The sequence below is a fragment of the Enoplosus armatus genome, chromosome 14 (assembly GCF_043641665.1).
Source record: "Enoplosus armatus isolate fEnoArm2 chromosome 14, fEnoArm2.hap1, whole genome shotgun sequence".
Classification (NCBI taxonomy): Eukaryota; Metazoa; Chordata; class Actinopteri; order Centrarchiformes; family Enoplosidae; genus Enoplosus; species Enoplosus armatus.
Window position 1 is genome coordinate 13030544 of NC_092193.1, and position 70307 is coordinate 13100850.

At 41.5% G+C, this 70307-nt stretch overlaps 7 protein-coding genes across 7 annotated transcripts; 4 read left to right on the forward strand and 3 right to left on the reverse strand.

Moving 5' to 3' along the window:
- The first annotated feature begins 2773 nt into the window (after positions 1-2773).
- LOC139296384 (interleukin-12 subunit alpha-like) lies at positions 2774-4630 on the forward strand. Its single transcript, XM_070918777.1, has 7 exons — positions 2774-2792; positions 2890-3035; positions 3134-3220; positions 3393-3434; positions 3954-4076; positions 4299-4343; positions 4496-4630. Exons 1-7 carry the CDS (start codon positions 2774-2776, stop codon positions 4628-4630), a joined length of 597 nt encoding a protein of 198 aa, XP_070774878.1.
- A 2433-nt stretch (positions 4631-7063) lies between these two features.
- LOC139296929 (zona pellucida sperm-binding protein 3-like) lies at positions 7064-9662 on the forward strand. The gene is made up of 8 exons (XM_070919496.1): positions 7064-7438; positions 7638-7753; positions 7884-7987; positions 8108-8285; positions 8445-8562; positions 8711-8796; positions 8987-9258; positions 9556-9662. The coding sequence occupies exons 1-8, from the start codon at positions 7064-7066 to the stop codon at positions 9660-9662; spliced, it is 1356 nt and encodes a 451-aa protein (XP_070775597.1).
- Positions 9663-13482: 3820 nt separating this feature from the next.
- arl14 (ADP-ribosylation factor-like 14) lies at positions 13483-14097 on the reverse strand. The gene has a single exon (XM_070918967.1). The coding sequence runs from the start codon at positions 14086-14088 to the stop codon at positions 13483-13485; it is 606 nt and encodes a 201-aa protein (XP_070775068.1). The 5' UTR covers positions 14089-14097.
- A 5704-nt stretch (positions 14098-19801) lies between these two features.
- ppm1la (protein phosphatase, Mg2+/Mn2+ dependent, 1La) lies at positions 19802-26575 on the reverse strand. Its single transcript, XM_070918778.1, has 4 exons — positions 26177-26575; positions 22119-22293; positions 20434-20595; positions 19802-20160 (listed from the first exon to the last, which is right to left on the reverse strand). The coding sequence occupies exons 1-4, from the start codon at positions 26573-26575 to the stop codon at positions 19802-19804; spliced, it is 1095 nt and encodes a 364-aa protein (XP_070774879.1).
- Positions 26576-29637: 3062 nt separating this feature from the next.
- On the forward strand, positions 29638-31551 carry otol1a (otolin 1a). The gene is made up of 4 exons (XM_070918295.1): positions 29638-30091; positions 30174-30263; positions 30411-30482; positions 30674-31551. Exons 1-4 carry the CDS (start codon positions 29638-29640, stop codon positions 31549-31551), a joined length of 1494 nt encoding a protein of 497 aa, XP_070774396.1.
- A 3857-nt stretch (positions 31552-35408) lies between these two features.
- Positions 35409-40836, reverse strand: tal1 (T-cell acute lymphocytic leukemia 1). Its single transcript, XM_070918297.1, has 4 exons — positions 40721-40836; positions 38807-39355; positions 38352-38440; positions 35409-37400 (listed from the first exon to the last, which is right to left on the reverse strand). The coding sequence occupies exons 2-4, from the start codon at positions 39316-39318 to the stop codon at positions 36877-36879; spliced, it is 1125 nt and encodes a 374-aa protein (XP_070774398.1). The 5' UTR covers positions 39319-39355; positions 40721-40836; the 3' UTR covers positions 35409-36876.
- A 15087-nt stretch (positions 40837-55923) lies between these two features.
- On the forward strand, positions 55924-67175 carry rc3h1b (ring finger and CCCH-type domains 1b). The gene is made up of 19 exons (XM_070918294.1): positions 55924-56163; positions 57650-57770; positions 59454-59693; positions 59835-60010; positions 60305-60505; positions 60668-60800; positions 61523-61641; positions 62129-62241; positions 62370-62615; positions 63003-63214; positions 63330-63739; positions 63856-64014; positions 64189-64344; positions 64748-64970; positions 65561-65651; positions 65794-65890; positions 66236-66448; positions 66828-66913; positions 67012-67175. The coding sequence occupies exons 1-19, from the start codon at positions 55933-55935 to the stop codon at positions 67166-67168; spliced, it is 3384 nt and encodes a 1127-aa protein (XP_070774395.1). The 5' UTR covers positions 55924-55932; the 3' UTR covers positions 67169-67175.
- The last annotated feature ends 3132 nt before the right edge of the window (positions 67176-70307 follow it).

Sequence of the window (70307 nt, forward strand, 5' to 3'; positions counted from 1 at the left end):
GCCTTTATCTACTCAGTACAATAGACAAAATGACAATATATGGGTTAAATGAATATATTGGTGAATACACAGGGATAGAAAAGCAAAAGTGGAGGCATGAACAGCCTAAATAACAATATGCAAAGTCATTTTTGCTCAACAAAAAGGGTACATATAAACATGTAAAACAAATCTATGAATAAATCACAGCCTAAACACATATCTATTTTATCTGGTCAGAAGATTTATGGACTTAATGTATGTAAATGTTAAAAGACGCTTTATTAAAAGGATGAAGAATATGCCCTGTTGTCTGGCTGTGTTTAAATGTTTTCACTCTTTTTAAGAATGTCATTTAACACAAAGTTACACTTTCTTTTTCTAATGTACGCTTCATTGATAAATGTACTGTATAATGATTGTAAAAGAAAAAGAAAAGAAAAGAAAAACTCCAGTAATAAATGTTTCAAGTGTGTGAACTTACATTTGGCTGGTTTTCATGAGAGTTCATTTGCATTTTGTATCCCGGCTAACTCTGCGTGGGTTGATGTTATTTACTGTAAAAAAAAAAACATCATTAAAAAAACAAATTGTTTCATCAAGTGCAGCTTGAGGAAATGAGTCTGCCCTCATTCACATATTCAGTCTGAGAGCTGCACAAAAGTCCACAGTCAAGTCTTGTTTCACACATTCACACTTACGTAACTGAGGTTTGTGGAGGACTACCCCAAGCACGAGGGGAACAACTCTGACTGCAGGGATAAAACTAAAACTCAGTTACACTCGTCCATTGATCCAAATTAACTGCTATTAGCATAGTTGGAAAGTAACTAAGTACATTTACTCAAGTACTGTACTTAAGTACAATTTTGAAGTACTTTTTATGCTATTTAATATTCAGAATCAGAAATACTTTATTAAATTGTACTTTGTACTCCTACTACATTTATCTTACAACTGTGGTTACTTTGCATATTATTTTCCATAAAAACATACAATGAGTTTATGAAGTTAAAGGCATTGTTAAAGATTACACCAGGTTTCCAAACCTAAAAACAAAAAACGAACAGTGTCTAGTTGGGGCCCTGTGTCATGTTTCAGATTTCTGTGAGTTGTTAGAGGGTCCATCAAAAAGACATTGCCCCTCTAAACTTCTCAGATAGTTTCATTTCAATAACTGTTTGAGGGCCATAGAGCACAAATTATGCAATATTTCACAACATAAGCAAAGATTAGAGAAAAAAAATCCAAAATATGAATAAAAATGCGTGTAGCAGAGCTTCACACCCCATTATTATCTCACAATTCCTCAGATTTATCTTATAACCATCATTATTAACAATCCTATAATGTCATACAGTATATAATATCACTCACAGGGGGCATTTTATTGTGGAAAGAGTACTTGATACTTTGTGTACATTTTGCTGATAATACTTCTGTACATTTACGTGAGTTGAATTTTGACTGCAGGACTAATGGTAGAGCATCACTTCACCACATATTACACACATCATCTGTTGTTGGTGTTTGCATGGCAACAGTCCTCCATTACCTGGCGCAGGTGAGAACCAGGCGAGGGAAACAACAGAGCAGAGGAGCTGCAGGGAGAACAACAGAACAAACATGAACAGCCTCTTCTCCAGGTACCACTCAGTGCTTTTATGTTTCCTCTTATCAATTCATCAACAATTTTCTTCTACTTTACCTTTTCATTTTATGCTACTTTATACTTGCTTATACTGCACTACAACTCAGAGGCAAATATTGTACTTTTTACTTCACCACATTTATCTGACATTTGTAGTTACTTTACAGATTAAGATTTTACATTAAAAATAATATATTACCTTTTTCGGTTTGTGACTTTAAGTTTTCCAGAGACAAATCCCATCTAATTTCCCCTGGTTCAATTTAAATAAATGACCAAGACTTTAAGAGGTCAAACTCTCAAATATTTCACAAAAAAAGAGAAAAGTCAAAAAAATAAAAATAATCAGAACAGTGAATGCAGGGCTTTTACTTGTAGTGGAGTATTTTTACACTGCTGTATTGGTACTTTTACTTAAGTAAAAGATCTTTCTACCACCACTGGATATTGAATTATTATTATTATTAAAAAGTAATTGAGCTATTAAAAAACTAATTAAAATGTACATTTTACACATATTTCAACACAGTTGAACACAAGACTACTACTACTAAGAATCCATAAATAATTTAAATTGAAAAGTATAAATTACAAATAAAATAAACCAGTTGAAGTAAAACAATGAATAAATCTTGAATTACATATTTTCACTAGAAGCCAAATTTGTATACAAATGTGGAAAACATTCAATATGACATTCTAGTTATTGAACAAAGAATACAGATTTTGTTGTCAATTGATGTGTTTTCTGTCTGGCCCTTAAATACAATAAAATGTGTTTTTTGTGATTATCAATACACTGGACATGGCAGATATTGGACATATTTTAGACGTGGCTGTGCAGGATTACAGTTTAGAATAGCACATAACATAATGCTTTCACTCTGCACTCTTTGGAAATGTCAACAACAAGCAGTAACCATTACTCATCAGCGTTTGTGTTAATTCCAGTTTCACCAAAGCATTTAGTGATATAGGGGAAAACTTACACAACCTTGACTGAGAACTTTCAATTTACAGTTAGGTGTCAACACACTGCAATACCATGAGGGAAATCCCTGCATCAGTCTGGGTATAAAACACTTAAGGATGTCTGAAAGAGTCAGTTACAGCAAAGAATCTGAATCAACAGCCTCATCCAAGATGCCATTCGTCAATCTCTGTGAGTATTAAGTACCCTGACTGAACAGTATTTTCTTTTTGCAACAAAGTAGTTGAAAGTGGAGGTTTACTTTGAGAATTTTGCTCTTGTTTGTCAGACTTCGCTCCTGCACTGCTGCTCCTGGTGCTCGCCTGTCCTCAGGTCAGCCACTCTTTGCCAGTGACGAGTAAAGAGCCGATGAACGACTCCTGTGTTTTATACGCATGGACACTTCTACACAACATCACTAATGCACTCACACAGGTAGGCGCGTAAAACTGAACAAAGATTTATTTTTACACTGGTCATCTTTAAAGAGTTTTTAATTTATAGTTAAAAACAATGATCTTTCCGTGTCGTAGAAGAACCTGTTCAGGGGATTCGACTGCGCAGAGCAGAGCATGGAGCTCAACATGGAGACTAACACGGCATCTGTGTGTTCACCGCAGGTAAATCATCAGTTTTTATATGTGGGTATTTCAAGTTTGAGACAGAACAAATACTCATTATTGTAACAGTACTATATCCTAATATGTTGCAGCCCATACAACTCTATATTATGTCCAGGCACATCGACCTTTTGTGGCCGTGTTACTTAAAATCTGTGTTTTTATCCCACAGGAATCAACATGCTCAGGAATTGTTAAGTCAAAATTTGATCGGGTATGTTGTGCTCTACCTCTCTTTATTTTGTTTTATTTTTCTAGTTTTATGTATCTTTAGAGAGCCTATGAAAGTCAAATTATTTGGCTTTAGAAATGTACAAATTAAATATAAGTAAGCAGAAACAACCTTCAGCAAATGTATTTTACTTGTTTATATACACTTAGTGTCCACTTTATTAGGTATGCCTATACAATCTAATATTATTACTTCCATGATGCCAATAATGTTCCGTTTTTGTGGACACTGTCATAGAGGCGTTTATTAAATGTTGGTTAGTGTTGCTGTTGAACAGGACTGCAGTATATTGAGAGGTGTTTCTATTATTGTGCCCCTCTCATGTTTGTAAATAGAATAGAAACACCTCTTTTAACAAAGACTTAGTTATAAACATATAACTTAATTTACACATTTCCGGTTGGGCTGTTGTCTCGGACTAAATTATAATCCAATAAAATAAACACTATGTATATATGCATATATTGTCTTTACGATTGTCTTTGCTGTTTTTCCATCCAGGAGTCATGTCTGACAAACATTGGGGAGGATTTGCATCACTACTACAAGTTTCTAGCTTCTCAGCCGGACCCTGACAGTTTACTCGGCCCTACCGTTCTGTCCAGCCTCAGAGAACTCATGGAGGTATTCAGCTTCACTTGTTTCACACCATTTGCACCAGTGCTATTGACCCTTAACACTAGTTTCATGAAGGGCTGTTATGCAAAAATCACCTCCTACAAGCTCTTTCATCTGTTTTTAAATGTGATATGCTGAATAGCCACATCTTATGCAATACTGAATTGCTCAGGACAGACAGTAGTTAAGTGTCAAAGATGTTAAGAATTCATCTTTTGCTCTCAACAGAACTGCTTTAGATGGTCTCTGCCAACAGACGTGGCCTCAGAGGAGGTAAGAGATCTCTTAATGCATGCCGTAACCATGAGTTAAGACACAGTTGTGTGTTCTTTTTTAATTTACTTAAACAGCACTAAAGTGTTTTGGAAGAACAGTCATAGTCCAATTGTAATAAACCACCCCTAATTCCTCTGTGTTTGTTTAAGGCTGCTGCAGAGCTGCATCAAAGCACCTTCGATGGGAGACTGAGCCTCTGCAAAGTGCTGAAGGGCTTCCATGTCCGCACCATCACAATCAATAGAGTCATTGTATACATGAACTCTGCTGAACACACTAAATGAACCATTGAGCTCTAACAGATCAGTAGTTTTAGAAACCTATACAGAACCATTTTACATACAAAATGACATAAACTACAGTAACATTTCATGTTTCATCCAAATAATCAAATTGTGACAGAAAACACTTCAGTCTACTTTATAACATTTTAAAAGGTACATATTTATTTTTAAATGTAGTCATGTAACTTATATTTGACATCAAGTTGATGTGTTGAAGTACTTTTTTTATAAAGTGTATTTACAGACTGTGCTATTTATTTATTAATCATTTGTTTTATTCTGGACTATTTATTTTTCAACTATTTATTGTTATATTATTCACTTTGTTGTAAGAATCATCAAATAAATATTTTTTTCCTGCATAAATCCTGCTGATTTATCCTTCATTTATTCACTGGTGTTTACTTTTGTTTTACTTTTGTCATTGGACTTTCCTTCTTACCAGTCAGTTGATTAATCTATTGCAACCACAACAATATATGTGATTTACAGAAAATATTTAATTTGCTTTCATTGAGAAAAGCTCTCATTTACAATGGGCATGAAATCCTGGAGGTATTTTGCCACTGGACTAAACAACACACCTTACTGTATTTTCCTGTAACCAACTCAACACCAGCTGAGCCTTGGGACAATTAGACAGAATGCAACGTAGTGTTTGCTCACACTTCATTTGGAAAGTCCAGTGTTAATTGTACACTTACATCAGTTGACCATAATAATGTCAGTAAAACAGTCTTTTGATATTCAGAAGGATGTGAAAGTCAGTCAAACTATGTTCAGTGTCTGGTTTATGGTTTGGATTAAACTAATATTTGAAATGGAGTCACAATGAGATCAGGGTTATAGGGTTGGAGTTGTTTACAAATAACAAAAAGTTAACGGCAGAATGCCCAGACAAAGTTTTCTTAGTCAGCTGGAGACTCAAGTGATCTTTCATTTTTTTAAGAATGATATTTCAAGTTGCAAGTAAGCTGTGTTGGTTGTAAAGACTCACTGAAAGTCAAATGTGGCTTTTTGTTTCAATTTTCATCCTGTCTGTGTTTCCAACGGAATTGGCACAACTGACATTTGTGGCTGCTGGGGTTGAGAGAGACCTATGACGCTCCTGCCACAGAAAACGTGTGAGACAATTTATTGAGGAAACAGATCAGAGTCGAATACAGGAGAGACAGGAGAGACAGAAAGAGCAGGATATCTAAATACATGTGATAATAATGAAAAACAAAAATTGCACCATACTGGGATCATACTGCTACTCCTATTTCACAAAGCCGACTGCACAAGCAGAAAAATATGTTAAAATGATCAATACCTTGTTCAAATGGATCTCTGTAGTACACACAAGGTTGGAGGTTTGGTTTCAGTGGTGGCACATGATGAAGTCAGAAGGAGAAAAAAACAATTTTGGGGGGTAATACTGCATTTAAAAAAGTAGAAAGGTAGCATAACAAAAACATTGAAATTGTGTAAACTGCTGTATTATTAAAGCACTAATCCTACTTAAAATCCTGTTTTAATTAATAGAGACATGATACCTAATGACATGGTAATGTTGCATTTCATCTTTCCTGCAAAGAGCGCTGTTATCTGACTGATGCTATAAACAGCATCTTTTCAGGAGAATATTAACACTTTTTTTTTTACCAAACAACTTCCTCAAATTAACTTCCTCTCAGTCTGCACATAGCTCCAACAACCCCTGCTAAGGTAGCCTGTGAGGCAGAACCCAGGGATAAGAGAGTTTTAAACCTCTGCCTAGTCTGCAGCCAGGCCCTTTCTCTTGTATCATGTCTTTGTCATTTCAGACTGTTAAAATACAAAGTGTGTCAACATCATTTCCCTGTCAAACTGCTCCTTTCCGTACCCTGTTTCCAAGGAGGGTGTACATTTGTACTTGTCCTACACCAAAAGGTCCTATCTCAATTTAATGATTAAATGGATGGTAAAACGGTGACGGGACAGACCTCAAAGGCAAAAACAGATATACTTTTTACACTGAGAACACGTTATTAACGAACTAACACTCTTCAGCCGAAATGCTTTACTTCATTCATTTCATTCAAACTGAGTCGATGGAGATACAATGATTTCGCAGAGCAAAGTGAACTTATTTCTGCAGTTGCAGTGCCACCTAGTGGAACATTTGGCTCATAGCTTAGCCAAAGGACCACACCACCAAAACACGTAGGCTACATATGAAGTTGTTGTCTATATGTCTATCTATAATAATGTTGTCTGTTATTAATTAATTACGTGGGCTAAAAATGCTAAACACTGTTATGTTGATAGATTTCACGTAACGACGCACAGACACGCTGAGTGGAACAGGGTTATAATCAGTCACCTGCGTCCAGGTGTGTTTGCGGAAGATTACTTACAGCTGCGGGGATATTTTCAGAGGCCTCCTTCCAAACCTGTTCCAGGCCGAGAATGGACCGCAACCTTCAAACAACTTCTTCTTGGTGGATAATCATCCTCATCTCAGTTTCCACACTGTATGGCCGAGGCTCCAGCACGAGCAGGACTCAAAGTAACTTCCAGCCTCAAGTCACCTCGATCCAGCAGCAGCAGCAAAGCGCGCAGCTCAGCGTGCGGCCTCGACCCGTCGCGGTCAGCTGCCACCCGGACTCGATGGAGGTTGTGGTGCAGGCGGACATGTTTGATATGGGCCTTCAGGTGGACGGCAGACACCTGCGTCTGGGCTCGGAGTCGGTGAGTGAAGGGAGTGCATGCGGAGCAGTCCCATCCGGGGAGGCGGAATTCACCATCCGGGCCCACCTGATGGATTGTGGGACTAAACTCTCAGTAAGCATTTTTTTTTATATGGGATGCAGCTCAAGTGAATTTATCACAAATTCATCAGCTGTTAGGTGGGTTTGCACACTCGTGTGCACGAGTTTTAACTTTTTGATGTCTCCTGTACTTTTTACAGTGACCGCCTCACTTAGTGTCAGGTGTCTTGTTTTGTTGCCATGTGGAATTATATGTTCATTGTTCCTTTCAGTCGACCAAAGAGGAGATCATCTATTCTAATGTTCTGGTCTACTCACCTGAACCTCCATCTGATGGTGTGCTTAGACTGGATGGAGCAACTCTTCCAGTTGAATGTCATTATGATAAGTAAGTCCTGCACACTTTGACACAGTCGTTTTATGTGTGTACAGTTGGAACCAGCTACTTAGATTTTGATATGATTTTATTCTTGCGTTTGGCCTTCTTGGACACTTAAACAGTGTTTTCCTATTTTCAGGAAGTATGCTGTGGATGGGATTTCCCTGCATCCCACCTGGGTTCCTTTTGTCTCCATGGCCTCAGCAGACGATCAGATAGATTTCAATCTGCTACTAATGACAGGTATTTAAAGGAGGACATTCATAGAGCAGGTTTCTCTACTCCCAGGCATGTTCAGAATAGCGTCATGCTACAGTTTTAATGATTGAATATATCTTGAATGTTTATTTATCATCTCCACAGATGATTGGCAGTTTGAGAGGGGATCGTACTCTTACTTCCTGGGTGACCCCATTCACCTCGAAGTTTCTGCCGTCATTGGTAACCACAGGCCCCTGCGAGTCTATGTTGACCACTGCGTTGCCACAGCAACTCCTGATGCAGAGGCTACCTTTAGATATGACTTTATTGAGCATTATGGGTGAGTTCCACCACCAAATCTTAAAAGCCCACCATCCTGCAGCCCTAAGTTAAAGATTTATGTCTTATAGTTGATATTATCGTTCCAGTTTTTGTGATTTCTTTTTGAAGTTGAAGTTACTGCATTCCCAACATTTGTCTTCTTTTGCTGCTCTAACAGATGTCTTGTTGATGCTTACCTGACGAACTCCAGCTCCCGTTTCCTACCAAGAGTTGAAGAGCACAAGCTGAGATTTCAGTTTGATGCCTTCAGGTTCTACCAGGAGCCCAGCAATCAGGTTAGTTAACCCTGTATTTTGTTTTTCTATTAAAAGTGCATTGTGCATGCCAGTGTAAGAGTTGCATTAGTTACATTATTCTGTTCAATAAACATGAGACCTGGAAGAGGAGCTTGATCATATTTCACACTAAACTCTTCTCCCACAGGTCTACATAACCTGCTACGTGAAGGCTGTGTCAGTCGGGTTAACTGCCAGCTCTCAGAACAGGGCCTGCTCTGTAATTGAGAACAGGTATTATATTAATGATGCAGCAATTTCATAATCGGCACAGTCAGTTCTCCCTTCACAGTATCAGAAAACAAGGAGTGAAGTTGTACCTCTTGAATACTATATCATCTGAAAATGTTCTCCCTTCTACAAAACGCGCTCTGAGGTGCAATGATGAGTTCCCTTCATTTTGCTAATTGCCTCCTTTATCCAGATGGAGGTCAGTCGATGGGAATGACCAGGCATGTAGAAGCTGCGATATCTCCCATCGGGTTGAGGAGCCTCTGTCTACAGAACGCCCTAAAACTACCATGAGCACCAAAGCATGGCCCTCCGTGACCCCTCAGAAGAGTTTAGTCCAGAACGGACCCGAACAACACCCAGCCAGTTATGTGCGTTTTCGTCCAGGAATGCACCAGAGCCAACACAACCAACCTCAGCAATTGTCTGCTCGATTGATGAAGAGAGGAGCAGAGTACAAAGCAGGTGAGTACAATTGAAATTAGATTTGCTGAATTCTTCTTTTTACATGAGATCAATCTAGATACAACTTAAACTTCATAGACAAATCTTACATTCCCAAATTTACTGACAGGTCGTTAATACAGACTAAATAGTGAAATCTAAGTGACTGTTTTACAGTCCGTGTTAGATTTTACAGAATTGAAACGGTTGAGTTTTTGATCTGTTTATTTATTGGGACCAGTTATTCATTGAACCTTTTTTAGTGAAGCTGAAAGAGACCTTCATTTTTTTGAATGAAATGAAAATGTTGTTTTACAGAGCGAACTATCCAGCTGGGACCCATTATTGTCGTGCCATCCGGCAAAATTGGTACAAGGCCAACAGATTCCAAAATGGCACTTTCACCAAAGAACAGGACCACCTGAGACCCGGGAGCACAGAGGAGACTGCTGAGGATTAAAAAAATAAACATTTCATTGTCATGTACAGGACAAACAAACATTTGTCATCTTGACAACACATTCACAGGTGTTGTCAAGATGACAACACCTGTGAATGCAGAGTTTAAGCTCGTCATTCAAAATACCATCTCGCTTGAAATAGTTTTTCTTGTCAACTTCACTCTCAATCTTCTGTGAAGGGAAATTACCCATTTACTTTGTTCAAGTTCTTGTATTTTTTTGTCCAATAAATATTACTTGGCCTTTTTCGTTGCCCCTGCCCAACATCCAACACACATTATCTCAATTATTTGATATCCGGTCTCTACAAAATCCAGCATCCAGTAGTTCTTTGCCAAGAACTTGATATGTCCTCAGCGAATAATTTAATTAGGATCGAGTTTTAAGCACTCAAAGTCATCAGACCAAAGCAAAAGGATGCATTGTGTGTTGTTATTTTACACAAATACACAAACAATACACAACACACAATGCATCCTTTTGACATTCACTGTAAAGATTCATCCAACATAATTCCAGCTATTCTGGTCTGGAGAGAAAAGCAGACATGCTGTTAGGGAGCACTTTCCTCCATTACTACCCACAACCTACTTATCATGTAGTCACATTATTGATTAATCATTGAGGGTATATGATGTAATATAAAATGTTTGCTTCGCCTGTCACATCCAGTAACATTAGTCACAGCTCTCCGTAGTAATGGCTTACTGAAAATTTGATCAAAATCATGTAACTTTTGAGAATATTTAGTCACTTAATGCAATTAAGTTGTTTTTATTAAAATAATTTCATGAAAAATGGCTTATTACTGGCTATTGTGAGTAAAGAAAGTAGCACAGCTGTTGTAGCCTCTCATTTAGAGTTTTAACAAATATCCTTGTTGACAGGTGCAGCTCTTTGCACTTCCGGCATCATGTATACTAATCAGCCTAAATGGACGTCGACCAAACCATTGCAGCCTTTTAAGGAAAGACCTGACTTGACCCCTTTAATGTACACGAGTATTAATATTGCAAATGGAAACACTCTGTGCTCTTGCCAGCTACAACATTTAGTTATGTGGCTTTGGTTGTGTCAGCACCTTGGACAGCGCCCCTCATTGTTTCCCCCCAGTGGGCGCGTGGATCGCTGTCCACGGTCCTGAAACATCAGCAATGGCTCCTGCAGGCCGCTTGTTTCCAATGTGCCCTCCCACCTTCACCGTCATGGGTCATGTCTCTGTGCTTCCGACGCGACTGGTCGATCTCCTGGGCGCCTGTTTACTTCCACATCAAATGAATAAGCCTTTGTATGTAAGACTGTGTTTACGATTTGCTGGACGGCATCAATATACCCGCTAAGTGCATAATAAATCAGGGGCACGCTGAAGTACACTTTTGAGTCTGCGTAGCTCCAATTGCTCTTTGGTGAATACTGAGTGCTGACCATTCATTGAGTGAACATGTGGACATGTTGTATTGTGTTGACTGTCCGTTTCCCTTCTTTTTTCCTCTGTTTCCCTGTGTCCTCTGGGCATGCGGTGCGTGGATGATGGCTCTGCGTCAGCGTTTCAACCAACTCATCTTTCAGCGTTTTATCCACAAGTGAATTCGTCTCGCCTGCACCCTGTTTCCCAAGCCTTACCATCGATTCACTGGGTCATATCTCCCCTTCGGACGCGACAGCGATGCTTTCCTACAAATGCCAAGCAGTGGCTGTGTTCACTGTTTGCTTTCTGCTTCGCACGGTTGTTTATTCCATCCGAAAATGTGGACAGGACATTTGCCGGGATGACCAGGTCTGCTGCGCGCAGGGAAACGACACCACTGCCGTCACCTGTTGCAAGCAGTTCGTGGACATGACTTACTACAACATCGCCATGGTCACCCGGAAACTTTCTGGGGTGCTTATTATGCTGCTTCTGTTCGCCGTGGGGTACTTCGTCCAGCGAGTGTTGTGCTCCAGATCCAGGCAGCTCACCCCGCCAGACAATGGACACCCAACTGTTACCACATCCCAAGAACCGCTCGTGGACAGCTGCACGCCGGACCACTCGGTGGATCCAACCCCTGCTGCTCAGCTGCCCTCGTACGATCAATGCAAACGTCTGCCGACATATGAAGAAACAGTGCGGGATGTGAGCAGAGGGGTCCAACATGGGACAAGCTACATGACAACGACGTAGGTTGGATGCACTGGGACTTCACTATACAGCGCTGTAGATTCGACATCTGAGATTGTATTTTATATCATTATAATTGACATTTCAGAAACACAAACCGCCCGGACTTTGTCTGGTATTTCCCCCTGCAGCAGCCTGAACTGTGTGCGAGATATACCGACTAATGGCCAACGATTTTATCGCTCTTTGCTCCATTTGTTCCGAGGCATGCATCAGCCAGTTTCATAATAGGACACGTTTTATTTGCTAATGTTAATAGATCACATATAGTAATGCTTTATAAATCAGTAATAAACCATTAATTAGAACAACTTTGGGGTTGCCAAGTCGTGAATAAAAACCTTTGGCCAGTGTGTGTCATCCTCCAGCACGACACTTGCTTTGTCTTTTTGGATGAAAAACAAAAGCCATTACATAACAACTTATCAACTTGTACCACTGCAGACTGGATGGATTGTTGCAAAAACCCTAATACATAGTAGAACTGCAGACTTGTTAGAAAGTAAAGGATTTATTAATGGATTACCAACATTTATTACCAAGTTGAAATGATAAACTCCAGCCAAAGGCATCTTTCACAACCGAGGATCACCGCAGCAGTCTCTTTATCTCCGAAAGCACTTGTCTTTCTTATCTCGCTGATATTGATGCTGTATCAGTGCGATGACTCTATGAGCCCAAGAGTTTAATGTAAATGCCCGTGGCTGCGTGAGATAATCGAACTCTGTTTAAATATTGAAAGACGATATGCTGCTGCACACCGGTAAAATCATTTCTACAGTTAATGTGTGTTTGTGGTACTCGGCAGTGCGTTTAATGCACAGTAATAGACTTCATGGTATCTTGTGTTTCCTGTGGTATCCATAACAGTATCATAACAACTAGCCTGATATTTTCACTCTCTCTTAAGTGGCCTGCAGGATACTGTAGTTGGTACTGGGATACTGTACATGCGCTTAAAAGAAATGTAGACTTATCCAGAAGGTCGGATCTCTTTACATGTGATTTATTGTTGTGTTGTTAATTTCTTCTTCATTCCCCAGATGTAGGCGATGATCCGATGATGGAAGGAAACTCCGCTGATACTGACTTTTCACATAATATTGTTTATTTGCATCAAAGATCAGGATCAACAGGCATGCGCATCTTGACCTGTACAGCACCCGTAGCCGAATCAGTACTGCTGCCTCGAACACTGTTCAAACTCGTCTTTTATACATTTAGGCATACAGGGGTCCTACTATAACACATGAGTCTATAAACTTATGTTTCCCTAGGGTCCCTCAGTACCCCAAAACCGATGATATACAAGTTATTTGGACAGCAGTCTAGGGGTCAGGAAAAGAGACCTCTATCGCATAACTCCCACATTCCAAGGGAGACATCCAAACAATAATGAATCTTATCAGTATGGGGCCCCAACATCTGTTAGTTATTTACCTGGAACATTGCATACGTGGCAACTTTGTACTGCATATCATTTTATGAAAAGACTACTTTTATGATTAGTATCAAATAATACACATCAGTTGGTATAAAGGAGTTTATATTTAGAACAAACTTATTTAAACACTCATTTGTCAGATTGCCAGTGGTCTGAAACACATTTCATATAAATAAAACTTAACGTCTGGTGGTCGTTCTGAAGTAGTTCACTGTTTCCTTGATATTGTCTCTCATCGCTCCAGGGTCTGATGGGAGTTTGACCATTTGGATCACTCGTCTGAAAGCCTCTTCAACTCCAACTCCCGTCGATGCGGAACAAGGCTGAACGAACCAATCCCGAGCGGAGCAAATCTTTCTCAGGTTGAACCTGTCCTTGATTTCGGTGACAGTCAGAGCGCCGTTCACGTCCTGTTTGTTGGCCAGAAGAATCAGCGGACGGCCCCGCAGCTGCTCGCTCCTCAGGGTGCTCTCCAGCTCCCTCTGCGCCTCCGCCAGACGCCCCCTGTCCGAGCTGTCCACAACAAACACGACAGCTGCTGTGTCCTGGTGGAAACTCGTCCAGTGCTCGCGCATCTTTCCTTGCCCACCTACATCCCACACGGTCAGGACGATGTTCTTCCGGTTCTTTCTCGCCTCGAGCATTTCCACGTTGAAGCCGATGGTAGGAACCGTGCTGACGCACGCGTTGTGTTTCAGTTTGTAGAGGAGAGTCGATTTTCCAGCGTTGTCCAGGCCCAGAAGGAGAACTTGGGCTTCTGGAGGTTTAGATCCTCGCAGTCCCATGGCGACGTGGATAGATAAAGGCAGTCGACTCAAGTGGGATAGTCACATCTTCACCTTACAGTACTCCTTTGACGCTGTGTTTGCTTAGTGCGTTGCCCGGAGTTTTATAGATAAGCCATTAGCTCCATACTGACTAACTCACAGTTCACCGATAAGGTGCCACACCAGGGCAAAGTTTGTAGCAACCAGAGGATATGCTTGGTTTATTTACGCTGTATGAATAGCCATGCAATGTTATTGCCTCTATAAGACCAATATTGTTCTTCTGTTGGCCATATTATGCACTGACAATGTGTTCATCTGGCCATTCGGGTTATAAAAGGTTATCCTAAGTTATTTTGTCTGCTACTTAAGTTATGCTTTAAGTCAGAGTCTCAAAAGCACATTGGAATGATAATGAGATTGTTAGGGACCAAGCAGTGAGGCATCAAGGAGACAGGAGTTGCAAACCTGGGTTTTTATTCACCCACAAAATGCAAAAACATTACAAACTAAGATGGTGATACTTAGGCCTATAAAAGAGGTCACCATAGCATAACTGTACTCAACGCAACAAGTTGTTAACTGAACTAACTGACCTGCTACAATGACACACAAGGGAACATATATAGTGGCTCAGCCAAACCAAATATAACACAAGAGGTAAACAAGATGGACACCAACTACATACCCCCCCCCCCCCCAACGACCAGGAAGTAACCATCCCCAAAAACCAGGTAACTCAAAGACTAAGAAACAAATGATTAATAAACTGGATTACAAATCAAACAAACTGTGATGTTCATTGACTAAGTGTTGTTGACTGCAAATGAAATTACCTATGTAGGTAACATAAGGTGTGAACATAAGTGTGAATTGGGATCTTATTACCATGTGTGGCTGTGGCCATCACACATATATTCTTATTTATGTGTTAATTAATTAGAAAGAAATAAAGGTGAAAGGAGAAATGGGTTTCATTATATTTGACCATGGTGCACAAGGACTTGGGTACATTGTTGCACACATGAGATACAATCATTTGCTTGAAAATTCATTGTGACACACTTCATTTTAATCGCATATTCACTTATGGATCACATTCGTTCCACAACGCAACAGTTGCCTCAGTGCAAGTGACAATAAATATGTAAACATAAGGAACAATATCCAGACTTCAATTGTCAAAGAAAGAAATGCAGTTTCTTACTGAACCAGCGTTGGCCCCCCCATATAAGAACATAATGAGGTTTTAAGGTTCTTTTGAATTATTCATTTCAACATACTTTTCCAACAGTCCACACAGTCCAACTGTGACATCCTATTGACAGAAATGTGAAATGTCAAGTGGATGTTGTACCACCACCACTTTCCCCAAACCTCCTCAAAGTTTCCAGAGCTTCTTTAAAAACAAAAGGACCCATAAACATTAACCTGTACACCATCACATTCAAACTACCACACTTGTCACAACTTGTGCGCTATGGTATTACATACAGTAGTAAAATTTAATTCTAAAGAGGATGAAGTCAAATGAAAAGGAAGGAAAAATAAATGAAGATTGGTCAGCCATTGGAAGGATGCAATTTTCACCTTGACTCTCGTCTGAAGTGCAGGTGTTTACAAACCACACTCGTTCATATAAATAGAGTGGTTGATGTTATCCAACTCTCAGTACTGACTTGACCCAAGCTCACTTCTTTCATTTGACCTATACACCACATTATTCTGAAAAAGTGTATTCATTCTTACTAACAGACATAATCGCTCACAGTCATGTTGGAAACAAGACAGTGGCACTATGTTTCCAAAGAAAACACATTATCTCATGGCACCCTTCACCTCCTCTCATGCAGTCTGACACTGAATATATGAATGTCTCATATAGACTAAATCAATAAATTAGTGATCAGTCCAGCCGACCCGCCATGTCGCTGAGACGATTTAAATCCACCTCGGCACCGGACGCTGCAGTGTGCGTGCGCAGGAACCCAAAGCAGCGGCATCCTGCTGCTCCACGCCAAAGCTTCCAGTCATGGGGTGTTTGGCTTAATTCCATTCAATTCGTTTGCATTTTTCCTGAAGATTTTATTTTTGTATCAGGATCTGGTCCATTTCTCTCCCGGCTTCACCCACACGCCACCGGTTGGATTGTCCATCACGTACACCAGCCCCCCGGCGTCGCAGCGGCTTTGGGGCCATGAATGGGGTGTTGACTTCTCCAGCGCCCGGGCGGAGGAGTGCAGACAGACCGACTGACTGGTCACCCTCTTCTGAATGCGGACAACGGAGGCTGGAGTGGGACATGAGTCCGTCTTCTGACACATGTCCGCTGCGTCCACGCGCTGGAAAATCACCCGCGCTTCTATGGAGGATTTGGAGCCTTGCTGTCCCATACTGTAACTTCAATTCAAAACACTCCTTCAAAGGATCCAAGGGAATTAAAAAAACAAAGCAGAGTTGTTATTCTTGCTTATTTCTGAGTTGGCTGAATGACAAGTTTCTTCCTCTGGTGCCTGCGCGCACTTGCCTCTCTTATAAAGTGCCAAATCCAGATAAAATAGCGCAAAGAGTTCCCGTAAAGCTGTAGTGTGACGCACTTGACTTCATGGTTATTAGACGCCTGAATGTGACAACGCGGGTCTTAAGCATTTGGATCAGGCCATGTCCGAGCTATTCTGAGTCCCTCCACCTGTTGCAGACTGTCACTAAGTCATCATCGAGCCATTTCCGAGCTGTCCGCGCCCCTCGTGAGGGCTGCAGCGCGGCTGAGTTGCCTTGCAGGCAGAGTTACTGCATGGAAAGATATTTGTGGCCAGATAGAGGCATCCCAGAAAAACTCAGAAGACGTCACGTGTTTTTCCCCAGACCACACTTTGATCTCATCAACTCTCTTTTTGTGTGATCGTTGATCGCTAAATGAGCTTCGACAAACAGGTTCTTGAGACCGGTGGTTGGTGGCAAGAACACAACTGAGTCAAATTCCTGGAGAGGTGATAAAAAGCAGAAGAAGGAAAGAACATGAGTCATTGCTTAGCCCTCCCCTCTGCATCTGTGCTTGTTGTGCCCTTGAGCAAAGCACTTAAGTCAGCTGCTGCTGTAGGGCCAGCAGCAGGTGTGAATGTGTGAAAATGCACCCAAATGTGATGTGTGAATAAATAAAAGTATACTATGAAGGAATAAGTGGTGGAAAATAAATCTAATGAAAAAACAACCTGCTGCACAGTTAATGCAGGTCAGAATGAAATGTCAGAGCTTTGAGATAATCAAGAAGATAATAAAGATTGAAGGGAGGAACACTTAAGATGAACAAGTTTAATACTGATTACATACAGAATTTCTTTACATTGTTTTTTTTTTCTTCTTTTACACTGAGCATCAGCTCAACATGTCTGTATCATGGACTGCTTCTCAAATCAAAGTGATGGGTATCAGGTATAATTTATTGTAAACCTCTGCTCATGTGCAGAAGGACAAAAAACAATGAATATACAGTATACTGATCAGGCAATCTGCCAGACACTTCCAAAAACTCAACAATAAATAAGGCATTAGGTAAACTGTTACATAAAAAAAGGCTTCTTTCAACTGATGCAAAAGGTCATGAAACACAGTGGTAAAAAGTAGTTGGACGTGTAACAGTAGTAAATCAAGTATGGTTTACTAACTTTCCTTGACAGGTCGTTTCCCTCCATGACACCATTTGTATTGCTTCACGAGCATATCGTATTACTAGCTACGAGCATTCAGGCTGCGGCCGTACAGTTCATGATGAGTCATCTTTTTAGTTTCTCATGGCAGCGGAGGTGTGGAAGTCTGCTGCACTTCCTTGTTTCATGTGCTTCCCAGGTCAAAGGCAGCCACCAGTGTCCATGGACGCATACGGTTATGTACTTTGTTCTCGAGCATGGATAAGCCAAAGCACATGCCCCTGATACAGATGGTGTGAAACAACTTTGATGGAACGGTTTACATTCGCGCCATCAAAAATCGCAGTACCAAGAGGTGAAGGTCAGGAACTAAATCAGGTTCTACATACATTAAAACCGTCTTGTATTACTGAGGATATACAGAGTTTACATTGGCTGATATGTAAGAATTTACCATTCCAAAAACATGATCTGAAAAGTGCATTTTTTTCTGTTTGTGTGTGTGTGTGTGTGTGTTGTATGTTAAAGTAATACTCTAAAATCTATCTTCTGGCTGTGGCTGTAGTCAGTTTGGATGATGGTGACAAAGGATTTCAATAGTGACCATTCTTTACAGTGGAAAAAAAAATTAAACATCCATAGCAACTTCTCAGACTCTATCGTGGCTCACTGGGTAGCCTGGGGAACCCACCCCCAGCTGATTCACTGGCTTAAATTCCTGATGTAGTTTACTGGTTGTCTAACAGTTACATCCATCCTTAAGACAGCTAGTTATTCTGACCAAATGTGCACAAATCAGCAGAAGACGTACATTTAACAGGTTGAGGAAGTTGTGCATTTAGCCAGATTAAATCGTAATCATAAACAATAAATATTGAAAGTTGATTCATTAAATCCACATTAAAATGACGCCTTATAAAACTCATAACAAGATAATTAAATTAGCCAATTACTAATTCCTTATTTCATCTTTTAACGATGAATTAGTAATTACATTTTAAAATGGATTCCCAACATTACTTTAAAAAAGGCTTTTAAATGTAACTTTTTGTTATTCCAATCACTCATGTGTCTGCCTTTCATATTCTTAAACATTTACCATTTCCATTTTGTGTTCTCTTTAATTTAAAGATGTATAAGCAGTGGGCAACCTAAAGATTAAATAAAATCCAACCCACGGAACAGAAGTAGGGGCTTTGATTGGTCAAGCGTCCTGCCAACACATAGCAGCCGGCTAATCAGAGCTCTTGCTGTTGTGTGCTGGCAGGACACTTTGCTACTTTTTTCCCCACTGTGAGGACTGCTAGCCTTTAGACTGTAACCAGCATGAATTGACTGCAGCCAGAGGATGAAACTACAAACGGTTGACAGCTACCTCTCACGTCTACAGCGGATGAGCGCTCAATACTCAAAAGTTAGATTTTAGGTGCATCACTTCAAGTTAAACAAAAGATATGGACCCACTGGAGTCTTTTTATAATTTGACAACATTTTCCAGGTCAAAAAAACTTAACAGACGCATTAAAATACTCAAGAGCATCATCAAAATGCAGCAAGCAGGGTGGTGTTTTCGCAAATACATTTTCAGTAGCTTCCTGTAGTTGCACAGTAATTCTTGAGTAGGCACTAGTTGAAGCCTCCTCTGAGGAAGCTTCCAGTGGAGCTGTACTATTCACGTGCATGTACAGTAAACAGTAGTAAATCAATCACAGTCTAATGTGTGCTGGTTAAGAGAAAATCCCCTGTTTGGTGTCTGTTTGTTGTGTTTATGCGTCTCCACTGTATATTAATGTATTCATCATTAAGTTGTCAGATGCTTATGAGAGTGTGTTTAAATGCCCTTATCTCAATCAGAAACCTACAAACAAAACAAAACCTTAATCTTTCTGTGTTGTTGCATGTGTGTGTGTGTGTGTGTATGTCTTTACGTGTGTGTGCACTTGTCAAAAAGTACAGTTCTCAGTGTCCATACTTTAACTTCCTCCAGCCCTCCTGTGATATCACACTAGCTGCTCCATCCAGAAGACAGGGAAAATCACAGAAAACATTGATCACAATGTGAGCTCTAAACTTGACCCCCTGACCTACTCCCCCCCTGCCTTGCTGCTCCCCCCAGCTCCGCTTTTGAACTTCACGACCATGACGGTGATGTTGTCGGGGCAGCCGCGGTAGAAAGACTGGAGGACGATGCTCTTGGCGCCGAAGTGAGGCTCGTCCAGACGCTCACGCACGAACCGGACGGCCTCCTCGTTGCTGAAAGCGTCCCACAGGCCATCTGATGCCAGGATCATGAACTCTGGCTGCAGTTTGTCCAGGTCAAAGGTCATGATATCAGGGTCGGGGATGACTACGTTGAGGTTCTTCAGCGGGTAGTCCCCGAGAGAGCGGGACATAGCCAGGATACCCTGGACTCTCCAGGATCCATTAAAACTGATGAAGCCTCCTGAAAAACATGAAAAAAACATGCTTGTGGCTATTTGTGGACATACTGTGTATCAGTCCAAATCATGGACTCAAATACTGAAATAATCTCTGAAATAACTTGATAGGTATCTATTTCATTCATCAAAATTTGACGTTGTGCTTTGATTAACACAATGTTGTTCCTAAATAGACCAACAGGTGGCAACCAAGGACACCAAATTCAACCACGCAGTGCAGTGCAGATGTATTCAGTGTATTCTTTATATAATAGGTTGTTCCTCTCATCATGTACCTGCCCTCTTGATCCTCTTGCGCTCTTTGAGCTGATACGGTTTGTGGTCATGTGATAGTGCAACAGCGTTCCCATCCTTGTCACACAACACGCCACGAGAGTCCCCGACGTTCGCCACTGTGAGCTCTCGGTCCGACAGAAGCGCTACGAGACATGTCGTTCCTGAGTGGGAGATGGAAAGATAAAAAGAAAGATAAAAATGAGAGGAAACAGCCGAGAAAGTTGCCGTGTGTTCGACAATCCTAAATCAAATCTGGCTGCGTGTCTACTTTGAACTGCTAAGAGTAACAGAGGCTCAGGGTTTACCACATCATAACATTTTTTGCAGCCTGTGATGATTCACAAAACGTTGCATTCAATAGTTTTCCTGTGAATTAACTCTTTTTTTTGGCTATCACACTGCCCCATGCTTTGAAATTAAACCACAACAGGTATTTGCAAATACCATATGTGCCAGATTTAATGTATTACACAAAACAAAACACGCATTGCTTATGGTAAGAAAGTTAATGTTTCGTTAATGTGATATTTAACTTTGGTAATAGAAGGCTAAGATAAGATAATCGTAGCTGTTCACAAAATATATCTCCAGGAAAAAAAGAAAATGTCAAGAGAGCTGACAACTAATCTTTGATATGAAAATGTCAAATGAAATGTCCCACAAAATAATAAATACAGTGATTTACAAGGATTAGACTTTACCTAATCCCCAGGTCTGAGAGTACAGTGTATGTACAGTAACTTATGATGACACATGAGAATGTTTGACCTTTTAAATGTGGAAGATGTTTTTTTTTCACAGATTTGTGGTGTGGAAGAAAAGGACTAAATGGTGCAAACTGCAAATGATAAACTGAGTTTTACTTGATAATCTTCTTGAGCTGTTGGTCAATATTAAAACAAGCACAATGAATACAAACTGATCAATCTAGTCCTATAGAAAGAGAGTCAGAGGTGAATCATTAGGTCTTCCATTGTGTCTTTAATAGGCTGAATTGACTCTATGCCAGACTGTCACCAAACAAACCAACAATAAAAAACAATAGACCAAAGAAATGAAGGGATCATATGCCACCAACTGATCAATCTGGACTGTAGCTCTGAATTTTACATCAGTGCAAAGAGTATCGGCTACACTAACATCAATGTGCAGCAGCATAATGTTACAACTCCTCTCAGTCAGTATTACAAGTGGAGTACAGAGGTAAATGTCAACTGGGAGGCACTGTGCTGAGAGGACGTTATACAGGAAATTGTGAGATTATATTTGATAGCCGAGGTGCTGTGACGCGTTGTGTCCTTTAAGAGGCAAACGAATGAACGCTTGAAGACATCATTTCAATATCTCTACTTTGACCAAGGCTAGGGTGCAGAACAATTCATGCAAATGTTTTTTTTATATTAATACATATCACAATACATGTAAAGTGAACTTTGTAACACATTTGTTTGTATGCTTCATTGGTGTGGGTGGGGTTTTGGGATGTATTTTCACTATACATCTCAGCTGGTTATTTTCATTTCCAAAAACATGCATCCAGCTTGCCCATGAATGTTTAAAGTCTGATTTTCCAACTCTTCCTATCCTCTCTCTGTTGGTCCGTAACTGTCCCCTCACCACACACACACACACACACACACACACACACACATTCACTTCCCACCACTCTCCTCCCCCTCCTGACCTGCTTCATCGTGGTTGGCAGAGAGCTTGTCCAGCATCTCGCGATCCACAGTCAGGATGCGCTGCTCGAGGATGCTGCCGTAAGAGAGAGCACTCTCTCTCTTCTCTCTCTCAAAGGCCTGCAGCTGCTGCTTCAGGGTTTCTGGCAGGTGGGCCTTCACATAGTCAGCTGCAGCCTGGGAGAGGGAGGAGGGAAGGGAGGGCACAGGGACGGTTAGACAGCGGAAGGTGGATGAGAGCACAGAGCTGCTTTGCTATTGATGATTTCAAAATCAGTTTAGAAGTTCAGAAATATCAAGCTAAACATATTATGTCAGTAATACATAGACAACTTCAAGATATCTGACTGCTTGTTTAACAATTAGTGCAGGTTTACAGCTCCATGGGATGACTTTTTCATAGTAAAATAGAAACTTTCAGTTTTTACTGTAGTTGACCCTTACATGATGTAATCTGGATTTTGCTTTACTTCTGACAACTTGTTTTGATCTATAGTGTACCAAACAGTACAATGGCACACAATTGTGTTCCTGCAGAGGAGATGGGGTTTTGTTTATGATGAAGTGAAATGATTCTGCATCTGTTTCTCGATCCACTGGGATCTGTAATCACCAGGTAATACACACCCTCCCTCTGGGGTTAATGGAAATTAAAAGGAGTCAACATTGTCCAAAAACACAACTTCAAATACATGCTAATGTTGCTCAGTCTAGATGAGTAAATAGGCAACTCTTTGCTAACATGATCATCATAACAACTTTATATGGTATATACATGTCAAAATGTGTTTACAGCTTGTTCTGCTGCCCCCAAGAGCCCAAAGAAACTCAATAAAACTGCTTTAAAGAAACAAAGTTATTTTCTGTGTTTTTATTTTCTACTAAACCAGCTGAGAAAAACTCTCTTATTCATATAACTGGCTGCACTGTGTTATACAAACATATACATATACAAATTTCATCACATTTTCAGATGAATTTTCCTCGGTTTTACAGCTCACAAGCAGAGAATAAATAACACTGTGAAGATGTTAGTATTTCGATAGTTGCCAGGTAATATGCTCCAACACAACTCTAATTTAGAGGAGTGTTTTTTTTGTTTCATACAGTAGGTGCTCTGAGCTGAATTATTGAACAACCTCCTCATCCTCCAGCCCACTTGCCCTCCTCCTCCTGCCCGTGCTTATCTGCTTCTTCCCTCATTTTCTCTGCCAAGATTTCCATTATGCTAATGCTTTCGAATCACATCTAAAATGGCAAAATGTTAAACCATCTTAATGTCCCGGTTGATACAGAGTACATATTTCATATTGGCAGTTCATATGGAAATGAGGGCACTTTGGGCCATTCGATCTACTTGCTTCGATGTTTCGCTTTCTGATGTGCTGATGTGCTACAGCACGAGTATGAGACCTCATGTGAATTCAGTTTGAGTTTTATTTGAATTTTGACCCCTCAGCACTAAAACATTTCATGGACATAATCATTCTTCTAAAGTACAGCCAAAAACCTGAGCAAAGACAAACCGTTAACTTTAAACCTCTCTGCTACGTTTTATTCATACGCAGCTAAAACTGCTTGTGTTTCCATCAGTGCAGTAATCGAGTTTTTCATCCAATACAGATGAGAACTGAAAACCACTATAATTTACACAAAATGTTTACTTAAATGAAATTGGGAGTAAAATACGACGAGGGAACGAGACCGGACGTGAAATATTATGACAGATTATAATATTCCTAATGATCATTAGAGTGAAACCAGCTCTCCCTGCTGCCCCCCCCCCCCCCCTTTCCCCTTCGCTGCACAAGTGTACTCATTCATTTATTTAATTGGAGAGAGAGGCACTCAGTGAGCCTTGATCAGGAAAAAAAGCTTCAAGTGCAAATTTCCATTTGTCGTAAACAGCTAAAAATGCCAATGCAGTTACAGACGTCATAAATGACTCAAATAGGAGGATTTATTAAGTGAATGTATATTTGAACTTTATTAAAAGTTGATTAATGGATCTCTTATTGACATTGCTGCTTTGTTAAATCCTATTTTCCCTTCGAGTCAGTGTATAACTGTAAATTCAATTTTATACAGCAAAGTAGTGTGAAAGCCTGTTAAAGTTCCTGCGTCAACAGCAAATAGACTCTGTAAATCATGTTAAAAGAGGAGCAGCAGCTTGTGCTGACTTTTATAATTCTGGGCCGTAACTCGTTCTGGGCCATAACGATAAAAAATACCACAAAAAAAAACAGCAGAGTCCTGTTTTTCCTGCCTATTTTCAGAGCCAGAACGCACTGCAGTGCCAGAGACAGCCTGTTCTATCTGCCTGTATTTGGTTTGGCAGCATCGCTGCATTTAATATTGGTGATGTGCGTGAGTGTGAGCGTGTGTGTGTGCACGAGTTGCGCCAAACTGCATAAAAATGCACTAGCAAATAAATGTCCAAGGATGTCCACACATGCAGTAACTTTTCCCGACAACATCATTAGCATCACCAGTACCAGAAGGTAAACACAGCTTTCCCAAATGACCCTTAATATCAGACTCATTTCCCATTGATCTACTGCCTGCATGTACTGTTAGTGTTTTTAGACTAAACTTAAACTGTGTGGCTCCAGGATGAAGTCTGTGTGTCTGATGTCAGAGTGATGCATTCCTGTGACTACTGACAGATAAAAGGATGGCAATAACGTATAAGTGAAAAGATATAAAAGGAGGGGACAAACAAGCAAACCCATAAACACACACATGCACAGAGATACAAGTTAGACTAAAGAAAGGGAGGAAAGCTCGCAGGAGAGAAAGAGTGAAAGCGGGGGAGATGGGGTAAGATTTCAGGACAGGAAGGATAAATATTTGTTTATGGGACAGGAATAGACAGAGCGATCGAGATGGGTAAACACTCTCTTCTCTCTGTCTGTTGTCTCCCTCTCTATGATTGAACACAACCCGGCGGCAACTCTTGCAACACATCTTTTTATAAAGAGAACAGGCTTTTTCTGTATTCAAATGATGCGAAATGTAGATGTACAGCACATCAGATACAGGGATGAATGTTCTGCTGTGACTTGAGACAGAGCATCACTGGACACTTCAACTCATTTCATTTTCAATCGTATTCGTTTTGGATCACTGAGTTAATCATGAATATGTATGATCTATTGATAATCGCAACATGCAGAGAGGAAAATGGTGACACCTCTCTTGTTTGAGTCACCATAGATTTGCTTGCAATCTATCTGTTCTTGTGTTGTATTAATGTGAGAAACTTAACCAGTAACACTCAGTGAATGTGTCTTACACTGAAACCTCTGGGGGACAGTGGTGGTGATGATGGTGTGACAGATGGCGTCCAGGACACGTGGTCTGAAGGCAGCCATGAGAAACCACTGACCCCTGACAATACAGGGAGTGGAGGAAAGACAGACAAAACCAACACACACATCACTAACCCCCCATGCGCACGCACGTATACACACACACACACACACACACACACACACACACACACACACAGCTCTTTGTGATGAATCCCAAGTCAACTCCCTGATTGGCAGCGGGAAGGAGGAGGTGTTGGCACAAAATAATACAATGATGGAGAGGTGTGTGTGTGTGGGGGGGGGGGGGGGGTATTGTTGTGTTTGAAAATGGGGTGAGTGTGAAGTGAGTCACACAAGTGGTGTAGCGTTGCAGCTTATGTCTGTGCTCCTCCAGTGCAAATAATTGTGTTCCCATAACCTGGCATCTATATGGTGCTCAACAGAGAGTTTATAATGGCCATGTCCTACCTATTGTTATTTCATATCTCTTCTAATATAAATGTAAATGTAAATATAATATTTCATATGATGTCATAGAATGTGGTCATCTTCCTAAATGTCATGATGGGATTAAAGGTCTTATGACCAAAAAGCAGTTTATCACTATGTGCTTTCTCCAAAGAACTTCCTGTCAGTCTCTATACCTGCTCTGAATCCAAATGATGCTTCCTCGTGTGCAGCAGCAGGACTTTGGCTCTGAGTCCAGACTAACGCATTGTGATAAAAAACCACCCCTCCCAGCCTACCTCTCCGCCGTGACCGTCAAATATCCCGAATATGGACGGGTGGGTCTTGTTGGCGATGTCGGTGAGCACCTCGAAGCGGTCCTCCATGTGATCTCGCCTCCCCTGTATGGAGTACACGGCTACGTTGTTGTTCTTGAACTCCCAGGTTTTGGAGAACTCGGCGTCCAGGACACTGAGGCCCCCCAGCCGGTCATTCTGCATCATCTCCGCCACTTTCCCCTTCACCATCTTCACGGCGTCCCGGCTGGACTTGACGATGGTTTTCACCTCGTCGGTGTGAAAGAAGTAACTCCACAGCGCCAGACTGATGCACAACAGAAACAATGTCTCAGGCCTGAGGAGAAAATAGCGCATGATCCGACCCAGAAGAGACAAGAGCGTCATTGTGTCTCCTATCATCACACGCAACCAAGCTGCAGTCTGTCTCTCTCCCCTTTTCACTCCATCCGCTCAGCGGAACTATCAAGAAATCGATTCACTACCGCGATGTCTGGCAAAGACTGAATTTCAACATTTGAAGTGCTCCTCGGAGGCCTGTCTTCTCTACAACGCATTTACGCACTTTGCACGGCTCACCGGGCCGAGAGACTCAGGACAAAAGCGCACAGGCCACCCTCATTGACTCGGTCCGATGTCTTGGTCCTATACTCGGCTCTCTGAACAGCTGCAAGTGGATTTTCCGAGTTGAGCCGATCTTCCACAGCCCATTGTTGGATGGCGGATTTTTTGGGTTAGACCCACCCCGGACAGAGACATGGGAGTCACCGGAGGAGGGCGAGAGTCGACGATATTACTTGGAGGTGTCCTCTTTTTTTCCCGCCGCTGACCCCGTTTCTTCTCTCGGATATGTGTCTATTCAGTCTCCGCATAAACAGAACATTTTTCACACATACACACCTCCATTATTGAGCTGTGTCAAATCACCATGGGACAGTCAGAATGAGACCGGAAGTGAAATGTGGTTGTCTTAATAAAGCAGCAAAAATTAAGCAGGAGCTGTATGGTACACAATGGGTGTTTTAAAACAAGGGCTTTATTTTGAAAGTCTTTAGCGGAAGATGAGTTTGACAGTGGTTAACATGACACTAGCTCATTCTTCAGATATAGTCGGCGCTGGCACGATTGCGCAGCTGCGAGCTCGAGCTCGTACTATAGACAAGCAAAACATTGGCTGAGGGTGGCTGCGGCATCAAATGATGATGTCATCTAGTATAATATGACACATCACACTCAAATCTAGATACAGTTTCACTCCATATTATCTCCCATTCATTGTGGAGCATTTCAAGGGCCTGCAGCCTTTTTATGAGCAACTGGACATCCATCATCCATCCATTATATGTTATTATTATTATATTACTATTTTATTATATTACTATTTTATATATATATATAACAGAATCCATACTTCTAGACGCATACATACTTAAAGTAGCTACAATATATATATATTCAGCAAAATTTAAGTTTAAATAAAAATGGCATGCCACAATTATAACTAATTATACATCATAATATCATTATCATTAATCCTTGATACTTAATACTTAATGTGAGACTAGGCCTTTGTTCAGATGTTGGTTACAGCGTTTACCAAACACTGCCCTCTGGTGGCCCTCTGGAGTAATAGACATCGGACAGTCTTCATTTATGGTAGGATGATGTGTTCAGTTCAGATGTATCTATTCAGGAAGGCTAATTGAGATCAAGCTCGAATTTTTACAAGAGAAACCTGAGAAGAAATTACATAAAGACATCATTCAGTCACACAAAGCAGTCATCACACATGCACTACTTAAAACAGTCGCAAATATTATTAAAAATTTAATTAAGTAGTACTTTAAAGTCCGGCAGAGGAATGAGCTCACACTGAGAGTAAGGTGCATAGTATTGGAAACCAGTCTTCCCCAGTTCAGAGTTGGTTGTGATCTGGTGTCATGGCTGTTCATTTTGAACTCAGCTAATGTTCAATGATTTAGCAACTTAGATAACAAGGCCTTATAAATGACAACACAGGAATGCTGATGCCCTTTGTGTGTCAGTGGTCATTTGAATTTTTCACATGTGCGTGCTTGGGTAATGAATCGAATGGCACCTAATGGCATCTAGTGGTTTAGGGTAGATAATGTTTTTTTTCATGAGTTGTGTAGGACCCTCTGCTATGTAACCAAATTGGTACCTACAGTAAAATGCTGTGCTGTATCTATTAGATTTCCATTAAGTGTGTGGATCAATGTCAGAACACCAATCATTCACTCTTGTTTACATTTGAACAGTTTGTAGCAAATCTCCAGTTAATCGTTTCAAATGTGATTGTGATTTTTTTTTAACAATGGCAGACTTGAGGAGGATGCTTGGGTGATTAAACCTAAATTATTTTAGTTTTTTGTTTGGTTTTTCAAACTTTCTACCTTTCTACTATGTCTATAATATAGTTTTACCAATTTACCAGGATATATTCAGGATATATCTACAACTTTAAATGTCCATAGTGACCTTTTTGCTGTGTTGACCTTGTGCTCTTTTGAATTGTTCATCTATCATTTTGTCACATACCGTATTATATGGCATCGGATTTTGTGTGGAACCTTGGCAACCAACGAGGAATCATTCAGAGTTAATGTCAGAGTCTGAAACTGCACCCAATACAGATTCTGAGACATGTAAAGCTTGGTTCAGTGGGGCCAGGTTTCCATGAGGTTTACTGGGTGTACTGGGCTCTTGGGTTGGTCAGATCAAGGAAACGGTTGGATCAATGTTGCCATGCCGTCTGTTTTGGGACATTGATCCCTCTCCCACTGGGTGTAAGGTGATCCATTTTCTGCTTTGAGGTAGTGCCAAACGGTGTGGTCACTACAAGGTGTTGCACCGGGTAACTCTCACATGAGATGTTATTCATTACCAACAATGTGTGAGTTTGTGTGTATATACTCTATGAGTGTTTGTACACATGTTCTCTGAATGTGTATCTTTGTGTGTAACCTTATATTTCTGCTGTTTGTGTACAAAGCAAGCATGTGTGTGAACAACAGCTTTAGCAGTGTGTGTGATCTCTGCCACTGGAATCATATCCCATATCACAAAAGAATAAAGTCTTGCCTTGTATACAACCTGCTTTATTTCACATCCCTCAGGAGTCATGTAATCTGTTCTTACCAGCCCACCTACCTCCTAATAACCCCCAGCGCTTTCTGTCCTTTGTTCTCTCATTGGCTTAAAGGTGCAGAAGTTGGGCTAACAGGGCAATATAAGGAAGGAGGCAGCCTACATCAATCACTAGTTGGAGGGGATGGAATGAGGAGTCAACACAATCTACATTAGCAGGTAAGATGCACTTGTTGTTTTATTAGACATCGTAAACACACTGTGTTGCCTTGCCCCAAAGCGCTGCACCTGTTTTTGTTTATATTCTTCAAACGTCCACTCTTCTCCCTGACAGATTGTTGTGTCAAGCCCTCAGTATGCCATCCGTTCGCCTAGTCTTCCTGACCACTCTCCTTGTGGTGTTGATGGCCGTGCCGACCTCCAGCGCCAGAACCACACGCTGGCCCAAACCCCAGAGCACCAAGAAGCCCCCTCGCGCTGGGAGCAGCGGTGGAGGTGGAGGATTCAGACGGACCACCACCACCACTCCATCCCCTTCCAGCAGCGTGCACACAGACGAGACAACTGAGGTCACGATGGATGCTTACTCCCTCTCCCCTACAGACAGCACCACCTACTCCAGTGACACTTACCCCACTGAGTTCCACACCGACCCCATAGCACCCCCTGGGAACACCCATGGAAACTATACCCTCGATTACAATGAATGCTTCTTCAACTTCTGTGAGTGCTGTCCGCCAGAGAGAGGCCCAGTAGGGCCTATGGGAGAGAGAGGGCCACCAGGACCGCCAGGAGAGAGGGGCCCTCTAGGTAAGACGGATTCTCATTTTCAGGAAATTTAGCTTTTGGAGGTCAAACTTTGTCCTTTTTCATACTCGTCTCTGTTTTCCAGGGTTACCAGGAGAGAAGGGAGAAACAGGGCTCAGAGGACCTCCAGGACCAGCAGGACTACCTGGAGCCAATGGACTCAATGGCGACATAGGTAGAACAGGGCTTAACAGCAGGAGAGCTTTTGAATGTCTCTCCGTTTCTCTCTCTCTATCCCTCTCTCCTTTTTTGCAGAACGCTGTTTTGTATAAGTACTTTGTGGATATCATTTTCTACACTTTATTTATCAAAACTACCACAGGTGAAAAAGGTGATCAAGGATCTGTGGGTCTTCCTGGTGTCCCTGGGATCCCAGGAAAACCAGGAGAGAGAGGTGTGTAGTTTTCTATAAGAATGTCAGCAGAAATCGTATACATATTAGATGTTTTAATAATACCGAATGAGATTACATTAAAATATGTATAAATGCACCCTACAAAACAAAGTACGTTTCTATTAGAAAATGAAAGCATGCTAATTGAAACATGTCTTCCTATGTGAATATAACTTCTCGACATACAATAGGTGATCCGGGCCCCAGAGGAGAGAAAGGTGAACGAGGCTTCAGCGGTCTGAAAGGGGACCCAGGAGAAAGAGGAGAGCCTGGCCTGAATGGGACTAAGGGCAGCCCGGGGCGAGAGGGGCCTATGGGTCCCCCTGGGTTAGCTGGGACAAAGGGTCAGAGAGGTGAACAGGGACTTACAGGCGAGTGTTTATCAGGTGAGAAAGGTGATGTGGGTGAGCGTGGGCCCCCTGGTCTGAGAGGTGAGATGGGAATGAATGGAACTGATGGTGCAAAGGGAGAAAGAGGGGAGCCAGGGCCTCCTGGAGGGAAGGGGGATACTGGTGCCAGAGGGCCCCCAGGTCCTCCAGGAGGGAGGGGCATGGCAGGGCTGAGGGGGGAGAGGGGAGCTAAAGGTGGGCGTGGGCCACGGGGCCCTAAAGGCCAGCCAGGTGAGAGTGTGGAGCAAATTCGCTCTGCCTTCAGTGTGGGCTTGTTCCCCAGCAGGTCCTTCCCTCCGCCCAGCCTGCCTGTGAAGTTTGATAAGGTGTTTTACAACGGGGAGGGGCACTGGGACCCAACACTCAACAAATTCAACGTCACCTACCCGGGGGTCTACCTATTCAGTTACCATATCACCGTGCGCAACCGGCCTGTGCGTGCTGCCCTAGTGGTTAATGGGGTACGGAAGCTGCGGACCCGGGATTCTCTGTACGGCCAGGACATCGATCAGGCGTCCAACCTCGCACTGCTGCAGCTGAATCAAGGGGACCAGGTTTGGCTGGAGACGCTGAGAGACTGGAATGGAGTTTACTCCAGCAGCGAGGATGACAGCACTTTCTCTGGCTTCCTGCTTTACCCAGACCCAAAGAACAAACCTACTGCTGTGGAAAACCTGTGACTGCAACCTTTGACCCCAAATGAGCTCTGATTGTAACTTCTTGTAGACTCTGCACAACCTTCAGCCTATTGCACTGCTCTGTCAAATTAATGTGATTCTGCTAAATACAGCTGCTTCACTATCTGCTCGCTGCTGTCTTGCTAATCAAACCAAATGCTTTGCTTGCCTTGGTGTATTTGAAGATGGATGAGGATTGATTATAGCGCTGTATGCAACACTTCAGTTCTTTGTAACAATGCATTAAAAATGACTAAGCTTGAAATGGGCGACCCTTGAGTTTTATTTACTTAGAACCAGAACTAGAAGCTAATTTTTAAGCCATTAGTCATTGCAATTAGAGTAGATACGCTCTGTGTCAGTGAGGCCAATGCACATTTGGAAAAAACTGAAGTAGATAGTCCATAATTGCATTTGGTTCCCACTAGAGGGTGTCAGGTGCCCAAGTTTTGCAAAGAGGCATTGGAGAGGAACTGTTAAATGCAGAGATCAGTACAGAGAAAATAATAAAAAAAGATTGCAGACCATATTATATTTAATTATTAGTAAATAGTAATTTTCCAAAAGAAAAGTTCAGAAAAAAATGAAGACTCAGCATGTTCTTGTCCACTTACTGACTGCAACAACAGGAGATAAATATTTAAGCCTTTCATAAAGATACAATTCATACAGCAGGATGGCAAAAATAATTCTTGAGGGCTCTCGTACACCATTTCTCTCTCCCACTTGTCATTCACCACAGCTGTGTTTCTGTTGAAGTTCCTGAATTTGGTTCATATGTGAGTATGGTGATGTATCAGGCCTGTAAGGCAGTACAGTACAGAAACAGTGGCAAGAGCAGGAGTGAAATCCTAATTATCAGCAAAGATTGAAGGCAGTAGTGAAGGTGATTCAGACCCATAGGAACACAGAAGGCTGATATGGGTTAAAAAAAATAAAAAAAACATCACCCAGAGGCTGATATGAGTAAAAATAATGCCTCATTGACATTACATACCCGTAACAACAGATTAGCTGCCTTAGCACCGAACAGAGAGGATAACCCTCTGCAGCAGAGAGAGATGAATGCACTATGAATTATGCTCTGGTGAACCCACACTGTACAATGAAAAATAGCATTGGCTTTTACAAATGCTATATCTCATTAGACTCTAAACAGTCAAGACCTCTCTCCAGATTAAAAATGATAACTCATTTCCTGTACACAACAGCAATCCATCCAGAGGATGAATTGCATTTGGTATTTTATTTCCCTGAGAGGTTACTAGTAGACATTTTTATGTTGTGATGTATTTGTTGAACAGAGAGCAGGGATACTGCATCACCTGGTTTTAAAAGATCTTTCAAGTGTTATGATGGTTACACTCGGTGATCAGGAACAATTCCTCACTGAAAAACTCAAAAGCCTGTCTTTGTCTAACTTTGCCAGTAATCTTCGGTAATTGGAATAGAAATAGTTAATCACTGATCACATGATGATCATGATGAAACCATATAAAAGCGATATTGTTTCTAATGTTAATATTGACATGTTTTGAGCAGCTTTATTATCTATCATTATTATGATGATGTTTGACAATTGTTTGTACTTTTTCTTGTAAAAATCAACTCCAGTGCCAGTTTGGACTTCTATATTGAAATGCTTTGAATTTTATATTTTACATCAAATTATTCTCCAAGACTATCTCACACATTGATTGTGAAATTGCAGCAAAGCAATACATTGGTCCTGCATCTGGGAATTTCAGATTCATCCACCAATATAATATAATATATTTAAGGGTCGTTAATATGTATGCATGTCTCATTTTCGTACAAATCTGCAGTTTTTCTTTGTCAAACTTGCTCCACAGAACATGTATATTTCCTTCTTTCCTGAGGGAGACACATAGTCTAGAGTGTACACTTAACCAAGGTTGTAGCTGCTGGCACACAAGAAGACAACCAATAACTATAACATGAAATATTGTGACATATATTTTTAATCATGTCTTGATAAACACAATCAAAGACAGCCTGTTTTTTTGTTTTGTTCATACATGTGTGTTATGAAAGAGCAATTAGGATACATTTTTCTTCCAAATCAAATGTCTGAGCTTATACTTTACAGGCCTAAAGTCAATGAACAGAAATTAACCATTAAAGTGAATTTTGCATTGAATTAAAAGTGTTCCATTGTGACTAAAGGTGATCACTTTGAGACTGATTTCATCATTTTGTATGATTATAACAAGACTTTTCAGGATTTCATTTTTAAGCTGAGTTTGAGTCTTTTAAGCTAAAACTTTCTCTCAGTTGGAGAAAAAAACAATGGGTGAATTGAAAGTTAACTTTAATTAGGGGCAAATGTAATATTTTATGAAGAATACTGAACAGAAACATAACACTGTTCAAGAGGAAAGCCCAGAATGACATGACATCTCCATCTACTGGTGAAGGACTTCAGTTTACCTTTCCATATTATTTATGCTGCTGTTGGTGGTGATGGTGTGTGTGTGTGTGTGTGTGTGTGTGTGTGTGTGTGTGTGTGTGTGTGTGTGTGTGTGTTCAAATGTTATTTTGCTTGTTTGTTTATAGGCCTATCTGAGGATGTGTGTGTGTGTGTGTGTGTGTGTGTGTGTGTGTATTTATGTATTTTCTACTACTCTGTGTGAAAATATAAATAACTACCTTGGCGGTGTGTGCAGTGTAATCTGTTCCCAGCAGGCTGGATTCCCACTGTGAGAAAGACAGTATATTGTTCCTGCAGCACCACAGATAACAACTCATTAGCATACTGAATCATTTGGCTGCAAGAGCCACTCTGCCACCCATCTGCACTGAGCTGATAAACACACACACGCCAGCTCTCTCTCTCACACACACACACACAGATCTGTGCAGAGCAAGCACATACACACATACATAAGCCTGCTCTCACAAACACACAAACGTGTACACACACACACACACAGGCACAAGCCTCCTCTCATTCCCTCCTTTTCAATCCCTCATATACACTCCCTGCATCCCTCTCTTTGTGTGAGTCTGTGTGTTTCTGGAGAGTGAGGAACACTGAAGCAGGTAAATGTTTGGCAGGCATTAACCCTGAGAGCCCCTCAGTCAGTCCCAGCACAGCCAGAGCAGAGCGCAGGAGAGGTCTCCGAACACCTGGATGTCTCTCATGCTCTCTGGAAGCAATTATAGTTTTTAGAAATGTCTAAGAGCTGATGCTGTTGTTGTTGTTGTTGTAGTCGTAGTGGTGGCAAAGTCTGCGGTGTAGAGTTATGGAATATAGGGAAGTAGGCTTGGGTAAAGAAGTATTTATGTGGCAAAGCTACAGCTGCTCTGCTAAGTTCTTCTTACTGACCACAGGTTGGTGAGCATAACTTTTCGATTACATAAGTGAGCAACTTTCAGGCGGTGGGAGTCTCGGCCAGTATGGCTGTTTCACAATGTGTACAGACACAACAGCGCGCAAAGCGAGTGCAGTGGAGGCTGTCAAAACCACTTTCACAATGGCAGGATATCCTGCAGGTCACCGAGCCACGTTAACCTCTACAGGAAGTTGTCACTTGTTGGGAGGAAGTGAGGATTCCAGCGTTCATCGGGGGAGTTTCATGAGGAGGTTGCGGTTTTAACCATACACTCTGTGCAGATAAGGTGGGAAACAGTTGCATGGTGTGTTATTGTCTATATCGATTGCAATTATGAATAAGTGTGTAAAAGGTATACAGTTAGTCATATATGATGAAATGTGACAATAAAAGTATCATATGTTCAGTTTCTTGTACAATGAAGGAACTGAACTGACTTGCACTAAATTGAACTGAAATGAATTGAAGACCCACAGCATGCCTGAGTGAGATCAAATACAAGGCTTTTCCTCTGTGTTTTATTCAGGGGTTTTGTATAAAATTCATCATTTAACATTGGATATATTTATAGATACAGCTATCATACAACAAATATGTCATTACCAAACGTACAATGTCCCTTTACTGCAATTCATAAAATACCATAGTTACCAAAGGTACCAATATAGGCTACTAGGTCCTGCTGAAAAAGCAGAATAAACAACAGCGAGCAATACTTAACTGTATTTGTCAGAAAAACTGCTGGTGTTGTCATGATATTAACACTGTGTGTGGCGTGTGTGTGTGTGCCTCTGTGCATGTGTTTGTGTGTGTATATGTGAAATGCGGCAATGAAGGGATTTATTTGTGTACCTTACTAAACTACAACTGCATTACAGTTTAAAAAAAACACTGAAACATTCATATCAAAAGGACTGCATGAGTCACCTCATGATATCATACGACCCATATTTTGTACACTTTAAGAAACACTGCATGTCTTGTACCTCCACAGCAAATTCAAATAGATATAATCATTCCGGACAGTGAATTGTTTAACTGTCTGTTGCCGTATTTGGTGTAATTTTTCTCATCACCAAAGTGTAACAGAAGTAAATGGTACCACATGTGATGCACTATACGTTCAGTTGCTTGCTTTACCTCATCTCGTCTCTTCGCCCCTCTCTCTTCATTTCACGTCTCCTAAAAGACCATTTTTGCTAGTAAACCCATTGACAAACACACTACAGTACATCTTAAACCACATGACTTGAACTCGAGTCACTGTTGTTACATTGTGCAGTGGAAATATAATGCTATTTACAATACATACGTAACTGCATGGGTACAATAAAATCCAGTCGGTTCATTAATGGCCTCCAACTGAGGCAAATTTACTTTTGTGTCATTATTCTAACACATCGAATTTGTTGAGCATAAATCTCCAGGGTTCATTCATTGAGGAACCATTTACGTGCAGCGCTGTGCAAGGATGTTGGATCTATTCAGGCTGCACCATATTGAAATCAATAGTGTCATTAGTGTAGCATTGGTCAAAACTTCATTGATCTTGATCTTGTCTTGATTGATCTTTTGTTTGGTTTTGTTTGCTTGTTCTTTCTTTTTTTGCTTGTTTTTTTTTTCTTTTTTTTTTTTTAGAATATCCAGTCTTTGGACTTTTGAAACACGGAAAGTTATGATCCGCAGGTCAAAGACATGAGACATGCAGAATTTACAAGTCTTTTGTTGGATCAAATTCAACCAATCACCAATCAAACCAAGCTATTCATCACTGCTGCCTCAGGTGTAGTGTGGAGACAGGAACATATTCGTGATCCATTTTGGACACCACTATGTCACTATGTGGAGCTTGATTCTCCTTCTACACTGACGACTCAAGGCTAATGGGTCCTGAGCACATCCATGTCTTTAGTCCCTCTCATTGTTCTCTTTCAGTCTCAGGTGTTGTGTCTGTGGTTTATTGGCATCAGCATCATCGGCGACTGGAGCCATCTAAAGGGCGTCCATTGCGCCTCAGATCCCTTGTAGCTAGATGCAGCGGGGGCCCACGTGAAGCCGTTAGAGTCCTTGGAGCTGGAGGTGAGTCCTGGTCCTCCATAAAGCTCTCAGGACTGCCCTCGGCATCGCCATCAGGCAGGCTTCCGCAGCTGGAGCCTGGTGACATTGTCTCCAGAAGATCGTCCCTGGCCAAGCTCACAACTGTGTCCTGATGTGGGCCACCTTGTGGGCCGCCCTCGTGGGCCCCAACCAGAAGCCCTGTTTCCCCATCAGTTGTGCTGCCAACGTTCCTCCCTCCATCCTGGTCCTCCAGGAGGTTGGAGAGGAAGCTGATGTACTTCATAGCGAGCCGCAGGATCTCATTCTTGCTCAGCTTCTTGTCTGGGGGGTGAGTGGGGATGAGTTTGCGAAGCTCCGCAAATGCCCCGTTTACGTTCTGCTGCCGCCAACGTTCACGACTGTTGGTGAAGATACGACGGACAATCTTTGGCTGGCCAGCTAGCAGAAACACAGGGAGGAAAAGAGACAGACACAGAGAGAGTAAGGAGAGGACACATTGATAGGAGATAGTGACACAAATAACATGAAGTGCAGAGTTGAAACACATCTGCGGTCTGTAAAAGGATAAAGCAATAAGTGCAATAATAAACATGGAAGAAGTAGAAGCAGAAGAACAGATGCACATAGAGAAAATTTGCTTATAGGAAAAACCAAAAAGTCCTAATCCTAAAGAATTATGCTTAAAGATTGTCCTCTGTACAACCATTTTTAGATGATGGAGTAGTCGGAGTACAATATGCTGTGTGCCAAATACTATGTAAATGCGATACATGAAAAATGATTGGTTTGGCATGCCAAACCCCAGGAAAGGGTGCTGGGGAGACTGTGTGCTCCCTATTCCATATTCTATGTACTTTTTTATTTATTTAGGTATGATAAAATGCCCCATTGCAGGTAGTCACATCCTCCCACCCCCAACAATGGTGTCTTCCAGGCTATTGTCGCCCTTGGAACACACCCAGTCTATCTTAATCCTTCAGCCCACTCTGCAGTAAAACCTTGGCATGGAGGCAGCAGCACCCCCATCCTCCACCCCTGTATATGGCAGTGAGTGGGCAGCGGTGGAAAGGATGTTTCAAATGAAATAAACCCTAGATCCGCCTGAAAAGAGCTTACTTTAATGACATGCAGGTACATGTATTTGACATTCTGATTAGCGGCGCTCATTTATGCCGTGAATTGTGATGTACTTTCTGGGTTAAACTCTTTTGCTGAATTGTCTTTTTGCAAGGCATCTTCTGCAACCCTCAGATTAGGTACAGTATAGATCCATGTCAGTGGATGAATGACAATGATGATGATGAGGAGGAGACGTTTAGGGGACTGTATTGGCAGAAGGACACAAGAAGTGTGTCTTACCATACTTATAAAGATCTAAAATGCGCCTACCCTCGTCGAGTTCAACCTCATAAGGCGCCGGGCGGCGCTTTACCCTGTTGCTGGGGTACATGCTGTACTGCTCCGACTCCCCTCCGAGACTACAGCAACAGAAAGCAGACAAAAGGTGCATAGGTATTTGGGAAAACATGAATTCCAGCATACATCTTTTCCTTCATTGCATATAACCCTTAACACCCTCCACTCCTTGCACCAGGAGCTCTCACACACACACTCATAAACACACACACATTTATAGGCCAATTCTCTCTGTCACACATGCACATCCATGCAAAACAATGTCAACATAATGTCAGCTCAGTTACACTACATGCATCTTTTCACACTACAGTAGTCTATAGGGCAATATCTAACTTCAAACTTTCTATGGTGAACACTCACAATGATCAAATGAAACGTGCATTCATGAAACCATATGATTTTTCTTTGCCTGCCTCCACCTTTACCTGTTGATGGCGGCGAGAGGCTGCGCCAGGTTGTAGAGCATCGCCCGGGCCGGGACAGGAAACGCGTTTGGGCTCAGTTGGACCATTCGAGCGTCGTCTCGTTGCGGCGGCGGCAGCGGCAGCGGTGGAGGTCTGCGAAGTTCCGTGATCGGCACCAAATGGCTTTCAGTCTTCTGCTCCACCGCTTTTATAGCGTCCCTCCTGGAGAGCTCGATCACCGGCACTTCCCTTTTCAGGTCAAGGGCGTTGTGAGAGGCAGTTTCCTTGGCAACGCCGTTGATGATGATGCTGATGCTGGTCCCGTTGCTCGAGTTCTGCAGAGGAACGTCATCCGTCTCCTCAACCCCCTTGAAGCGCCCTCCCCTCTCCTTCTCCCCCTCCTCTCTCCTCGGCTTCTCGTCCTCCTTGCATCCGTTCTGTCTGGAGATGATGGAGGAGTCCTCCCGCTTTCCAGGACCGGACGCTGCATCAGGACCTCCAGGACAAAGCTCCGGCTGCCGTTTTTCCATCATTTTTAAACCGTCACCACTCGCTTGAGTCCACTACGTCCTAAATAAGATGTTCCTCGATTAATTTATTGATCAGAACAATTTGTGACAGTCTTAATATAACAGATAAATGACAATGCTAGCCTGTAGGGAATTAACAATCCATTATTATTGTTATTATGATTGTCATTAAAACCATGATTAAATTATTCATTATTACTATCATTATCATTAAGTAAATAAGTATTATTATGAATTACAGACTTTACATTTCTCACAAAACAAATGGTGAAGGAAAGACAGTTAATAGGCTGTTAGTTTCTTGCTGCCTAGATTAATTATTTTACTTAATTATTACATTTTCTTCGATATCTTGAAAAGATAAAAAGCCCAAATGCAGACATTTTTTGCCACAAGGCACGACAACACTGATGCTATATGACAACTGATTTTTAAAATGTTTAAATTCTCGAGGATTCTACAATCTTGTGTGAGCTGATGACGGGGTGAAAGCTTTTCTTCGAAGTACGATATGACAGGCTACTTTTCTAATAGGGTAATTGCACAAATATGAATTCGCCTCAATGAAACATTTTCATCATAAATGTGTAGCTAGTGACATTTTTCAAATGTTAACTTGTCATTTACAAAGAGCTTTATCTCGTGGTTTCTGCATGCATGCTTTTTTTTTCTTCCTTTCTGTGAATCTCTTATCTAAAGCTTGCTGGGCCTTCAGCACAGTTTGTGCCGTTGAGCTAATATCTCAATGTGTGTAAACATTCAAATATGAAGTCACATTTCGGCTCATTTCAAAGCTCATTTCGGCTTCTGTTCATTTAGAAGGTGACATGACCGTCTTAGAGAGATTGTGGATGCCAGGACCACGAAGAAGAGAGCTTGGTCTCCATTCTTCGTCGAAATAAAATCCCTCCTTTTTTGTGTCTGCCTTCAGGAAATCCAGAAATAACCTCGTGAAGCTTCAACATTTGGACATGATCGTTTTCTCCTCCACAGATGTCAGAGCAGGTTGTGTCATTCTTGCTTTATATATCGTGGTGGTGTAGGCCATAGTGCTGTTGTTGTTAAAGCCGAACATCAAAGGCTTGTCACATTGAATACACCACAAACCAGTGCTGTGTGTTTTTAGGAGGTAATTCATTCGATAAATGTCCTAATAATATTATAGTAAACACACCGCCAATTAAAAAAAAAAGCGCACTTTTATTTCTGGGAATTCTCTAATAGGCCTCGCATCCGTTATTACATCCCGTTCAGTCTCCATCCGATCGGACAATAGCGGAAAATATCGGCTAAATATTTCGCACATAACGCCAATAAAATGTGGACGACAGCAATCCAATCACAGGCTTTTGGAACAACGAACGCGGTACTCTAAATAAAGAGATGTAATTTTTTTTGCACTTACCGTTCCAGCCGTGTTGTTGATGTTACTGTGTAAGTGGAGCCATTTTGTGAGTGGGTCATCCATGTCTGAGGTTTTTCTTTTTTTTCCCCTGCCAGTTGTGGAGCAGTGTGTGTGTGTGTGTGTGTGTGTGTGTGTGTGTGTGTGTGTGTGTGTAGCTGAGTTATTCCTCGCCGCATCCAGTGCGCTCCCTTAGTATGGGGAGCGGAACACAGGCCGCAATGTGGCCGAGTGAGATAAGCGCACGGCAGCGGCCTCTTCATTCCCGATAAGCCCCTAAACCCATTATTTATGAAATGATTCATTATTATTTGGCTGTCGTGGGCTATATAGGCTTGTGGAGGGCAAAGCATTAAAAAAAAGGCAAACAGGCACAGCGCAACGGCCTGTAACAACGTGAGGTAGTATACTGTAGCCTGAGCCATAGATGAGGAGTTTTAATTTTTTTTTGATTACAGAAACAAAAGCTCAGGTTAAGCTTTTGACCTATTTATATTTTCAACAAAGGTTTTTTTTTTTGCTAAGCCTATTTATCCTGCAATAAGATAACTGATGATAGCACAGGGTCGTCCATCTTTATTTATTTTTTTATTTTTATCCAAAAAAAGGAGTATATCCATTAATCCATATCCATTTCTGCGCCTTCAGGCTGAATGAGCTACTGATACAATAGATGGCTAAACTGACGAGGGTGTAATTATGATAACGATACCTTAATTGAAAGGGACACAATTCTTTATCGATTGATTGATAGATAAATAAATAAATAAATAAATATATAAATAAATAAATAAATGTGCTGTTGCGTGTCATCGCTTCTGTTGGGGGCCGTGGACGGCGGTTCCCCGGGGTCCATGGGGACTCGTGGCTGGGGGGAGATAAAAGCGTATCGGCTCCTGGTCGCATCAGATAAAGGAGCAGCACGCTATCAGGCCACATTCAGGACAGTTTAAATGGTAGCAAGTACATCCTAATAACGGATTTCCCACACAGCGTTTTTTTCCATTTTAGTCAAATACATTTATGAATTTAAATAATCACATACATGTAGTCAAATAAACTCGTGACATGGCAAATATAGACCGCAGGCTGATTCAGGCATATAGATGACAAATAACGTTTTTAAATCTAATATTTAAAAAAAGTGGCGAGCCCCCAGAATTAGTCACGACATTTAAACAGACCTGTTGAAGCAGAAGTCACGACCATCGTCCTACATCCTGTGTTTAACAACAGCACAGCCTGACACAATCCCCTGTGAACGTTTTTGTAAGCATCTTTCAAGGAAACCGAAGATTTCTGATGGTGGGGGGGGCACTCAGCACTACTGTGGGTCCAAATTAGCAATCTAAAATTTTCAGATCAATAGGCCTATTTGGCCATATCCAAGATAGGGCTCGAGGCTGACTGGATATTTAAGTTTTATGAGTATTACTGTCAAATTAGGAAAATAACTTTACGCTAGGTTTAAATATTTCATGTTCATGTATCTAATTGAGTGGATACAACAACATGTGAAAAAGCTTTCTGTAGTTGTGTGGCATAAATGTGCATAATTAATCAATGTGTTACATTCACCAATCGAAGTTTGACAAAATAAAACATTTTTATTTAGAAGCAAACCGGTATTAATTTCATGAAGCAATAGGTGACACAGCACAAGAAAAGAAAAACAGGGAGATAATTAATTGCTTTTTTGTTCAGACATCATTTGTGATGCAGTTGCAATCCAATGGAGGGTACCTCTTTTTTTTTAATAAATGCTTTTTTGCATTTTGTTTTTTTTTGTGTGAATATAGCTCATTAGTTTGAGGGTCTCACATTTGTGGCACATGTCAGTCGTCTGAAATAATCAACAAGATTAATGGGAACAGGTCAGTGCAAATTTCTAAACACATGAAAAAATACGGTTCCACTCACTATTGTCACATTTTGGGTGTCATACTCTGTGTGCTGTAAAAAACAAAATAAATTACAATTCAAACATGAGAAAAGCAAAGCTGTTGAAGTTTTTTGATTGTCACAAAAGTCAGAATAAATGCAGTCATCCCTTTGTTTGTATTTTGGAGATGGGGTTAAAATGGTCCCTATTCATCCAAATGTGACCATAAAAAAGAAACAAGTATTGCTGGATTTGAATCAGTATTTCTATTCTTTATTTCCTATATTAAAATCACAATATATATTCTGATATCCAGTTTCTAGCAGAAGTAGTCCTCTCCACTACTGGATTTGTTTGATTTTAAATGTGTCACATGGTTATCTTATTGATTTGTCCTTGTAATCCAAGTCCCTTCTAGTGTCATTTTGTTCAACATTTTGCACTAATAGGAAATGAACCTCTAACCCTGTTATCCTATGTAGCCATGTTGATATGTGAAACTGCACTGAAATACACACTGACTATCTCACATCTACCATAGGTTACAGTCCATGAGCAGTGTTTGCAGTGGTGAATTATTATCCACGGCTTCGGGAGAAATGGCTCCGTGCCACGCTTATCTTCCCAGTCAGCGCTGGTTGCGTCGGGCCGGCATGATCTGGAGAGAAGCGGTGCTTTCCCGGGTCATGAGCCGCGTCACTTGGTCCAGACTGAGGCCAGCCACTGCTTCTCCATTCACCTGCAGAATTTCATCACCGATGCCGAGGAGTCCTATGTAGGGACCTTCGCCACTGCCGTCACCCACTTTCTCTACATAAACGCCTGGGAAGGAAACAATGGGAGGGGGAGAGGGAAGACAGATGAAATAAAGGTGAAGGGATAGTGTGAGAGTAGAGGAAGAAGTTTAGTAGAAGCAGCAGTAGAAGCAGTTTAGTAGAAAAAGGAGATAGAAGATGCCTCATATACAAAATAACACATTGTTAATCCATATGAATTTGAATATGGAATTTCTGCTAAATTGGCCCTGTGTTTTGATTGTTTTGATGATGTATCTGATTATGTTTGATTACCAATTTTACCTGCTTGCTTTTAACAGTAAAGGCAAATTTATATCTGAACAACATTTTGATTCTATTCTCAGGAAACACAACACATCATTGAAGAATAGCCTGCCAGCCAGCTGAGGAAATAAATTAACCGCCAAAATTAAACAACTGCAAAACCAAACTCTATGTTTAACACAATACAAAGATGATGTGGATTACAATAGTGACCTGTGTCTGGTCGACCTTTGCCCCTCGAGATGACGAAACCAAAGGGACCATTTGGGGGCCTGACGAGCTCCAGAAGGAGGGTCCCATTAGGGAAAGCCTGCGTGACCCGGCCCACTGGACGCACGATTCTGGAGGTAAGTACATCTTCAACACTCAGGGCCCTGTGAAGCTCGAGCTGAGGGCTATCAGGGCTGTAACAACAATGTAGAATGTGGTTTAATACCACATGTTTTTTTTTACTTCTTCTATGTCTTTCTCTCTCCTTTATTTTGTCTTTGACACCTACCTGGGCGCCAGGCCGTAAGGTATCTGCACCTCTCCCAGGATAGTTGAACGCTCTGTTCTTCTCTCTAAACTCTGCACAGAGGAGGCTTTGCGCAGTTGAGCCAGTGGCAGCACCTAGTGGCGAATAAATGGCACTGTAACAAATTGTGTTTTTCACATTGGCAAAATTCACCAGAGCAGCTTTTGGAACCATAACTTTTTGACTTTTAGCACCCCAAGCAAACTAACAAGTGTGTGTTTGCCACCACACACACACATTATGCAAATATAGGCTGTGATTGGCTGGAACAGAGAGTTGTTTACATCTGTTTAGTGTACTCTTACAGCTGCCAAGAGGACAACAAGGACGGCTACCACGGAAAGTGGAAGGAAACACGGACAACCTGGAATGCATTATTTGTGCTCCCAGTGTCGGGCAGAAAGGCTGGTAATACTTCAAAGCCTTGGTTGGTCCACTGTGGCAAACACGTAGTGAAATGTACTTCAAAGTGGAACTGGAGCACATATAAATAAGATGCTTTCTCCCTACGGCCTACCTTTTTGAGGGGAAAAAAAATCACATCTATTTGATGTGGTGAAATAAAACAAAAAACGATGGCAGAGCAGCACAGCAGTCCTGAACAACACGTAACATGGCATGAAAAATGCTCACCGTGTGCAGGGTTTGCAGTGAGGGTGTCCTCTGCATGCGGATGGTAGGCTGTGGTCTGCGTGTGGGGCTCGGGGAGGCAGAGCTGACTCGGGGGGCAGTGGGTACGCTGAGCTGTTCCATGCTGCTGGAGCGGCTTCCTTTCACGAGTCTACCAACACTGTTCAGACCAATGGAGGAAAAGAAGCGACGCAGGAAGAGCTTCGGCCGTCCATCCAGCTTTCTGTGAAAGGAAAGTTATGATTTTTTTTTACTGGACAGTAATATAGACATTTATTAATATAGACACACAATAAATCACAATGACCCCAAATAAACTACCAATCAACACACCAGGGATGGGGATTATTTAAAAAGAAATGTTGAAATGATTATTTTGCTAATGGTTGTATAATGCTGCTATAAATAGCCTTAATGAGCAAGGCTTTTCCATACCAGAAGAGGGCAGGATTGTCTTGATGTTCACACAATATATTTAACAATAACATCCTGCAGACTGTAGGTCAGGGTTTTAATCCCCTAACTGCCACCAGTCTGGCACGCTCAAGCCGTTTTGGGAACAGCGTTGGTGGGGGCAAAGGGATTTATTATCTAAGCTATGACAAGAGCGTTGTTATCTTGGCTTACCTAGACCCGTCAGAGTTCTCCTCCCATATGGCCTCAGCTTTCAGGTGTTCTGCCCTCAACAGCTCTGCTCTGAGGTCCTCAGCCCGAGACATAGCCAGGGTGCGCAGGCCAGGACGACACTCGGGACCAGAACCGGGGTCTCCACTCAGACCTGCTGGTAGAGAAGGATGTACTGAGTTGATGACAAAGAATATTCTATTCTATTCTGGTTCAGTTTGTTCTGTTTTGTTCTGTTCTATTCTCTCTAGCTCTGTTCTGTTCTCTTCTGTTTTGTTCTATTCTTTTCTATCCTGTTCTACTCTGTTCAGTTTGTTCTGTTCTGTTTTGTTCTATTCAGTTCTGTTCTATTCAGTTTATTTTTTATTTATCCTGTTCTGTTCTATTCGGGTTTGTTCTGTTCTATTCAGTTCTATTCTGTTCCATTCTATTCTTTTCTATCCTGTTTTGTTCTATCAAGTACTGCATTTAAGTACAATTTTTAGGTACTTGTACTTCACTTGACGAGCAAGTAAATAATAAAATGCTACTTTATACATATACATATATATTATTCATCATGAATAATAATCCATTATGTTTAATAAAATTGAACTTTGTGTCAACTATATCTATTCTATTTTGCGTAATGCATACTTTCATGTTTGATATCTAAGTACATTTTGCTGATAATACTTTTATTAAGTGCAGAACTTTTTACAGTATTATTAGTATACAGTATTTTTACACTGTGGTATTAGTACTTAAGAAATTGAACTGGGAACTTCTCCCACCACTGCTTTTCCATAGTAGTAAATCCTCCCGTAAGAAAGTACAGTCTCACTCTATGACATGTAAATGGCATGAGTACAGGTACTGAACCCTTTATGGGACCTTCCAGAGGAACTGAAATCTGTCCATGGGATGACCACTCACCTGTTCCATCTGGGGTGGCATCCCAGTGTTCAGCAGCTGGCAGGTCAGTGGTGAGCCGGGCCGGGGAGTACCTCAGGGTGGAGGGCCTGATACAGGGCACTGGGATGCTTGTTGCAGGGGTCCCTTGAGTTAAAACCACTGGAGACTCCCTTCTTGCCTCAGGAGAGTCCAGGAGGGCAGAATGCTGTGATCCTCCCTCACCTCCCTGATTTGAGGTCATCTGGAACTGAACTGTGGACTGGCCTGCAGCAGAGCGATTTCTTGAACTTGACTTCAGGGCTGACTTAATGGGCAGCGCTGGGGTAGGTGATTCTCTTAGTCCACCGGATGCCTCCAGCAAATGGGGCTCCAGATCGATGGGGCTGCCAGGGGCGAAGGAAACAGCTCTGCTCAAGTTGACCCGGTTCCTGGGATTTGAGTTACGCCGCTGAGCCCAAGATGGGCCGTATGGGCCGTGGCCAGACTCCAGCCGACTCTCTCCTTTCCTGCTCCTTCTCCTAAGTTTACCAAACCCTGATGGTTTCCACCCTGTGCTAGTCTCTTTATTTTCCCCCAGCACGTAAGCTCCGGCAAAAGTGACAGTTAGAGGAGCTTTAGGACGTGTACTTGCCTCTGGCTTGTTTGGAGGCACCCAGTGAGGAACCGCTTTTCCCCTTGGGTCCTCAGGATTTCCCAGCGGCTCAGTGTTCTGTGGATCTGACAGTGATGAGGCAGTCTGAGGTTCCCTGACTACAGAGCCACATGCCTCACATTTCTTCACCAGCACTATAATCTCTTTAATAATTGTAGTGGGTTCACCACTGACACCCACATCTTCTTGTTTCTGCGAAGGGGGCATGGAGACACTTCTATGGCTTCTGCTCCTCTCTGAACCACTACTGCTAGAATCTGTGTTACTTTCTTTACTCTTGAACTTCCCAGGCCTGCCGCGCTGTCTCACTCTATCCAAGTAACGAGACTCTGCTTCTTTCTCTGATTCATCCTCGAAGCGCACTCGCGTGGGTGAACAACCATAGCGCCTGGATCGACCACCTTCGGGGGAAGTGTCTCTTTGGTTGGGGACGAGGAGGGGACCAGGTGCAGCTTGCGCTGTAAGATCTTCTTTGATTCGAACAGCTTTCTGCATTGGCGTTGGACTGGGAGACTCAACTTGCTGCTTCTTTCTGCAAAAAATAACACAGAAGAGCACATTACACACATTTTAAAGTGACACATATTTTGTCTGTAAGAGGGTTACACTCATTTATTAGCTTGTATCCTATGAAAGGGAGGCAAAATGAAAACAAAAACTAACATGAAAGTGAAACTGAATGCCAGCCATCTCTCAGCATTAGGCAACGTAAATAAAAGAGCTAAGTATGCTCATGTGGGCATGTTGATATGGCATCCATTTAAAAAAGAGTTTTTTGGTGATTAAATAAACAAATAACACAATAAATTGCAGACACACAGTACATGTAGTTGCTATTTCAGGAAGTAAACTGTGTGACCTATACACTATTACATAAACAGAATGGCACCAAAAATGTTCTCAACATTGTCGACTTTGTGTTTTGTAATTACAAGTCTCAGTCAGGTCCCAAAGCACCAACTTATTCTCAGTTATGCAACATTAGCTTTGCCAAAACAGGTCAAGTGCAAGAGAAGGATGGACAAAGCAGAGAGAAAGATTAGGGTGAGAAACTGAAGAACAAACTGATACAGGACACTAAAAGACAGAGACAGCGGTAACAACAAAGCAATTTGCAGAAACAGGTATTAACTTGTTAGCAAATGGAACTTGTTATCACATCACTGATTCATTCAGTATGAAAAACTGCGCAAACACAAGTGAGGCATTCACAGTCTCTAACATCTAACTTTGGAAGATGCCTAAGTAGTCCTAGCCTACGTAAGGAGACGTAACCAACTTACATGGTGGCTCTCTGATCAGAATGGGAGCGTCTGAAGGGGCGATCACCTTTGATGTGATTGGAGCGAGCCTTGAGTCGTGCTCGCTCCAGGAGAAGCTTGGCTTGCTCATGTCTTGGGCTCAGAGGAAGCTCGTCACTGATTACAAGAAGCGACCTGACGATCAAGAGAAAAATTTGCACAGAAATGAATCATTTAGGTGATGAAAACAGCAAAGGAATGGATAGAGTTGAGACAACGCTACATCACCATCTGTTTGAGTGAAATTGAATATTTGATGTCTTTAAATGTGCAAAGCTTATTGTGTATTGTGACACATCCGGTAACATTATATTCCCCACAGATTGACTTAACATAGAGTGAATCAAGCTGTGCCTTCCTAAGCTGTTTTATGTAATATCAGATAGATAGACTGGGGCGTGGCACTGGCGATGAGCAGCAGAGAGAAACGTCATCCATCCATCTATCCTAACGCCCAGCAGCTAAGCTGCTCTGCATTGTGCTTCATCGTCTGTACTCATCTTTATCCCCTGGCCCAGTGATAAAGATAGCATGATACACCAGCCATGTGGATTATCCTTGTAATGGACTGAGTGTGATTCGTTCTCTCCTGGGTGTCAAGAGGAGAACATATTGTGTTTCAATAGATTACAGTTTGTCATGTCAGTGTTGGGATAAAACACTGACACGACAGTCACTGTATAATTAGCAGCCTGTTTTGGTATCTCATATGCAGCTGTTTTATACTACAGTTTATAATGATCAGTAGTGGAATGTAACTAAGTACATTTACTCAAGTACTGTACCTACGTACAAATTCAAAGTACTTGTACTTTACTTAGAGGCAAATATAGTACTTTTTACTCCACTACATTTGTCTGACAGCTTTAGTTACTAGTTACTTTTCAGATAACAATTTTCTGTCACGAAAACTGAAGGAACTATGTATTCCCCTCTTGGATTACCTGGAAAATGCATTATCAAAAACCTTTTGATGGTGGAGACGTGGTTCTCACAGGGCAGCAACACTACAAACATGTGATGATCTTATAGAATATGACGCATTGCTGTAGATTAAACTACCCAACAGTATATAAAGTAGTTCAAATCAACAAAACCTTAAACAACTACAGCAGTAAAATGCAACATACACAATTTTTCTGCAGAATGAGTACTTTTTACTTTTGATACTTGAGGTAACGTTTGCTGATAATACTTATATACTTTTACCTATGTAAGCTTTTTACTTGGAGGAGGAGTATTTTCACAGTGTGGTATTGCTACTTTCACTTAAGTTAAGGATCTTAATACTTCTTCCACCACTGTCTATAATAATAATAATGACTTCTAAAATATTGCCACCATTGTGGAAGATAAACTGAAAAGGGATCAGATGAACAATTCAAGTAATGAGCAAAACTCATTGGAAAACTGAATAATGTGTGTTTTTGTTGCTCATTTGCAACGTGTTCAATTTATTTATGTATTTATTCATTTTGTTTCACTTGCTTAAAGTATGGCCGGAAGTGTTTGTTTTTTTGGTGTCTCATCTATAATAATTACAAGGTTTTAAGGTTCATTTAATAATCTTATTTGTCTAAAATATCAGCTTTGTCAATAAACAGCATTTGATGTTTATATTTCTTTATGAATATGTTCTATTTCATGCGTGCATCACCTCTTGAAAATGATTAAACCCTGTTGTCACACTGTTAGTTTTGATTGTGCACGAGGCAGCTTGTCTGACACTTCAGCTGCTTCAATCCGCGGATAAAAAATAGACTCTAAATTCCCACAAGTGGAGCTGTAAGAGTGCTATTTATGAGGAGGGGATAGAAATAGTGCATAGGAGTTGTATGTCACCACCCCTGCCAAGCACATAAAGAAGCGTTGCATTGCTCACCTCAAATAGGGTTCAAGTTCCTGAGCGAGAATGGCGTCTGAGTCTGAGCGGTCCAAAACCCCATGGGCACCTGTGCCTGGCATAAAAATAGAGAGGAAGTATGAATCTCTGCAGATCTGATATGAATATAATTCGGATGTAAAAGCTTTAAAAAGTGCTACTGAGGTTTTATGCCCACATAACATGGATTCCCTGTATTTGTTTCCCTCTACATTTAGCTAACCGAGTGTATAATTCATTTAACATAGTGTTTCATTCACAGTTCAGTTCTTATGTTGTGCTTGCTTGGGGCAAACACCACTGCCAAGAGAGCCATCAGCCATGATGTGACCTACAGGGACACGTGGGCATTAAAATAATTGGATCTTTGTATGATCATAAGGATTTTCATAAACCTTCATGCCATTAGATTCAGTGACAGTCTCATAGGTTATCCCGGACTAATCCTTAATGTCAGTTAAAAAAAAAAAAAAAAAACAGGTTATGCAACTACTGAAAGACAGATAAAGGCAGATTTCCCAGAGACAAGAGGGGAAAATCACCTGATCATCATGGATTTACTCGTAGGTCTTGCACTGACTGTATTGGTATTGACACACAGGGTACATATACAGTATTACTAATACATAGTGTGGTAAAAATACATAATCTGTCACCCTACATGTATGCAAAGACATCCATTAGCACACAGACAGAGATACAAAAGCAGGGACACTTCCCCCCACCACTCTGACTGCTAATAATAGCAACAACCTCATGCACATCTGAACATCTGACATCTGTTCAACACTGGGAATCTGCCAGGTTACATATTGCATTTCTATACAACATCATCAGACAATGGCTTGCATAAGGAACTTTGAATGGTTGCAAAAGCTGGAAAGTATTCTAAGCAGATAAAATAATAATATTATAAAAAGCGTTATAATGTTTCAGGGGTGGGAAATCTGTCTCCACTCATAATGGCAACAGACCTCCTCAGCTTTGAAACTGCTGAAAATACTGCAGTCGCAATAGTTACCAGCTAACAACATTCACTACACTGCACAAGGAAGTTGCAAATGGGGGAAAAACTATGATTGGGCCACCTGTTTCAAAAGAATAAACAAAGCCATTCAAAGTGTATGTGCTGTTGTCTGAAGTATATACAGAATGTAATTGATGTGTACATGCAATAGAGCAGTCAGAGGTTTTACAACACTTTGTCAGACACCTTCTATGTAATACAATCCCTTCATCAACAAACTAAAAATAAAACCACCTCAAGATGGGGAGGAGGGATCTTATCTGTGACTTGGTCCCAAGTTGATCTCTCAAACCCTTCAAGTCAAGCTTTTGCCTTACATTTGGCTCCACCCATAAATTACAATTTTTTTTACATTTGAGATTAAAGACCATGCCATTTCCCTCAAGAGACCTACCTTTACAATCCACTCTGCGTGTCGTGTCTTCACTCTGCTCTCTCTCCTCCCTGCAGTTATGTTGTCTGTCCCTTAACTTTGCATAAGCCCTCTGCTTCACCTTCAGCTTCTCATCAGCAGAGAGCACCCCACTTTGTGAAGACATGCTCTCCCAGCTGTCTGAACTGCACAGTCCTCTGCTGTCTGTCTCCTTCTGCTCGCACCTGTCCAGGTAGCACTCCACGCTGTCCGAGTGTTTGAATTCTGAGGAGGCATCGCCGTCATCCACCGCACTCCCCGCATCACTCCTGAGGCCTGTTTCGGCTGGTTTAGTCCTCCTCTGAGGCTTTGCCAGTGCTTCTGTCTGAGTATAGTCCTTCAAAGGCAAAGTGGAGGGTACGTTGGTAGGGCCAACACCATTTAGAAGCAGAGTTTCAGGGCGTGCCACTCTCCAGAAGCCCTTGGGTGGTGCCCAGTGTCTGGGAGGCATGGAAGACGTGGAGGAAGAAAATGAAGATGTTGTAGAAGCAGAGGTGGTGGAAGGAGAAGAGATGAGCACAGGCAGAGGAGGAGGAGGGGATGGGTCATCCTTACTGCTGCTTGAGTTATCGGACAGAAGACTCTCCAGACTGGTGCCCTCCCCGAGAACACACGGCTGGCCTGTGGGAAAACTGACCAGGCCCTCATTTCTTTCTGACCTCTCTTCTTCAGATTCTTCTCCCCTTTGGAGCACCTCCTCTCTTTGTACTTCAGCTGGAGGGCTGTGGATCTCCAACCTCACTTGCACCTCTACCTCCTCCTCTTCATCACTACTGCTCAAGTTCTTCGAAGTGCCTGATCGCCAGGAGGGGGCGGGCAAAGACACCTGACCCTTTCCTCTGGGCCTCTGTCTGAGAAGGACTTCGGATGAAATCTGCCCAGCCGGACTGCTCACTAAGACCTCTGTGTCCAACCTGTCTCTCTCTTTCTCTTTCTCTCTGTCTCTCCCTCTTGTCCTTCTCTGTGTGAGCGACTTCACCTTGGTCTGTAGTGCGTGCACAGCCGAACTCTGAGGAGGAGGAGGAGGAAGTTGGGTGCTCAAAGAGGGAGCTGGGAAAACAGGCTCTGGGACAGGGCCAGTGATGAGTCCCCAATTAATGGGAATCCCAGTGGGTAAAGGGGAACTGGATTGTGCTTGGATATTATCATCCACCTTCTGTTCCTCCATTGGCTGGTCATGCACAGAAAGGTCCAGACAGATCCTATAGATAAAAAAAACAGACGTTTATTTACACGCATGCAGACAAAACCATGTCTCTTACATCTGTGCTACATCTCTGTTACCGGCTTTCTATCTGATCTGACTGGCGAGGAGATATGTAATGTGGATTCAGTCACGTTGCCTTATCCACTGATTACTTTGCAGGGCACAGGATAATCCTTTAAAATGAGAATAAGCAACTGCTGCCTGCAACTGAGCCCCTGCACGAATAAACAACATTATAAATGTTTGTTGTCAACAATACACAATGAAACAAAACTTATTCTGTAAATCAATAAAAAAGAAATTATTAATTATTCAGCCTTAAGAAATGTAGACGTGTTTAATTTTGTCATATACTGTAGATCATATGCACAACACCTTGCTAAAGGCCAATTTAACAAGTATAATTAACATTATGAATAAAGCAAGCTTCAACAACACATTCACTTAAGACAGACTTTGTTACGTAAAGAGGCTAACACACACAATGACTAGTGTACCTGGATATTTAGAGAAGATGGTGTCCTTTAAAATACAATTCCAGCGTTGACCAGCATGAGAAAGTTAACATAAATTCAGGAGCAACTGCACAAATGTAAGTTACCATTCATTCTGAAAACCTGCGCCAACCGTGAAGATGTTGCAGCGCGCATCTTCAGGTCGGCTGCCAACATAAGCGAGAGGACGGAGCAACTTTTCCCTCGGGATAAAAAAACGAAACCAAATGACATTCCTCAGTGTTTCTCCAGATCCTCGTGCTGTGCTTCCACTCACTGTCTACACAGCTCCCGGTCCAGGCAGTGTCAGGCAAGCCAGCGGCCTCTCAGTCATGATTGGTCCGGTAATCCCTTCAGAAATCAGTGGGATTAGACAAAAATGGAATACAAAAAATGCCTGCTTTAATTTCGTCCTTGCCTCGCGAACCCCTTGCCGAGTGAAGCTCTCTGTTGCGTAAGTAGGCTACAGAGCATACACACCGACTCCCTGCACAGTAACAAGCCAATGAAAAAGAGAAAAATAAATACAACTAAAATGGCTTAATGGGCTTCAGCCTAAATGAGATATCCACACTGTCTTGTCACTCCTGGAATATTTCGATGGTTCTGATATAATGATACAGCCTATGGTGTTTTTTAAAGAATATAGGCCAGATTTTGCATCGTAAAAACAACTGTCGGCTGGTTTGTCAATACAGCTGATCCCTCCCTCTATCTCACTTCATCCCAGCTCCCTCTCTCTCTCTATCTATCTCTGTTTTCATAGACGCGTGTGCGCACACACATATGCGCTCGTGCACAGTCAGCCTCATTGACAATGTTCTGCTTGTCAGTTGTCACAATCCCCAGATGTGGTCAGACTCTGGCAGATGCTGCTCAGTTTTGTGTTGTGGCTGTGCATGCGGTTCAATGTCAGCAGAGGGCGCTACAGGCTCATCCACACACGCGCAGGCAAACGCACACACTCACATACACACATATCGGCCAGCTAGCTGTAACCGGCTAGCGAGTCTGTTGTCGAGTTGACACCCTCCCCAAACCTCGGCAGCAGCTAAGCTGCACAGTCGACATGGCAAGAAAATATCGCAACAATTTCCTAAAGAAAGATGAAAATCTTCCAAGTCTTTTGGAATGAGTGAGTAGTATCGACCATAATTATCTATTTGTTCGGAAGGAAACTAACAGCAGAAGTTGCATATATTTTGTTTTAGTCACATTTATGACGCATAGCTATGGTTAGTTGTTGCTAACACGAACGGTAGCTACCTAGCTAACAAGCTAACTGCTACTAGAGGGAGGAGTAAGGTTTGTTCGCTAGGCTGTTAGCCTTCTGTGCTCAGTCCGATGAGAAGAGTATTTGTGTTAGCTGCTCAAAATGTGACCAAAACACAATCCTACTATAATTCTGAACATCCTGAACGCAAGTAAATTAGTGGGTCTGGGGAAAATAAATACATTTTCAAAGCAGTTGGGTTGGTGGGTAGTTTCGGATGCTAGCGTTACATAATCTCGCTGTTGAGAGTCAAATGGCTCCACTTTCCAGTGTCACTGTTCATCTCTAGCTATCGTTTCCTTGGCCAATACGCGAGATGATAACTAATGTTTTTGGTAGTGTAAAGGTTTCATAATCACAGCTAGCTTCATTTGGAATAATGACTGTGTCGTGACTAACCATTTATATATTTTAGATAATGAAGTAATTGATTATTAAATCAGACGACGTTTGCTCGCTAGCTAACCTAGCAAACTAGCCACCCATAGCTTTGCTTGCTAAAAGTAAGCTAACGTTACCTACAATGGCTAGCTAACGTATTGCCCTATGTCAGATAATACATGAATGGGTGTATAATCAAACAGCAAGGTGATTACAGAAATGATTGCAAACTCGTTGACCAGAAATAAAAGTCATGTTTGTAGCATAATGTTACTCAATCGCATGAACAAACGTTAGCTTCACAACAAGTTAGATAGCGCAGAGGGACTTGGTTGTTAACGTTAGCCTCTTCAGGACCCTTTGTCCATAGTCATAGTGGTAACCAGCTCTTCTAAGTAGGCCACACATCAGTTGTTTTGATCCTTTTCCGTCGCTTGGTTCCTATTATCTTATAAATATGTGCTGTGTCACCTCTGATTTCTTTTTATCTTGTTTTGTGTTACGACTGAACATCACATACCGGCGAGTAGTCAAGCCAAATAGGCAGATTTTTGGTTTTTAATGTAGTAACGTATCAGTAGTCCCACGAGAAACGTACTTTGTCGTCCCACTGCCTTTAACGCATTTCTCAACCAAAGATGCACTCGTACACAACACAGCCATATGTTTAAACTGCACTTCGATATTGTTAAAATATAAAATAAAAATAGTTATTAGACAACATTTTGACTTGTATGCTAAATTGTTCATATTAGTGAATGTTTGCACAATTTTAATTCTCTTTGTCTTTCTCTTTTACAGTATTCATCACGCGATGTGATCCAAAATCCACAATGTGTGAGAACATTTAAGAACGATTGAGTTCGGAAGAAAATTTCTTGATTCCAGTGGAATCTTCCATATATATATATATTTGATTTTTTTTCTGTGTTAAAGCTTACATACATTTACACACACTCGTCCCATCAACATATAACCATGCCAGTGCAAGCACCACAATGGACAGAGTTCCTGCTGTGCCCAATCTGCACACAGACATTTGAGGAGACCGTTCGTCGGCCCATCAGCTTGGGCTGTGGACATACTGTCTGCAAGATGTGCCTGAACAAGTTGCACCGTAAGGCCTGTCCCTTTGACCAGACAGCCATCAGCACAGACATCGAGCAGCTACCTGTCAACACAGCCCTGTTGCAGCTGGTGGGAGGCCAGGTAAGATGCATGTCTGTGTGTGTGTTTTTACACTTGTTAGGCAGTGACAACATTTATGCATTTATTGCTTGTGGATGTGTCATGGGTGTAGTGGAACATTTGAAGATACTATTCCTATCTTCACAGTATGATGTTTTCTGTAATTGCTGTTTATGGACTTTATTAGAGCGTTACGCACGGGCTATTACGTGATACACAGAGTGTGGAGATTCCTTTTATGAGTCACACTGAAGTCATTGAGCAATGCCGTTAATTCTGTTGGTTTACTGAGGGCTGGCACAATTAGAAAGCTATATTTCTCTGGGGCGGTGTTTGACCAATAGGGTGAGGCACCGCTAATGGTGTTTTGGCTTTGTTGGCCAAGTTTCCAGATATTTATTGTGTAATAATGGATAACGTCAGTGTATCGACTATGAGCCTGTCATGTGTCTGATATAGTCATGTCTGTGATGCCTTGTCTCTTAGCTGAGTGCCTTGCATTTATGTGCTCAGACAGGTTAGCAGAAGACAATGTCCAATTAAATAGATATGCCCTGATAGACACAGAAGTTGTTATGATAGTTCTGTACCATTGTTGTTCATGGAAATATCATTTATCATATGAATGCCCCAGAGCTGCAGGTCATTTTGGTCACCATTTAAAAAAAGGTCTAAAGTGAAGATGGTAGAGTTGTTTTAATAGTTTCATTTGATACCTGATGGTTATTTAAATCAGCCATTGCAAAGCTTGTAAAGTGTGCCTGCTACACAATGTGATACAGCACAAACATAATGACAAATGCTTCTCTCTAGTGTCTTGGCTCTATTTTAAATAGTGTTTATTAGTGTTGTCAACTGGGATAGGTGCAGTTCAACAAGCCATGACATGTGTAGAGAATGGTGCGTAAGCCTTTATTACAATGCAATGGTTCTCAAAATGTCATATCATTTTCTTGTCGTATTTCCTTTCTCTTACCGTAACGTAAGTAAGGTTCAGGGAAAACTAAGTGATTAGTGGAGAATACTTAAGTAGTCATCACAGAAACATCAAATTATACTCTAATAGGACAATAAGGGAGTTCTAAAAAATAACTTCTTAGGACACAGGGCAGCTGCATGACATGTTTCATTATACTTGACAGATCAGTATAAATGACGATTGCCTTTACTCTAAATTTATGATTTTGTTTCAGTAGTATTATGTGCTCCTGAGTGTTTGTAGATGTTTTCAGCTTAAACATGTTATATACATTTTACAATACCATTTAACTTTGTCACTTTTCTGCCAAAATATACCTGCACATACCCTCAAACCTCCACGCACACAGAGTTATTTTGATGTTAATTGGCACACTCATTTGCATTTGGCTGTTTTAGTCAATCCATTAAACAATGAATGGTGTTCCACTACACACACTACATCATTGTTCAGATATAATTTTACTAAAAGGCTTCAGCTATTGTAATGGGTTGTCCTAATTCTTTCCCCCTCTGTGTTCTGCTGCAGGTTCCTAAGGCTCAGCCAGTTGCCTTGATTACAAGTCCAGAGGACTCGCAACATTATGAGGAGGCCAGGCAGTGTGTGGAGGAGCTGGCCCTCTACCTCAAACCTCTCAGCAACACCAGAGGTACTTCACACACACTCAAACACATGCTTGTTACTTTGATAGTATGTTCTATGATGCATTGACACTCTTGTAGCCTTAAGATGAAACTCTGGAGGTTGTTTTCAACATGGGAAGTCCAGTGAACAATATTCTTGGCATTCACATGGTTTAAGATGTGAGAATACCGCTGCTAGGTGACTGCTAATGGACATGGCTTTGTTCCCTTTTCAAAAATATTGTATGAGTTTTTTAGGGACCAACTAGTTTAAAAAAAGATAAGCACATGATACAATTCATGAACCAGGAGCCATTTGAAAATTTCCACTTTGTGAATATGACATCACATGGTCGTTAAATGTATTCTTCTAGTAAACACGGTTAAACACAATAATGAAGGCATAATAAATTACACATTGCAGATATGTCAGATAATTAAACATTTTGACTTTGTCATCAGTTCAAAGTATAATAAACATTAGTATTTGTATAATATTATACTATGCTGTAATAAAAAAAATAGAATGTGTGACTTAAGTTGCTCGTTTGATTTGGAGTCTTGCCAGTTATCTGTTAAACACAAAAGTCATTAAAACTAGAAAAGCAGAACTACTTTTTCTGTTAATATAGTACAGAGACATATCATGCCTAGTTCTCGTTGATGGCTCTTTAGAAGTGATTATAGTTATATTGTGAAACCTCTTTGGACAGTAAATCATTAACAAAAAGAATATCAAAACAATCGGTGTCAAACACAATTTAAGGAAACGTATTCAATGAGTGTGATATTACTGCAGTTTTAACGAAGTATATCAGTAATTGCTTTTGTGCAGACCATTGACATTATTTAAAACTGAAATTACAATTTCAAAGAAAGAGAGTTTAAACTGCCTTCTATATGTGGTGTGATCAATGCCGCCATAACTGCTTGTCAAAACCACAATATTCAAGGGTCGTAATTGTTTCCTTTATATTGATTCATAATTCACCTGAAGTAAATAACAGGACAAATCAAATCAAAAATGTTAAAGATCCACATTAGTGTCTTTAAATCCAGTTTGTTCAATTGCAGAATTACATTAAAATTACAGTAAATATACTGTGAACATTAGGGGTGCAAATTCTACGCAATTTCCTTAGTCAATCATTGGCCATGTTAATGGTTAATAATTAAATATGATTGATTGGTTGATAGAAATGGTGAGTGATTGATTAACCATCAAAAGCTTGTAGCGTATTTCTCATTGAAACAAAAGAAGAACACAGCATAACTCGAGTAAATAGTGTATCTAAACACAAGGAAATAGTTTTCTCCCACTCTGCCTGTCGTAATTCAACAACGACAATTAGCACAGTAATTCTCACGAACCTACAGGCTTGCAGGCTGTTTAAAACAAAGCCTGACTCATTCTTGTATCAACAAAAAGGATTGTAGCCTACAGATAACAAATATCTTCTGACAACAGTCCCAAGTCTTTTTTAAAATATAGGCATATCTATGTACTCAGTAGTGAGTTTATTTGCGTTTTTTTTTTCAAAACAATTCCATGTTAATAAAAAAAATGAACAGATCAGATTTACAAGAGATGTGATTGCAAGGGAAGAATTGTAAAAGGGGAAGTAGCCACGGTAAACTGTTATTTTGAGGCTGTATTTTGTGGTGCTTTTGAATTGTATTGAGTTATACTGACGGTAATCTCTCCCCAGGTGTGGGTCTGAGCAGCACGGCCCAGAGCATGCTGAGTCGACCCATGCAGAGGAAACTGGTAACTCTGGTCCACTGCCAGCTGGTGGAGGAGGAGGGCCGCATTAGAGCCATGAGAGCTGCCCGCTCTCTGGGTGAGCGAACTGTCACCGAACTCATCTTGCAGCACCAGAATCCGCAGCAGCTCTCCTCCAATCTGTGGGCCGCTGTCCGTGCACGAGGATGTCAGTTTCTAGGCCCAGGTAGGTTGTTTTCCATCACCTGCAATGTGAGACAAGCACATTACACTTTAGAAGAAGCAATCCGTATGTCCCCTATAAATGTTGGCTTTTGGCAATCAACTGTTACTCATTGTTTTTATGTTTGTGTTTTTCCTCTCCCAGCCATGCAGGAGGAAGCTCTAAAGTTGGTCCTTCTTGCTCTAGAGGACGGCTCTGCTCTGTCCAGGAAAGTGCTGGTCCTCTTTGTAGTCCAGAGGCTTGAGCCACGCTTCCCGCAGGCCTCTAAGACTAGCATAGGCCATGTGGTGCAGCTCCTCTACAGGGCCTCCTGCTTTAAGGTATGTCACTAACTGAGAACCAGAAGAAAATTTTATTGAAGTTTGTGACAAATAGTTTACGTCATGTGGTGCTCCTCCAAACAGGGCCCATTACTTCAGTATTAGAGCGATTAATTATTGCTTATCTAACACTGTTATGTGTTTAGTGTAGTTCCCCTAGTGGAGATTTTATATTACCTGTCAGTCATCAAGAAGTTGTGAAACCCATTAAAGCTCTCTGCAGAAGAAGCCAAACAGGAAAAAACTAACAAAAATATTCGACTTGTCTCTCCGACTTCCTCTTTAACTACCTAGGTGACCAAACGTGATGAAGACTCATCCCTGATGCAGCTGAAAGAGGAGTTTCGTACTTACGAGGCTCTGCGGCGCGAGCATGACTCTCAGATAGTGCAGATTGCCATGGAGGGTGGGCTGCGCATCGCACCTGACCAATGGTCTTCTCTGTTATATGGAGATCAATCTCACAAGTCACATATGCAGTCTATCATAGATAAGGTAAGTGACAGAAGTTAATATTTGTTTTTGTCTGTATGTGTGTGTTTTCACATCATGGTACATATTGGCATATTTCTTAGATGATATATATGTCAAAGCATAAAAAATCCTATCTGCCATAAACCCATCAAAGCATTTAGTCTCTTTTTTTCCCCCGCATAGCTGCAGACCCCGGCGTCTTTTGCTCAGAGTGTCCAGGAGCTGACAATTGCGCTGCAGAGGACTGGAGACCCAGCCAACCTCAACAGGCTGCGGCCCCACCTGGAACTACTCGCCAACATTGATCCGAGTCCTGGTAAGAAACAAGCCAACTTCAAGAATCTTGCTTTTGTAGTTATGTAACAAGTCAGTCAGTTACATGCAGTGTCACAAGTTGGAATCGAAACAATGACCTTTGCAGCTTCTCAACACTCTCACTCACATTTTTCCCACCATTCCATTATATCTTGTCTAATAGGTGGGCTTTAAATAAGCAGCTGTTGCATTACAGTTTAACTGACCCTCCAAAATAGTTTACCATGTCTTATATTTATTTGAGGGGCCCGCCCCAAAAATATTCTATATATCTATTTGTATTTGTCTTCCAAAAGCCTGCATGTAAATGTAGTTTTTAAGTGCATGTTAATAAAAAGATCTGCAAAAATAGGGCATTTCTTAATCACAAGTAAGCTTGTGACTCTAGCATGTTGTAATTTGTAATGTTTAATGTTAATGTTTAATTGAAAGGCCTTGGTTTAAGCCTTCATGACAGCAAAAATCCAATCAGCCAGGGGGCTTTTGAGCAAGGCACATTATTCATTCCAGTAGTGATTCTCACTGTTTAGTAACTGACCTCCCTGCCCTCTAATTTCCCGGTGGAGGAGGTTGTTTGTTGTTTATGCTGGTACTTTGTGCTGTCAATTGTGGTTCTCTGAGGTACATCCCACACATACCTCACCTCTGAGACAAATAAGTACCGTCAATTAAAAATAGTTAGATAAATGTCGTTTTTTCTCACGTCTCCATTTGTTTCCCCAGATGCCCCCCCTCCCACATGGGAGCAGCTCGAGAAAGGGTTGGTAGCAGTGAAAACAGTGGTGCATGGCCTGGTGGACTTCATCCAGAACCACAGCAAGAAAGGAGCTGACCCTCAACAGGTCAGTCTATTCATTGGACCACAAAAAGAGCTGGGCCCCATTATAACCCTTGTATGTTGCTTAATTAATCCAGGCTACACCCACGGGAGATCATAGTCCACGGGAGATCATAGTCCAACCACCACCGTCATTATAACATCAAATGAGGGACTATCTTTTGGAAGAATGTTATTCATCACGCCCACTGAGTTCCAGGCACTTATAGAAATACACATTGAAGGCTTGTGATGGCCTTACACCTTACTGACATGCTGAATTTAGTTTCTTTTTGTTTGTAACACATCTGTATATCAACTCTGAGGTATTTGATAAAAAAAGATATTGTGACAGTTTATTTTGTCAGTACCACCCAGCCCTAAGTGTAATATTGAATATCACCACTATTGAGTGTTCAGCTCTGTTTGTTGTTGTGCAACATCCTTCAATAGGGTTTAACCATAACAACAACAAAAATTAAATTTCAATAATACTTGGTGTCTCTCTTTAGCCTCCTCAGCACAGCAAGTACAAGACATATATGTGTCGTGACATGAAGCAGAAGGGGGGCTGTCCTCGTGGAGCCAGCTGCACCTTTGCTCACTCTCAGGAAGAACTGGAGAAGTGAGTCAACATGTATATCAATATATATCAACATGTAGCGTTGTTTGCATTTTTAAAATTGGATACTGCACTTGAAATGAAAGCACGCCAGCGTTTCTTATACATCTTGGACTGCGTTTTATGTTCAGGTATCGTAAGATGAATAAGCGCCTGGCAGCTCGCCTCCCTGGCTCAGGAGGGCTCATGCCAGATGACGGCCTTCCTCTTGATGTAGCAGTGACCCGGAAGTCTTCACCCCTCACCAATGGCAGTGGTGCACCGTCTTTGCCCCAGCTCATTGCCCGTAGCACCGACACAGTCCCATATGAACTGCTGCGTAAACCCATGAAGATGGATGGAGGGAGTCCCAATGCCCCAGGATCGCCACCTGATGCGTGAGTATAGCATTCATCTGTACATTCAATTCATTGGCAGCCACAGAACAGCCAATCACATGCCATGATTTTCCTTCTGATGGACACCAGCTGATTTTCAGTTTCTTTTCTCTAGTTTAATGCTATGCATGCTATTGCTAACAGAGCCGGGTTGATAATATTTGAATAATACAAGAAAAATGTCTGCATGTTGATGATTATTCCACTAGTAACATCTGAAATACTTAACTTCTGTGTAAACAGAACACCAGGTATGGTCTTTAGTTGAAGTGGAAGCCTACAGACTCTTGGCACTCTATGGCACATAGTTGTTATTAATTGACATACTTGTTTTGGGCTCATTGACTATCGGTTATGTTTTCTTTAATCTGACATTTATTCCTGTAGTCTGGACCCTATTCCCAAACCCGGTATGGCTCTGCCACCTCATGCTATGGCCCACCCAAGGATGCCAGTGGACCACCTCTCTGGAGTGAAGCACATGCCTGTGGTAGCCAGAGGTTCACCAGTGTACCCTCAGCCACAGCTCCCTGAGATGTGCTATGACACTCGCCCGCCGCCCTCTGCTTCTCAGTATGAGCCCCCACAGTACCCCACAGGTAAGGGTCAAGTAAATTGAATAATGCATATTGCACTTCTGTGTGCTATCTTCTTTACTTTGTACTTACAAATGATTTGGGAATGTGATGTTAATAATAGCCATTTATTTCTCAGGGTACCCATACCAACAGCCACCACAGTATGTTACTCGGGATTACATGCGTAACCCTCCTCCACCCAGTGAGTCAGGACCCCCTTACCAGGATCCCTACCCTGGCTACGGCCCTCCAGAGCGCCCCTATCAGGCCCCTCACTCTGGGCCACCCTTCTCCTACCCTCACCCACCACACCATGACCGAGGTCGCCACGGGACCTACACTGGCCCACCACCTCCCCCTCAGCCTTACCCATCTCAGAGGGATGGCCTGGTCAGAATGAGTCCTGCACCTCTGGATGTTCCCCCACCATCAGCACAACAGGCTAACTCACTATACCACCAGGAGCCCAGTGCCAGGGATAGATACCCTCCAGATGGCTACTATCCACCAGGTGCCCAGCCTCCACCCATGAGGGGTTATGTCAGGGTGAGTCTGTTTGGATTGTTTTTAATTTCAGCTGTTTGCCTTTAACTCTTGTTACAAACTTATAAAATAAATACTAGTCCAGCAGCAATAATTCTTCTTTCTTCTTCATGTCTCAGGGGCCGTCATATAGTGGTTCACAGCCCAGCCTGGACTATCTGCACCGACGTCGGCAGGAGCTTTTATCCCAGCTGGAGGAAAGGAAGGTCATCTCCCCTCCACCATTCGCTGCCTCCCCGACTCTCTCTCATCCTTTCCCCAGCGACTACCCTCCAGAGGTTAGCACTATGTGAATTTCGTACATCTCTGAGACTCGTACTCAGGCATTAAAGTCTAAGATTTGATACATTTAATTTCAAGATTCATGGACTGTACGTGACATTGTGATGCAGTAGTTAAAAAGAGGCATTGGTTGAGTGATAGCGCTCTCTCTGTATATTCTGTGCCTGCAGTATGGCGAGGAGAGCTCCAAAACCATGATGAAATGCAGAGAGCCTGACTATGCCGGGCAGTACTCTCCCTGGTCTTGTGAAACCATTGGCTCCTACATTGGCACAAAGGACGCCAAACCCAAAGACGTAATGGTTCCTGGTACCATGGAGATGATGGTGAGTACAGATGGATAACTGTTGGTAACAATGTCAGTATTTTCCCATTAGGAGTGAGAAAGTGATGCTTGAACGATTCAGTGTTGATACACAAAACTTGAAGGGAAGTATAACAATGTAACAAGCTTAATGACTGAACAGTTGAGGTGATGTTAATCAGTGCAAGTTATTCTGGTATTTGATCTTGTTTGTTTGACCAAGTAATTAACCAGCCATGACAAGTAGCGTTTTGTTCTGTCAAACACATCTTTACTCTCTTTAGACTACAGACAAAAACAATGTTTGTTTAACCACAGTGTGTATATAAGTGACAAGTGAAGAAAGGAACATGTTGCCCCCTCAGCCATATTTCCATATCATAACCTCTCCTTTCTATTCCCTTCTCTCTCCCTCTGTCTGTCAGAATGTGGAGGCAAAGGGTCTGAGGGAACCATCGCTGGAGGCTCCTCGGAGGGGAGCAGAAGTCAAGGACGATGACCCTATTATCCCGTTTGGCCCCCAGCCCACTGTATCACGCTTCGGTGCCATCTCCCGCACCCCAAAGATGGGCTACCAGACCACCGGCCCTGTGCAGGCTATGGTCTCCACTCCTCAGAATCCAAACTCTAAACATATGGCCATGCCAGGTGAGAAACCATGTGCACAACAATCTATTAATGACTGATAAACACTGTTATATACCAGTGTGCATTAGCATCTTATTTTTGCTTTAAGTGGAAATTGGTAACCATGAATAATTTCTGAAATGCAGTAGATTCAGAGGTATTTGTCTTGTTGCATTCCCAAACAGTTATGTTTTTCTGTCTAAGGTATATTTGGCTAATATTTCAAATTTGTTGCCCAGGTAGAGCAGGATACTATTAGGGATGGGCAACCATTTATTTTATTGTATAAGAGCTCTCAAGTGTTCATATCGAGTTTGATCTTCTCCTCTTCTCACGTCAAAATGCATGTCAGGTTTGATCTATCACAGCCTGAGATCTTAAATACTTGAGACTAAAACATACAAAATATTTGTATATTTCATACAATATTTGGTAATAATCGCAGCCTATTGATACTGATATAATACTACTAATTTTGTCCACACTGACCATTCCTAACTCTTAAATTGAATATTTGCAACATGGTCATTTCAAATGATTGTGGTGTTTAATCATTACAGTTCGTCATGAAAACATTTCTGACCGCTATTTTACCACCTCGCCTACAGCAGAATACACATATGGAAGCCATGTAGGATGGGGTGGAGCTTCATACCCCTCCCACCAGACTGCCTCAGCCTCTCAGGGACACTTCAGTGAGCGGTGAGGACTACATTTTGTTTTTTCTTTTTAATATTCATATGATAGTAATACTGATCACGCTTGTAGGAATATATCAGAAATGCATGTATGAAAGTGAAAGTTTGTGGTTGTGTAAATGTCTCGCTGTGTTTCACCCTCACAGCCTACCTATAGCAGCCCCAGACAGAGAACAGTTAAAGATTGAGCTGCAGCAGGTCAACCAGCAAATTACCCAACAGACCCAGATGCGAAGCATGGAGGTGTGTATGCTTTCTAACTAACAAGAGGACCTACGAAGGTCTGGAAAGTACAGAAATTAATTTGATAAATTCAAAGATTTTATATATCTATATATTATATATATTAAAATAAGTCTAGAATTATTTTTAAATTCCAGAGGAGATGACATCATATTTTATGTATTTATATCCCTGCTATCATGTGGTGATTGATATGGTGCGGAGTCACTATCAAAATCTAGTTAAAACTGAAACATCTAGTCTCAAAAACCAGGCTTTCCATGTTGTGCTGTATTTCTTCTAATTATTACCAGAAATGTCCAAATTGCACACTCATCCTTTTCACTTCCTGTCTCACTATTACAGGCTGCCAGTAACTCCTTACTGCTGCAGAGGGAGACCAGTACATTGGCAGGCCAGCCTGTGCAGCCCAGCCAGGGCCAGGCAGCGGCAGCCCAGCAACAGCCCAAGTGGCCAGCAGGGGGAGCAAGTACCACAGCCGTCTCCAGTGAACAGCTAAGCCTTGAGCTCCACCAAGTGGAGCGAGAGATCGGCAAAAGGACCCGTGAGATGGCTTTGGTGAGGGGGGAGTGGGGGCGCTGTTGAGCAACAATAAGGGATGTAATAGACTAAGCATGTAAGGAGGGAATTATTGATTAAAAAAAAAATCTCTGGACAATTTACATGATAATTACGTGTATTTTAACAATTCCTTCAGCTTCTCCTTGTGGAAGCTGTGTTATACCACCGTATAGCTATATATTATAGCACTTTCTAACACCAGGATGAGTGCATGTTTGCATGCAACAATAACAGTTGTAGTGATCTGGGCCATGGTTCACGTCATGACTGATGAGGGTTTAGTTGGATCAGATAAGCACAACATTTCTTCAAAAACAGAAGATGTAGCTGGGGGTCTTTCCAGCAACTAAGCGTCTTTTGTCCATCTCCAAACCAGGAAAACCAAGTAGCCCATGAGGTTCAGCAGTACAAGATGAAACCTGCAGAGAATGGACAACCAGAGCACAAGACTCAGCTGGAAGGGTGGGCATACATATACTTGAACATGAATATGTCATTATTAACCTCTTCTCAGTATTCCTTGTTCTCACTTGGGTCTTTTTCCTCTGTCCTTCATTCAGCGAGGTGTCAAACGGCTCCAGCAGTCTGCAAGAAAGTGCAGTGGGCGGGTCCATGCTGTCACTGACCAATAAGACGTCTGCGTTGAGCTTGTGCTCTGATCCAGGTGCCACTGGTTCAGAGATGCAGAAGAATGGCGTTGTCCATTCCTGCTCTTAGGCAGTACACACACACACACAGACACACACACACACACATACACACACACACATACACACACACACACATACATACATGCACACACTCAGTTGAAAAGCATGCACAGGCACACATACACCCATTCTATTTAGAAGATGAGCAGTATCTGCCGTGATATGAATTTTCTTTCTTTTTGTTCTGTGAATGAGCTTTTTTTAATGACTTTCCTTGCCTGGAAACCAGAGCATATGATAACATTTCTCGTGTGTGTTAATTTTCTTCTTCTTTTTTTTGTACCAGGATTATAGAACAACAAGGCTCACAATAGATATATCAGGAAGAGAAAATGGTGGTGATGGTGACAGTGGTATCATAATTTCATTCAAAAAGGACAGGCCTATTCGATCCGTAATAAATACAAAAACATAGTCAAGTATTTGATTGATCTGTATAAGATTTTTGGTTTTGTTGTACCAGCTTATATGTAGATGAACGGTTAGATACAGAGGAGCAGATTAACAAGCACTATCACATCACATGCACTCTGAGGAACTTCTCTTATCGTAGGAAGGAATTGTATTGTAGGAAACTGCAGATGTGTGTCGCTTGGTACTCACCCCCAGAATCGTAAAAAAAAAAAAAAAGAAAAAAAAAGTGGTTGCCCAGATCGAGATGGTCTGAGGAGGGAAAAGCATTATAATATCCCGCCAGTATTCAGCTGAAATGGAAATGCAGGGTGTTTTAGACATCACTTTTGCACCACATGCACGTCCTCACCTGCCACAAGAAGTATGATTTTTATTAGTGCATTTTATGAACACATCATATGTCTGTTTCATACTTGAAAGCAGTATATTATATATTTAATTGAAGCATTCTGTTTTAAAGATTGCAACAAGTCTTTTTGATAATGAGCTTTCCACATGTTTTCTATAAGGGAATCTATGATGTGCTTCTCTTGGTTGTGGTGTGAACTGATGTGGTTTGGTTGCAATGCCTTCCGCCTCGGCTCTGCAGGGCTGCATTCAGTCCTAGCCGATTGTGTTGTGAAGTTTTTCACGGCACGCTTAAAAATAGGTTTGTTTGGTTTTTCTTTTGGAGGGGTGACTGCACATGATCAGGCTTAGAGAGAGTACGTCTTTCTGCCTCCGGAGTCAGGTGGATGAGTGTACACTTGACTTTGTAACGTCAGGGTAAATAAGGATTTCCCTCCTCAGAGCTTCTCATCTGGCCACACAAAAGGCCTCCCCATTGGGATTATCTTGTCATTTGTTCTCCTAACTTCTATGAAGTTGCCTTCCCTTGTGTTTTTTTTTTGTTTGATTTTGTTTTATTTCTTCATGCTTTACGTTGTTACGATTAGGGGGGTGGCTTACCTAGTGAAGGCTTTATAGAGCTTAGTTGAACGCGTGTCCTCCTCTCTGTCGTGAAATGGCTGAATTCCAAGAAAAACCTGGATTTATCATTTGTACTCTTAGAAAGGTAACTGTTGTAGCGTTTTTAGCTATGCAGTACATTTAAAATCATGTTTACAGTTGAGGACATTAGCGTTGGTTACTGAGGGGTTAACAAAAACTTTCAAAAATAGCAGTCCATAAATAGTAGATTTGATGAGTTCATTTAAATGGCATTGGGTATATTCAAGCATCTTTATTGGTGAGTTGGACAATATTCTGTTCACTCTTACCACATTGTTATTTTCACACCTTGATGCCATCACCACCACCACCATTACCACTATTATTTCTCTTTCTCCATCATGTAAATTGTTTACTGCTGATGCTCAACATGGAGCTATTTGCCTTTTGTAAACAATTAGCATGACTGGCTACAGTTTTACAGCTCTGCTGAGAGCGAGTGAGTCCTTGTGTTTGAACGGTTGAAGGATAGAGGAGACGCTCTGGGTCAAGTCGTTTTAGTTTAACATCGAGCCTTCGTTTTGGTCAGACAAGGGGTACTGAGAAACTGACAGAGTTTGACGGATCCCTGATAACTGATGAGTCAAATAAGTAAAGACACAAATGTTTTTTGTGTCCGACATCCTCATCTGGGTTGTTTGATGGGCATCTCTTCCAATTTGTCAGCGCCATGATAGTGGATGTTTTGGTTTTTCTTTTTTCCAATTTTTCTTACCACACTTCAAGCCTCTGGCTGCTCCTCGCTACATTTATTGTTTAGGTACACAGCTCACTTATACATATGAGTATGTATACATACATTAATATACTAAAGCACTATTAATGTGCCACTTCTTGTTTTACTCGCTCAGCATTTATATTAAATGATCTCTACTTAGAATCAGCAAAATGTTTTGTTTTTTTGTTGTTTGATTTGTTTTCTGTCCACTGGTTGCCAACACAGACTTTATCCTTTCCCAGACGAAGGACTTCTGTGCGCATTGATGTGTGTTCACTTAATCTTTTGTGTTCAAACAAAGATGTTCTTTATAGACTATGCTTCCGAAGAAGACAAAAATCTGTAACTTTGGAAAATTTATGGAGACGTTTTGTGTGTGCTAGATTGTATTGTAGAATATGTACCCTAAGTTTTTTTCCCCTCAAAGTGTGCTGTACTGGGTGATAGTGTTGAGGTATTAGAAAAGTGTTGGGGTTTTTTCCCACCCCCGCCCCCAAGAGGATATTCAGGAAGTCTCTGATGAAAGGTTGGCCTTAAATTCTCCTGCAAAGCTCCTTTACCTTGTCTGCTTTAGGAGCATGAGGTGATCTCAAAAACAGTAATTAACACTGAATTGGCATGACTTAGGGTCACACAGATGGACTCTAGTAGAGGACCCCCCCCCCCCCCCTTTTGAAAATGTCATACAAAACTGCAATAATGCAAATCTCTCAAGATTTGAAGCAAAATGTATTTTTATTATTTTTTAAGGAAATGTTGTTGACCTAGCTGGGTTTGTAGTTTTTTTTCTGCAATAGTTGAGTGAATTTACTGACCTGCAAGTCTTACAGTCTCATCATCAGCAGAGAATCAGAGTGACATTCACATAATAGCTTTGTTCTTCTTTGACAAGTATTTACAAGAAATTGGCCTGCCAGCTTAATTCTGCTGTTATAATTCCCTGAATTGGCAACATTTAATGGTGTTAATTCAATATGTTGTTTCTCACTCTCTGTAAGTGCAAGTCAACCTAAACTACCACAGT

What these genes read in the sequence shown, in the direction of transcription:
- arl14 (XM_070918967.1), bottom strand. Translation starts at nt 14,088, where the DNA reads ATGGGACTGCGAGGATCTAAACCTCCAGAAGCCCAAGTTCTCCTTCTG.
- otol1a (XM_070918295.1), top strand. Translation starts at nt 29,638, where the DNA reads ATGCCATCCGTTCGCCTAGTCTTCCTGACCACTCTCCTTGTGGTGTTG. An exon ending in TGGACTCAATGGCGACATAG is followed by an intron (nt 30,264 to 30,410) that starts GTAGAACAGGGC and finishes AAACTACCACAG; the next exon opens with GTGAAAAAGGTGATCAAGGA. An exon ending in AGGAAAACCAGGAGAGAGAG is followed by an intron (nt 30,483 to 30,673) that starts GTGTGTAGTTTT and finishes GACATACAATAG; the next exon opens with GTGATCCGGGCCCCAGAGGA.
- LOC139296929 (XM_070919496.1), top strand. Translation starts at nt 7,064, where the DNA reads ATGGACCGCAACCTTCAAACAACTTCTTCTTGGTGGATAATCATCCTC. An exon ending in TGCTCTGTAATTGAGAACAG is followed by an intron (nt 8,797 to 8,986) that starts GTATTATATTAA and finishes TCCTTTATCCAG; the next exon opens with ATGGAGGTCAGTCGATGGGA. An exon ending in AGGAGCAGAGTACAAAGCAG is followed by an intron (nt 9,259 to 9,555) that starts GTGAGTACAATT and finishes GTTGTTTTACAG; the next exon opens with AGCGAACTATCCAGCTGGGA.
- tal1 (XM_070918297.1), bottom strand. Translation starts at nt 39,318, where the DNA reads ATGATGGAAAAACGGCAGCCGGAGCTTTGTCCTGGAGGTCCTGATGCA. An exon ending in CCTCTCGCCGCCATCAACAG is followed by an intron (nt 38,441 to 38,806) that starts GTAAAGGTGGAG and finishes CTGTTGCTGTAG; the next exon opens with TCTCGGAGGGGAGTCGGAGC. An exon ending in TGAGGTTGAACTCGACGAGG is followed by an intron (nt 37,401 to 38,351) that starts GTAGGCGCATTT and finishes TGTTTCTGCTAG; the next exon opens with CTGGCCAGCCAAAGATTGTC.
- LOC139296384 (XM_070918777.1), top strand. An exon ending in TTAAGTCAAAATTTGATCGG is followed by an intron (nt 3,435 to 3,953) that starts GTATGTTGTGCT and finishes TTTTCCATCCAG; the next exon opens with GAGTCATGTCTGACAAACAT. An exon ending in CAGACGTGGCCTCAGAGGAG is followed by an intron (nt 4,344 to 4,495) that starts GTAAGAGATCTC and finishes TGTTTGTTTAAG; the next exon opens with GCTGCTGCAGAGCTGCATCA.
- rc3h1b (XM_070918294.1), top strand. Translation starts at nt 55,933, where the DNA reads ATGCCAGTGCAAGCACCACAATGGACAGAGTTCCTGCTGTGCCCAATC. An exon ending in CCAGGATCGCCACCTGATGC is followed by an intron (nt 62,616 to 63,002) that starts GTGAGTATAGCA and finishes TTATTCCTGTAG; the next exon opens with TCTGGACCCTATTCCCAAAC. An exon ending in CACAAGACTCAGCTGGAAGG is followed by an intron (nt 66,914 to 67,011) that starts GTGGGCATACAT and finishes TCCTTCATTCAG; the next exon opens with CGAGGTGTCAAACGGCTCCA.
- ppm1la (XM_070918778.1), bottom strand. Translation starts at nt 26,575, where the DNA reads ATGATAGGAGACACAATGACGCTCTTGTCTCTTCTGGGTCGGATCATG. An exon ending in TTGACGGTCACGGCGGAGAG is followed by an intron (nt 22,294 to 26,176) that starts GTAGGCTGGGAG and finishes TCCCTCTCCCAG; the next exon opens with GCTGCAGCTGACTATGTGAA. An exon ending in CAAGAGGATCAAGAGGGCAG is followed by an intron (nt 20,161 to 20,433) that starts GTACATGATGAG and finishes CATGTTTTTCAG; the next exon opens with GAGGCTTCATCAGTTTTAAT.